We start from the raw sequence: 72,089 nt of genomic DNA, 5'->3' as shown, positions 1-72,089 counted from the left end.
TCGTGAACTTCCAGGAATCTCCAGCATTCTGGGATGGGTAGGAATGGCTGAATCCCCAGGCTGATGTTTTTTATCCTCCTTTCTTTGAAAGACTAGCAAGGAAAGGACCCCCAGACTCCTCTCCCAACACCAATGTCTGCGTTCGGAGGGCTTAAGAATTCTCAGTTCACACTGAGTACCCTAACCGAGAGCTCCTGGGGACTGAACTGGACTTGGTCACTTGCTCCTGGGAGACCTCCTGAATTTAACCCTAGATGAGATTGAGTCTCATATTTTTATCCTCGCAACCATAAGTTTAATGGATTACTAAGAGAGGTCTGTGCTCTGTCTTCCTGTTCTATCTTCTCCTTGCCTCTGAACTAAAATAAAGGGGGCCATGGATAAGGTAGTTGGGAGTATGCAAGATTCTTTGAGCAAGGCAAGCCTTCAGTGATAATGATGGAAGTCAAAACCCTTACCAAAGACTTGGCGCTGTGGTGCAATCTCACACTGGTCACGGGAAATCTGACCCGGGTGCTGGAAAGAGGAAAGCCCTGCAGACCGGGCACTAAAGGTGGAAGGGCTGGGAAGATACCCTACACTGTGGAGGGTCTCAATCCGCAAGAAACGGGTCAGAAAAAAACCTCTTAGAAAATGAGTAGAACATGGTGCCTAGAACGATACTGGGCTTCTTTAGGGACATATGAGAGAGTCAGACTTGAGTAATCTTTGGTCCTTTAAGCTGCCTAATACTTATACTTTCATCTATGATGCTGAAAGGGAGTGGCAGGACATCAGGAGGACCCTCATGCAGAGGCACACTTTCTTATCAGCTGGTCACTAATTCAGGCTACTCTTTGAGGTGTGCTGGGGTCCCTCTCCCCCCTGCACAAGACAGGGGGGCGGGTTTACTTCATTCCAAATAATAGGGCTCAACCAACATGAAAACACAACTCTCACTTCAAAGGGGATAAGAAATCGTTTGTTCTGGAGCCAAATGTGAGTGATCATGGTCTGAGAACACAGTTCGGTTACCCCAAATTAGAAGCAGTTTCAAGATGGTTTTTTTTTATAGCACAAGACAAATAAAGTCATAAATCAAGGTACTTTTCAGAAACACTGGTGGAAACATTAAGCATGTGATTCCAGTAAGGCTGCCAAGCCTCAGCTACAGGCTTCTGTAGTGGTGACAGCTGGCCCTCTGGTCAGTGATTTTTATCTGTTAGTCAGGGAATATGAGGTCCAACACAGAAGTGAGGGTCTTAGCCAGGGTCTCTATTGCTGTGAAGAGACACCATGACCATGGCAACTCTTATAAAGGAAAACATTTAACTGGGGCTGGCTTATAGTTTCTAAGGTTTAGTCCATTATCATCGTGGGGGAACATGGCGGCATGCAGGCAGACATGGTGCTGGAGAAGGAGCTGAGAGTTCTACATCTTGATCTGTAGGTAACAGGAAGTGAATTCTGTGCCACACTGGGTGTAGCTTGAGCATGGGAGACCTTAAGGCCTTCCCCCAGTGACACACTTCCTTCAACAAGGCCACACCTCCTAATAGTGCCACTGCTTATGGGGGCCGTTTCCTTTCAAACCACCACAGTGGACAGAGAATGGCTATTTAGGAGGTGAAGATAGCTTAGGATAAATTTAGACTCTGGATCTGCAGCATTCCAAACTCCCTACAGTCATGAGCGTTTTAATCACTCAGTATTTGTGGACACAAATTTCTTTGCAGAAATTCTGTATCAGAGCCTTAAGTCACTGTGCATTCTTAGAGAAAAGAGAAAAATACCTATTTCTCAAGCATCAAGCTCCCCTTATGCTGGTCCGTCCTTTCATGGAAAGGAGTTAACATACATTCAGAAACAGAGAGGCATCAGAGTTCACAAGCAAAAACATCAGGGACTGGGTCTGGGTGGGCCTGAGGAAGTGTGTGACTGATTCCCCGGACATTCAGTCTGGTTGCGCCAATCAACCCCTTGGTGAGTCAGAGTCACAACTCTGGACAGAGACTGAGAGCTCACAGCAGGGATAGATGCCCTCCCCCCCATCAATCTCTCCCATTTTTGTTTGTTTTACAGGTGGGATTAGAGATATGTGGGGGTATAAGCAGAACTATCAGAGACCAGAGCTACAGGCCGTGGATGAGCATAGATCACTCCCTCCTCCTAAGCCTAAGTTCCAGAGGGTAAGATCACATCAGGCCACACTGAGGTCTCCTTTCTAACAGGCCTCAAATCCCCTTTCAGATAATAGGCTAAGAATGAGGGGGGCAAAGGGGGACTCTCAGTTGACTCTTCCTGCTTGCTTTCACAGACAGAAAGCAACATTTCAAGACATCCCTGATTCCCTGCTAGCCTTCCTCTTGTAAAACAGGAAAAGTTTGTATCTTCAGGGCCTTGTAGTCGGATATTTCTCAGTCCCACCTGGTCCCACCTGGGCAGCAGCCATTTTTATAATAATCACACAGAGGCTTAATATTAATTACAAACTGTTTGGTCTATGGCTCAGGCTTATTGCTAGCTAGCTATTACTTTTTTTTTTTTTTTGGTTTTTCGAGACAAGGTTTCTCTGTGAATCTCTCTCTGTAGACCAGGCTGGCCTCGAACTCACAGAGATCCGCCTGCCTCTGCCTCCCGAGTGCTGGGATTAAAGGTGTGCGCCACCACCGCCCAGTTTAGCTATTACATTTTAAATTAACCCATTTCTATTAATCTGTGTATCGCCACGTATCCGTGGCTTTACCTGTGTTCTATTACATCTTGCTCCTCCAGGTGGGTCACAGTGTCTCCCCTGACTCTGCTTTCCTTCTGCCTATATCTCTCTTGGATTTTTTGCCTGGCTACAGCCTGTCTTGCCATAGACCAGAGCAGCTTCTTTATTAACCAGTGGTAGCAACACACATTCACAGCCTACAGAAAGACCGTCCCACAGTAGGGCCTCAAGTGAAGGGCTCTGTTTTGTTTTTTTTTATAGGAGGGAAGGTGAGTAAGTTTTTCAAAAAGCTTCTGTCCCCATTTGAAAGACCCATAAACTGACTGTGGGTACACCACAAGTCTAGTCACCCCAAGTCTAGCCCAGGAGGATCTCAGGTTAGACACTGATAAAGACATATACTTCCATTGGCTTGATCTTAGGGGCTAGCCACTCACTCATGACCTTATAATGTCTAGAGATATAAGAGGGTGGCCCTTCAAAGTCAAATGTTGTATCTCAGATAACATTCCTTTAAAAAAAATGTGTGCACTGGGTGGCGGCGGCGGCGTTGGCGGCGCACGCCTTTAATCCCAGCACTCAAGAGGCAGAGACAGGTGGATCTCTGTGAGTTTGAGGCCAGCCTGGTCTACAGAGTGAGATCCAGGACAGGCACCAAAACTACACAGTGAAACCCTGTCTCAAAAAAAAAAAAAAAAATGATGCCGGGCGTGGTGGCGCACGCCTTTAATCCCAGCACTTGGGAGGCAGAGCCAGGCGGATCTCTGTGAGTTCGAGGCCAGCCTGGGCTACCAAGTGAGCTCCAGGAAAGGCGCAAAGCCACACAGAGAAACCCTGTCTCGAAAAAACCAAAAAAAAAAAAATGTTTTCTGCCTTTTGTCAACCCCAGTTCCCAGTGTGTGCCCCAGCAGGTGATAAGACTCATTTGGACAAATCAATATAGATTATTAGGAGGCCAGTTGGGTCTAGCCTGTCACCACTGAACTCTACCACAATTCTACACCAAGTACCTGGAATACACTAGAGGGAGAAAATTGCCTTTTGTGTATACATTCTATGGGTAAACTTTCCTACACTGTTTAAGCTCACTGACTAAAAGTCTCTCAACCAGTAACTTTATATAGTAGTTTTCTCAAGGATTCCTTAGCTGATTTGAGGGTATGTTGTGAACACAGACTTGAGCAAAGTTTTGCTATGTATGTCTGATTACATCTGCTACTTGCTCTTCAAAATCACAGTTGTGGTAGATCACTCTCTAGACGGTATAAAGCAAAAAAAAAAATTTTTTTTCCACTGATTTGTATTTTCTAGAAGGCTTATCAGAGACTTTACAAAACACCATAGTTTTACAGTATGCGCACAGAAAACATTAATTGACTACAGTGTGTTATGTATGTAGTTTGGATTTAACTTTCTTTTAATAAAATTTTAAGCCAGATGTGGATCTCAGCACTTCAGAGGCAGAGGCTGGTGGATATCTGTAAGTCTGAGGCCAGCCTGATCTGCATGCTGTCTACCAACAGAATATCCAAGAATCCAGTAGTTGTTCAGTTTATAAGCTGGATGTTTCAGCTGGTCTTCTGCATATATCAGAATCCCAAAGAAATAGGCTGTAATGCCGGTGAAGGGATGAACATCTCAGAGAGAATGAGAATAAGCAGGCAAAGAACAAAAGCTTCCTTTGTCCATGTCCTTTTTACAGGCTGCCTGCAGAAGGTGTGGTCCAGACTAGAGGTAGATCTTCCCATCTCCAAAGATCCAGATTAAAAGTGGGTCTTCCTACTTCAAATGATTCAGTTAAGAAAATAATCCCTCACAGGTGTACCCAGCTGCTTGGGTTATAGTTAATTCCAGATGTAGTCAACATGACATCACAACCAAGAATAGCTAGCCATCACACCATCCAAGGTCAACTAGGGCCCAGTGAACAGTGAGACATCTTTTAAAATAGCCTGGAGCTCTGGTGAGTCATCTTTCCTCTTGTTCAAGGAGGCCTTGGAGACCCCACCAGGTACATTCTAACAGTTAGAGTCTAACCAGGGTCTATTCTATGAATGGGAGGGTCGTCGACACAGAGGAACTTTCCTCCATATTTCCAAGTATAGCCACAGTCAAGCAAGGCCTTTGACTTATCCTCCCAAAGTTGGAACAACTGGTAAAAAGAAGGCCAGAGGAACCTCTGGGTCCTCTCAACACCTGAAGACCAGATCGTCTAGTGGTCTTAACAATAAAAAGAAAATCATCAGTTTTGGCCACTTCATGTTCTTAAACACCCAACAGAAAAGTATAACCCAAAATTTAAATGATTGGCATGTTTAATGGTTTTGTTTTTGATTTTGTTTTTATGTTTAACAGTTTAAGGGATCACACTCCGAAGGCATTACACTTAAATCCATATGAGATGTTATTTAGACAGCTACTTCTCACTAATAATTGTCTTCGTGGTAAGGAAATGATGCTCATATATAGGATTTTATGACGTTGGCTCAGTTCAACACTGGAGCACCTACCTGCAGCTGAGTAAAACAGGTGCACCCACTTAAATGCTGAGGCCAAATCTAAATGCATCTGTCAACTGTGGAACACCCTCTCTCTGAAAGATTGTTTCTCACAGCTGTATGGCATCCTCCTGCAGTCCGTGGTCCCCATGTTACCATATTCCACGGTAAATGAGGCTACCAAATGCCCCGTCGTCAAACTCACAGGGCTGGGAGAAATTATCCAAGATACCCAGGTGGTGCACCCCTGGCACATCTTACAAAATAAGACCCATGGGATTCTATTTCTCTCCCAGATGCTGATGTCTGGCTGTGGTCTCCACAAGCCTGAAATCTAGATTTCACTCGAGTTCGGCCCGGAGTGTCAACATGCACCAGGCCTTAAGTCTGGTACATTGGCGGGGCACCTATGGAGGGGGGGGTACTGCCAATGAAATTTGTTTTATTTTACTTGTCTTGTAGTTTGCAGGCATTTGCTCTCACAGGTAGGAGTCTGAGGTCATGATTAAGCAGTGATTGCACAGTTACACTTTGACCTGTCAGACAAAACTCATGCCAGTCTGGATGTAGAAGAGACCTCTTCTCTGACCTCAGTGTTCCACATGAGGTTAAGATTATTGAGACCCAATGGTCAGTCTCTTAAATCAAACTAAGAGATTTAAAAAAAAAAAAAAAAAGCTCTGCAAACTGCTGGAGCAGACATTACCTTAAAAATACACGTTCCTGTGTATAAGGGCGGCAAGAACATATTCACCTTTGTCTATATATGCCAATGCATGTCAAGGATTTTTTTCTTTTTTTGGATGGTTCTCCTCATATTTCCTTCCTCTGGTGTGGGCTTCTTCAAGACAGGACAGACAATTCTTTTGATGACTTTTGACAGGTGCTATTTTTATTGCATGTGATTTGCAGATGCTCTCTCTGGTATAGAAAACACCCCAAGGAATCACGCCGCCGTCATCAGAGGGCTGCCCCTCCTCCCAACCCCAGGTCCTGAGCACTAAGTTCTACTGCAGTCTCTTTTATTGACCATCCCCAAGGACATTCTGCCGGCTGTTGCCTTCCATAGCAACAAGTAGCCAAAAGACATATTTCCCCCAAAGCTTAAAAGCAGTTAGGGTGTCCTCTGAGAGGAAGGGATGAGGGATAGGACTCAGAAGACTCCCAGGTAGGAGACAGATGAGGAAAAGAGGTTTGGGTAGATGAATGTCCTTTTTTATTTTGTTTTTGAGATTACGATTTAGTTGCACCGTTCTTCCCTCCAAACCCTTCCATATGCCCTCCCTGCTCACCTTCAAATTCACCGCCATTTTTGTTATTGTTATTATATGTGCATTTAGGTATACATATATATTCCTAAACTATAACCCGTTCAATCCATATAATGCTGAACATTTGGCACTGGACAACAACTGATGTGCTTTTTCCTGCGGGAGGCCATTTTCCTGTCCCCATCCTTCCTCTGTTGCCTATGGTGATATTTTATTTGTACTGAAATGTGATTTTAATTTTATGTTAATAAATAAAGTTGCCCTGGGGTCAGAGCTATTAGAGCCATAGCAAGAGTGTGGTGGTTAGAAGAGCTAGGTAGATTTCTGTGTGTTCAGGGATACAGCCAGTATTGGAGACATTCGCCTTTAAGACCTGGAGGGCGGTACTTACAGGCAGTGATGAGGCAGTCATGTGTTTGGGTTTACAACCAATGAGAAGGCAGAACAGAAAGACTATTTAAACACAGACAAACAGGAAGTAGCTCTCTCGGGGAAGCTAGGAGCACTGCAGGAGGTAAGATTTTATCTCTGAGCTCTGACCTCTCGGCTTTCTCTTTTACATTGGCTCTGTGTTTCTTATTTTAATAAGACGATTGGTTACATCTACAGTTGCCTCTAGTTCTTCGTGTAGAATTGGGGCCTCCTAGACGTTCCTCTGTCCAGCTCGGTATGTTCCTGTACTTTTCACTTAAACATTAAAATGCCCAACTTCCTGATTTGATTCTTTCCTCTCTCCATGCTAAACACTTGGTGGGTTTTTCCCTGCTGGAGGGAACTATTTAGTATGACTGTCAAATCTCCCATAGCGGGGTGGGGGTGAGCAGGCTGGCTCCTATGGTGGAAACCAATCAGCTTCTCTTTCTTTGTCTGGATTATCCAATCCCTGACCATAACCCAAACCGGCCAGTTCTGAGGGAGAGAGAAAATGTATAACATCCCCCAAATTTATAAAACTTGGGGCTCGGCCAGAAAAACTTGGATTCCAAGTCTGGATCCCCTTCCCCACTGGGGAAGTCTGTCTCTTTGTGTGCTTTGTCTGTCTGTTTGTGTGAGTCCTAAAGAGCATCTCCCATCTATGCCAGGATTGTGACTGGTTTGGTCATATTTGGGTCACATGCAGGTAGTCCCAGCTCCTGTGAGATCATGAACACATTAGCCATGCCATGTCTAGAAGATAGAGGGATAAACATAACTATTTAGAAGGCAATCTGACAACCTGACTACTTAGTAAATGACAATAACAGGTTCTACCTGGGGGCCTATGACCTCACCAGCCATAGGAATTTAGCCAGGATCATAGTGGCAGGCATGGCATTTCCTCCCGTGGAGCAGGACTCAAATCCAATCAGAAAGCAGTGGTTGCTCTATGACAGTTGGACCACTATTTACCAGTGGGTGGACCTTACCTATCATATCAACAATGTAGCATGCAGGGTCCAGGACTGAATAACAATATCTTTTTTCCTCAGCAGCCCGCATAGCATCTTCAGACACAATGAGAGCTAGCCAGAAGAGAGGAAGCTTCCCAGCCTGCCTGAGATGGACTTCTATGCATTCTGCATTCAACATGTGTAGGACTTTAAGCAACAGGGTCTTACCATGTAGTTATAGTGTGTATCTGGTTGCTGGACCCATGACAATGAAGGGTGAATTCCCCCAGGCAAGGGCAAAGGCACCATTACTACTTGGGGCAAGGGTAGGGTTCATCCTCTGTAACAATAGGATGGCCTCTTCCTCAGGCAAAATAAACCTGTAATCAGAATCTGGGAGTTCAGTGGCCTCAGCCTCATCAGGATCCTCCAACACATCTCCATCCCAAGTTACAGGATTGCGTGCTTTTCCAGACAAGGTCCTCACTTTAAGTGTGGACATCCTTTCAAGGCTGAGACTTAAAAGTTTCACTATAATTCAGCCAATCATATGGAGGTAGAAACTGGCTAGGTGGTTTAGAGTAAAACAACCCAAAGAAAAGTGACCAGTTTCTTTGTTGCCTAAAAGCCAGAAATATCCATGGATTTGTCCACAGCCTTGTCCTTGCCAGAGGCCAGAGATGCCAGAAGTATCTACAGTGCCAAAAGTGCCTCTGGTTCTGCCATAGCCAGAGGCTAGCAAGGCTTGCAAGGGGGTCTTGTTTCCTCTTCTCTCTAAAGGAGCGGTTTGGGTTCTCTGTCCTCAGGACTTTGAGCCCTGGAATGAAAGCTGGACTGATCAGCTCATCCACACTCTTCCTCCATTAACTAACAGTTTGTTAACTCCAAGGCAGTGGAGCTCAATGGTATCTCACTCCCAGCAATGCTTCCTGCTATACACAAGCTCAGTCTTCTCTCTAAAACCCCCTGGAATGAATACTTCTTTCTGGAATTCACTCTTTATGGTCTTAAGTTTCATTCTTCTAATTCATAAGAACCTAAAAGCCTCTGCTTTGGGGAGGCTTTGATGGCTGTTTGGCCACTGAATTTCCAGAACCCTCGTCTCTCAAGCTAAATACAATAGAGCCAAGAAAGGCTCTGTCACATCCAAACACCCCTAGTAGTCCCCTATCAGTATGGTGAAGAACTGGGTTTAGTTTTGGTTACTTGAGCGGTATGGCTTCAGGAAAGAAGACTCTCTTCTAAGCTATTTTATTCTTTAGCTGTTTTACACACATCTGAAGCTGAGGAATTTCATCCGAGTTTATTCTTTTCTTTGTTATTTTTCCCTCCAGAGATGCTAGAAGCAATTGATCACCATCATTTTATCCCTTACTTTTCTAGAAATGTTCAGAAGTTTTACATGGTCATAAATTCCTTTACCAGTCATATCAGATATATTTATCTTGCACGGTTCATTAAATTGACTGTCCCACAGATTATCAGTGCTTTCCACGCTAACTCGAGAGCCTCTCGTAGCCTTGGGTGTAATAAAATTGGAGAATCAGCTCTAGATGCCACTTAATTCCACTAGAGAAAGGCATCCTTAAAGTTCTGTTTCTCCAGAGCCCCTCCATAGTATGACCACGACTGTTCATCGGGGTTGTCTAGAAGAACAGAACTAATAGAACGGATATACATTATAAATGGGGGATTCATTATATTGGCTTACATGCAAGGGGCTGGGTAGTCCAGTCATGGACACCACATCCTAGAGAAGCTGAGAACCTGGCACCTGCTTGGTCCACAAAGCTGGATATAAAATATCCTAATCTGGAGCTGAAGGCCCAGAGGATGCCTGGAGAGCCACTGGCCTTCAGTCCACACAGAAAAGCTATGGTCTGTCAGCCAAGCATGGCTGAGGCAGCGAGACAGATGCCACCACCCAGGAAGAGAAGGCAGGCAAGCCGCTCTGCTTCTTCTTCTGTCTCTCCCATCTGGGCTGCCCCTGGAATGTGTCGCCCTCTGTGGAAAGGCTTTCTCCCTCATTAACTCTTCCTGGACACACAGTCACAGACCCACAGAGGCATGCCTCTTAGTTGATCCTAGTCATCCACAGTTGGAAATCAAGATTAAGCATCAAACGTGTCTTTTTATTGTTGTTGACTAAAAGAGCATGTGGCAAAACTCAAGTTGCCCCTAGAATTTCTAAGAATAACTAACAAGTAACAAAACACATGGCCACTTCTTTTTTATACTTTAACCTGCTGTCTGACAATATTACTTTTTTGGCATATTTAATTTAAAATGTGTTAGTGAATATAAACATATTTAAGATAAATTTTGTATTTGTAATTATGTTGTCAACATTATAGGAAATACTGGCCTATCTGCCTGTGTTCTCTCTCCATGTTATTACTGCTATTGCCTCTATTGGAAAATGGGTTTTTCAGGGTCCTTATATAGTCCAAATCTAAAAAGATACAGATATTTAAGACTTAATTCTTAAAAAAAGGGGGGGGGAACGGACGTAGGGGGAGTCATCTTAAAACCAGGCAATTATTGTATGCTTGGTATAAGAAGGAAGACCCTCACTCAGTAATAATGCCTTCAAGAGACTTCAGGAATCTGTGAACATGGATTCCTGGAAAGAAGTTGTGTCTACAAACCTGATAGATTACATGTTCAGTGATGTGGAGGGTGGGGTTGCTGTAGGTCCAGAGCCTTTACTATTGATCTGGCCATAGGGGACTCTTTGATGCCTCCACCAATTAATATTAAAATACCTTGATTTATGACTTTGCTCTGTCACCATAAACTGCTTCTATGTTAGACTATAAAATTTGGGATAACCTCAAGCTGTGTTCCCAGGCCACGGTCACACATACGTGGCCCCAGAATAAATTATCTCTTAGGACTTTTGAGGCAAGAGTTATGTTTCCTGTGTAAACAGAGCAAAAGTAAGGCTATTTTACTATCATTTCTGCAGAGCTGGGTGTCAGCCCAAACAAAGGCAGAAATGGCTGACCCACCAGCTTGGCACAAAAGTGAATGTTACTGTCCTGCTCGGAGTTCCCTGCCAGTCTCTTTCCTTTTGGCTGGGTACTTCGGGGAGGTGGACGCTTCCTGGAGGCTAGCATACCACCCACCCCAGATCACACAGCTTACTTGTTGATTTTATGCTTAGTTTCAGTTCGCCTTCTCTAATGTAAATCCTGGGCCTTGACATGCCTTCCACTTCCCTGATAACATGGGCACGGTCACTAACAAACCGTTAGCTACTTTTCAACCCTAAAATAAACTAAAAACACCTAGGCAGGCAGGCACCAACCAGCAGCTAGGGAAGACAAGAGCCCGGTGCCTCCTGCTTATTTGTGATCTGGTAGATTCAAATCTACATAAAGACACCTCTAGTGTTGGAAATAGACTAATTACACTATGTCTTACACTTGGGAGCATACAGGAGGAACCCTAAAGTCATAGAGATATGAGAAGACGACTCTCACTTATTTCTAACATAAATACAACACGAATTCAAACCTTTTTATGGTGTACTTAGGGCAAACTTACCTCTGTGCGTTCAGCTTTGAAGAAGAATAAAATAACGTGAGCAAATATGTACAATAAGAAAAATGAGGCAGAGAAGCAAACTCAGTCTCAACAGGTTGAGACCACTTTATTGGAACACTGAGGCACCCCGAATTTTCTCAGGGTGAAGGCTGAGCACATCTCGAGAGGCTGGGGGCATGTATATTCACAAACACACATATGCAGGCAGCTACCAGGAAGTTACAGCTATTTTTTGTAGTTTGACTGAAAGCAGGCTGGGTTGCTTTCCAGACCTGGGCATATTGTTTCTGTAGGTGAATGGTCGGGTGGCCTAAGCCATTCTTTACAGCTAGGGGCTATTGCCATAAAGACATTCTCATGACCTGAGGCCATCGATTATCCATGACTTACTGAAATGACTACCATGTCCACTGCAAAAGTGAACAGGTAACACACAGGAGAGAGACAGCTCAGCAGTTAAGAGCACTAACTTACGTTCCAGAGGATCTGGGTTAGAACAGGTAACACAAAAGTAAAGGGTGGAAACAGAAATGTCAGACCTTCACCCTGCTCTCAGTTGCAGGCCCAAATGAGATCCTATGCTGCCTACGATCCATATACAGCTTCCTGGGTTCTCATTGGCATATAAAGTTATGTTGTTAAGAAAGGCATGTTTCTGAGTGTGGCAGTACATACAGTTCATGCCAGCACTTTGGAGGCAGAGCCGGGCAGATCTCTGTGAGTTTGAGACCAGCCTGGTCTACAGAGTGAGTTCCAGGACAGTCAAGGTTACATGGAGAGACTATGTTTAAAAAGAAAGAAAGAAAAAGAAAAGGAAGGGAGGGAGGGAAAGAAAAAAGAAGAGAGAGAAAGGAATGTTTTCTAAATTTTGTAAGGAAAAATACAATAGAAACTATCAAGAAAGAAACTGATAGAAAACTTATAAAATATTTTTGCTAAGGATTGTTTTTAAATGTGAAGAAAAAAAAAGAGACCACCATTCCAACGGAAGTGTCTGAACAAGGCAAACTACTCTTGATCAAGAGGGTGTACTCGGGAAGAGCAAACATCCCAACACATACAGCTGGTTCCAGGGTCTTTCCCCACTGGCTGGGTCCAACCTCACAATCGTATGCAGTTGGCTGGTCTGCAAACAGCTGGTGCATAGGAAACAAGGAAGGGAGGGGAGAGGGGTCAACACACACGCACGCACGCACGCACGCACGCACGCACACACACACACACACACACACACCGTCAAATTCCTGGACAGTAGGCCTCTGAGTAAACAAAGGTTTTCCTGGGTGGGGAGGATTAAAACTGTTCAAGTATTACATGGTGGAGGAGACAAAATGATCTTAATTCCTGTCCTAAACACAAGTTTTATAGTCTGTGAAACTGGACAGAGGACTACATAGGCCATTGCTATTAAAGGGGAACATTTTCTAATTTTAATTTTAAACACTTCAACATCTTTAAAGGGACTTTTAAAAATGGAGAACTGGTTACAGAATCTGCTCCATGAGCTGTGGCACTAGAGCAATGGTTCTCAACCTGGGGGTTGTGACCCCTTTGGGTCAAACAACTCTTTTCCAGGGGTTGCCTATCAGATATTCACGTTGTGAATCCTAACAGCGTCCTAATTACACTTATGAAGTAGCAACAAAAACAATTTTACATTTGGGGTCACCACAACATGAGGAACTGTATTAAAGGGCTACAGCGTTAGGAAGGTTGAGAACCACTGTACTAGAGGAATGAAAGCTAAAATTGAGTGGTTTTGCCAACTAAAATGTCCACCACATCAAAAAGTCCCTTTATCCTGGGGGGAACGGACCTATCAGGTACTTCTAGCCAACCCTGTACTGCAAAACTTCAGGAGATGGACTCTTCGATTTATATTTCTTACTTCAGACTTGAACCAACTCCTTCTGAGAACACACCTGTGAGAATGTAACGTAGGAATCCTCTCACAGGCACCCTACTGGGCACTGTCACTGCGTCCCTCCCTGAAACGTGAGATTTCTCGCACACCAAACACATCTGCTCCTGTCTCCTTCCTGGGCATGAGACCCAGCTGCAGGCTCTTGCTGTGAGACTCCTCCATCTTTAGAGGGCTAAGAAGAGACTTTCACTTCTGCCCAGTGCCCTCTGATTCCCAGCTGTTTGTGGCTGGGGCCCAGGCCTGAACTCTCCCCTGACCCTCCCCACTTCTGCCAAGCTATTGCCCCCCTGTCTGTCTGTCTGTCCATGGCATCAACAACTCTTACAATAAAACCCTCATTCCCTAGTGATTGATCTCAGTGTCTCCTTACCCTCCCCACTCCATCTGAAACCCCATACTCTGATGGACGTCAGAAAAGCTGAATGACGCTCAGCTTTAACTGCATCAACCACGGAGCACCCCGAGCAAGTAAACCCAAAGCCCTTTAGCATTTCCTAGGGAGGATTATATTATGTCCTCTCAGCAGTCATGTTTTGTCAAAACAGTTTACTTACCCAGGGCCCTGCCTTATTTGAATGGAGTGTTCTCATTTTTAAAAGATTCAAAGTTTTTACTAGTTTCATAAAAAAAATTCTTTGACTATTCAGTATCATTTGGACTGTTTTCAATTCCAGTTTTTAAACTGGCAAAGACTTACTTTAACTCTTCCAAAAAAAGAATTGATTTTGTGCTACATCCATTCTAGATACAAACTCTAAGAACCAAACTTCTTACATGTAAGAAAGAGGGGGACCATTCACTGAGTCCAACCAATTGGGTTACTGTGCCATTGTTGATATTAAAAATGCCAAGCTGTCGATGCTGGAGAAATGGCTCAATGATTAAGGGAACTTGCTGCTTTGCCAGGGGACCTGGGTTCTGTTCTCAGCACCTACACGGAGGCTCACAACCCTATGTAACCCCCATTCTAGAACATAGAATGCCATCCTCTAGCCTATTCACTGTTAAGGAGCTCCCATATCACAGGCTGTTCCAAAACAGCCCACACTGCACTAGCCCCAGGTGGTCCCACAGAACCTGGGCAGCAAGCCAAACAGACGTGCCCCAGCCTACACTCCTCTCCCCCTCCCTGAATTTGATGGACATCCCAGCATTCCTGGAGCCCGAAAACAACACCCCAATTTCAACAGGATGTAGTTATGGAAGAGATTACATTGCCCTTTATCATCAACAAAAAGAGAGGGAATGTCAGGTCTCCAAAGAAATCTTGGGCAAATGGCCAACTGAGGTGCCCATTAACATATCAAAGTGAATGCTGATTCCCAGGTTCTCCCAGTATCCCTCAGCATGGCAAGTACCTGTCACAGAGTCATCCTGGCTGGCATACCCCACACCCTACCCTAAAGTCTCCAGCCCCTGAGCTTCATTTCCCTTCCCTAGAAAACCTAGCCCTTCTGGCTACGTGTCCTTTTGGTATCTTGGTTTCTTGGCTCCTGGCTGGCTCCACTCCTGGATCTCTCTTGGTCCACTTGCCCCTCCTTCCTCTCTCTCTCCCTCTCTCTCCTTCCAGTCACTGGCTCTGGCTGTCCTCTCTCCCATATCTACAATAAACCTCCTCAACCGTATCTTAGAGCTGTCATGTCTAATTTTGCATTCACACATACATGCTGGCAAACACCCATACACATAAAATAAATAAAAACATTTTATTCTTTTAACTTTTATTGATTCTTTGTGGATTTCACATCATGCATACCAGTCCCACTTATCTCCCCATTTGCCCTCTGCCTTTGCAACCTCTCTCCCAAAACAAAACACAATTTAAATGAAAAATCAAAGATCAAATATAACAAACAAAGCAAAACAAACAAAAAACAAAAAAAAAGAGAGAAGACTCTCGTCCTGGAAGCTGTAGTGTGGCCCGTTGAATCACACAGTTTACACTGTAGTCCATTCATCTTTACTTGCAAGTGTTCATTGCCACAAGATATTGGAGTCATTTAAAAACATTTTTAATGTCAAGAAACAATAAATCCAAGGCCTACTTGACTACCTTCAGGTAACTTTAACATTATTGATTCTGTCAGAGACACCAAAAGAATTGTTCTTAACTCTTTTTTATCTAAATTATTCAAAAGACAGCAATCTCTAATGACAATATTCATGGTATTTTGTACCTTAAGAGCCCATATTTTAGCCAGGCTTGGCGGCACATGCCTTTAATCCCAGCATTTGGGAGGTAGAGGCAGGCAGATCTCTGTGAGTTCAAGGCCAGCCTGGTCTACAAAGTGAGTTCCAGGACAGCCAAGGCTACACACAGAGAAACTCTGTCTCAAAAAACCAAAGGGAAAAGAAAGAAAGAAAAGAAGGAAGGAAGGAAGGAAGGAAGGAAGGAAGGAAGGAAGGAAGGAAGGAAGGAAGGAAGGAAGGAAGGGAAAGAAAGAAAGAAAGAAAGAAAGAAAGAAAGAAAGAAAGAAAGAAAGAAAGAAAGAAAGAAAGAAAGAAAAGAGCAAGCCTATATTTCATGATTAACTAATTAAGGTTTCTAATAGTATAGTTAGCTGGGATTTTAAAAACTGAAAGTTCATATTTTGTCAATGAAAAGTGGCTGTACAATATTGGACTCTCATTCCCCTTTCTGATTATAAAATAAGAGATGATACTTGGCTATGCCTATCCCATCTACAAACCCTTATATCTCACGACTCTGACTGACTGTGACTGAACTTGGGGGTTACAGCCAGTGCCTCAAGCCAGGTTGGCAATCTCATTCTCAATAAACCACTTAAAAGAATCAAATTAATAGTGGAAGCAAAAAAGGGAGATTTATCCAATGTGGCCCCACTGGGAAGAGGGACAAAGAGATCCAGTGACCTCCCCACTTGTCTCTGAAGACACTGCTGATTAACCATCTGCGTCGTGTTCTCCATTGTTCCAGGATTCCAGGGAAAGATTCATCCTGGTTGGTCTGATTGGATCCCACACTTGGGAACAAGTGACAGATGTCAAGGAGTTAGTGTCAGTTAAACCCTTTAGGTCCAATTTAAGCAACTGAGATAAAGAAATGGCTTTTAAGCCACATTCTGCTTATCCTATGGGTAGGGTTCTACATCTCAGAAACGTTGCTCAGATTCCTTTGTCAGAAGCTGCACGTATGCAGAATGTTAACCCCTTAGTTTCTGTAAACAAAAGCACAACTATCAAGTAATAGACAAGCATCAACTATAATGCTTTACAAAACACAACCAACATAAATAAAGCTATTTTGAAAATTAAGAAATTGTGGACAGATTTACAAATATCTAGTAGCTACCAAATCTTTAGAATAGCTTAAGAGGCATCTATGCATATAAGCTGTAATAATTAGCACCATGACACAGAAATAAACAGAAACTACTTATAAAGCAAAATCTAGAATCTTTGCAAAGCAACATGGAGATACAATCTTTGCTTTTTAAAAGCAATTCTAATTTAAGCCTGTTGCCACAACAATCAACATTTTAACTCACAAATTTAAAGAACAGTTCTTGCTATTACAAACAGATTGTGTACAAGAATTTCTCGTATATACAAGAGCTAAAATGTTTATTTTGTCAAAGAGAGCAGATTTATTTTCAGGTTTTAATTAGCAAGATTATCAGATGCGGGAATTTTTATGCCTTTTAAAGTCCGTAAGACGCTAAGAGATCAGCATTATAACATAGACGTAATGAAACCTTTTCACAGAGGGTCAGAGGGTCTCGGAAGACATGTTACCATTCATTTTAGCAGGTGCCACTTGGTTCCAGGAGTCAGTAGCTAAGTAAGCACAAAGAAAATAGCAAGTTCAGTACAACATGAAAAGATGCCAACATTTGTTTAAGCTGTTCCTTAAAGCAGTAGAATTAGACACATCTGTGTGGGTGAGAATTTCCTTGTTAGTCCCCCACAACCCGCAATCTCGAGGAGTTGTCTCTCTCTCTTATCCAGGGTGCTGCTACAGGGTTTGTTGTCACAAAAACAGAATTCTCACCTCAAAGGAGATAAGAGTTTATTCTGGAGCCAAAACTATCGGAGAAGCAAAGACCACGGGACGTCTGCCAATAATGGCGGCGCGTGGAGCGGCAGCAACCTAAAACTGTGAGACGTGCTGTGTGTGCTACAGACGGCAAGGCCGGAGAGGTGGGACTGTCCAAGCCTTTCGGGTCCCAGAAATCACGAGGGAGTCTCGGCTACTGGACACTGAGGTTTCTGTTTTCTTTTTTATTGAAAATTAATTTTTTTCATACAACATACACTGGCTACAGTTTCCCCTCCCCCAACTCCTCCCAGACATACCCCAATTCCTCGCCCACCCAAATCCACACCTTTTCTTTCCCTCTCTCACCAAAATACAAATAGGCATCTAAAAAAATAATAAAATAAAAACAAACCAAGATGGGATGAAGCAAACAAACCAAAAGAAGAAAAGGAGCCAAAGGAAAAGCACAGGAAACACATATAAACACAGAGACACGCACATTCACACACAGAGAAATCCTACTAGAAAACATAACACTGGGCACCATGATATGTAACTCTGCCCTTGTACTTCCCTCCTTGTGGTGGTTTGAATAGGAACGCCCCCCATAGGCTCACATATTTGAATGCTTGATATTTAGGGAGTGGTAGCACTTGACAGGAATTAGAAGGTGTGGCCTTGTTGGAGGAAGTGTGTCATGGGAGCTGGGCACTGGGGTTTCAAATGCTCCAGCCAGGTGTCGTGTCTCTCTCTCTTTCTGCTTGCTGCTGATCCAGATGTGGAACTCTCAGCTACCTTTCCAGCACCACATCTGCCTGCATGTTGCCATGCTTCTCGCCATGATGACAATGGACTAAACCTCTGAACCTGTGAGCAAGACCCAATTAAACGTTTTTGCTTTATAAGAGTTGCTGTGGTCATGGTGTCTCTCCACATTGACTAAGAAAGAAGTTGGTACCAGGAGTGGGGTATTGCTGCCATAGTCCTGACCATGTTTCTTCGTGGAATATGGACTTTGGGACTTGGGATTAGGAAAGTGGTTAAATTGCTTAAAAGAGGCTTAATGGGCCATACTAGTAGGAACAAGGAAAACAGTGGTGCTGAGAGCAATGTAGATGATGATGGCCCAGCTCAAGAGGTTTCAGAGGAGAAGAATAGTAAAATGGCACAGAGATCATTCTGATATTTTGGTGAAGAATGTGGTTGTTTGTTGCCCATGTCCAAAAAAATCTGCCTGAGGCTAAATTAAAGAGTTTTGGATTAATGCCATTGGCAGAGATTTCAAGACAGCCTAGTATTGACTCCGTTGTGTGGTTGTTAGTGGTCACTCTCATGCAGGTCTATAATGAAAGGGAGCAAGCTGAACAAGGAAAAATACAAAATGTACAGTTTGAGAAAAACAAGCACAAGGAAGTATAGTAGAGCTAAGTCTAAGTACTCAAGAAGACAATGTTTCAAGAAAAGCCTGATGCTCAATGGAATAAAGGAGAGGTGACCTCAGGGCAAGAACCAATCCAGCTAAGCTTCCAACATGTGAAAATGAATTAAAGAAGAGTTTAGAACTGGGCATGGTGGTGCAAACCTTTAATCCCAGCACTTGGAAGACAGGCAGGCAGATCTCTGAGTTCAAGGCCAGCCTGGTCTATACAGCAAGTTCCAGGATTGCAAAGCTTCGACAGTGAAGGGAACCATTGAAAACAGAAAGCTGATGAAAATGTATTTGAATGATGTATGTTCCAGCCCCAGTAAGCAGATGAACTTGTCAACTTTGGCCATGTGGTTCTGGCTTTAGAGTCAAGGATAGAAGAAATGGGTTATGGAATCTTCCTCCATAGCTAAGGAAAACTGCTGAAGTCTAGGTGGGTGTTTGAGATGTCCCTGCATGGAGGTCTAGAGAGGTTTTGCATGAAGCTATGAAGGCGAATCCTGGATTGCCTTGGAGACCCCAAGATGTTGGAGATGCCAGAGCCAAGGGATACCTGCTGAGGAGAGCTGCTAACAGGGGGTGGAACCAGCCTGAGAGAGAGAGAGAGAGAGAGAGAGAGAGAGAGAGGCAATCAACAAAGCTAAAGGAGTTGGAGATCTGAAGAGTGTTCTGACATCAGACGTGGAGATGCAGAGTTTGGAGTTTACCCTGCTGGTTTGGGGTCTTGGTTTGGGGTCAGTCCAGTATCTCCTCAGTATCCTCCCTTTCCTCTCTTTTGGAATGGTAATGTATATCCTGTGTCATTGTATGTTGCAAGCATGTGATCTGATTTTTTTTCTTTTGATTCTACAAGGGGTTACAGTTAAGAGACTGCCATGTGTCTCAGAAGAGACTTTGAACTTTTAAACACTGTTGAGACGGTTATAGACGATGGAAACATTTGAAGTTGGACTGAAGACATTTTTGCATTATGATATGGATACAGGCCTATGGGGGCCAGGGAGTGGATTGTGTTGTGTGAATAGGAATGGCCCCCATAGGCTCATATATCTGAGTGCTTGGACATTGGGGAGTGGTGCCATTTGACAGGGATTAGAGGTTGAGGCCTTGTTGGAGTGGGTGTGGCCTTGTTGGAGGAAGTGTGTCACTGGGGATGGGCTTTGGGGTTTCAAACGTTCAAGCCAGGCCCAGTGTCTTTCTCTCTCCTGCTTCCTGCTGATCTGGATATAGAACTCTCGTGTACCTCTGAAACACCGTATCTGCCTGCGTGCCACCATGCCTCCTGCCATAATGACAATGGACTAAATCTCTGAACCTGAAAGCAAGCCCCAATTAAATGCTTTTCTTTTTATGGGTATCCACAGTTAAGAGACTTTGTAGTTTTAAAGAGATCTTGGACCTTTAAGTGTTGAAATGTTTGAAGACTGGAACTTTTAAAGGTTGAGTGTGTTTTATATTGTAATATTAATATTAATGTGAGATCTTGGGGACAAACAAGAAAGGAAACGTTATGGTTCAATTGTGATGTGTGTATAATGTCAAGTTGACAAATTGTGCTGGTTAGGTTTTTGTCAAGTTGATACTAGCTAGAGTCATCTGGGAAGAAGGAATGTCAGTTGAAGAATTGCCTCCATCAGACTGACCTGTAGGCATGTCTGTGGGGCATTTTCTTGATTAATGATTGACAGGGGTGCAGATCACTGTGCACAGTGCTACCACTGGGCAGGTGGTCCTAGACTGTACTACAAAAGCAAACTGAGCAATCCATGGAGGGCAAGTCAGTAGGCAGCATTCCTCCATGCTCTCTGCTTCAGGAAAATGCAACTTCTTCTTTATTTTTTCTATCTCTTTTCCCTAACACTTTGGGTTTTCCCAACATGTTGGGCTTCCTTACTCTTCCTCCAGCGTCTCCTCCCTGACTTGTGGCTGTTGGGTGCCATGTATCTGATCTGCGTGACAGTTTAAGCAGCATGGCTTTTTCCTTCTTCCCTCCATCCTCCTCCTCCAGGCACTGGCTGAGATTTACAGCTTGCCTGCCCTGGAGTGTTGGCTTTTGAACTCTAATAAAAGTGTCTTTGAGCTTCCATTTGAGGCCATTCTTAAATTCCTTCATTAATGAGACCAAGAACCCCATGAAGGGACCCTCATTTCCTCTGCTCCTCTTTCTAGAGGAGACCTGATCATGTCTCTCTGGAACCTCTGGCTACAAGAATGGCAGAACAGTGTCTTCACACCACCTCAGCCTGACTTTGAATTGTGTGGCCCCCAGTGCCTTCAAGAACTTTCTCTCTCCACCCCGCAATGGTTACCATGTTTCTCTATTTAACAGTAAAAGCTATTTTTCAAGAGAACCCCAGAAGACAAAGGCAGTCATAAAACAGCCGTCATCTCAAATGGTTCAAAAGAGTCCAACAACAAACAGAAAGGTAAAGCCTGAGGTGTACCGATCAAAGAGAAACGTCCCAGGGGCAGGTGTGCTGGAGAATCCAAAGTCCAAATTCGGCTTTCTGCTTCACCTCACAGAGGTAAAAGGCAGCAGAGGCTGAAGTGGAAAGGTAGGAAAACGCCCCCGAAGCGAATGACTGCAGCAGCTGCTGGAAATGTCCATCTTTCCTTTTCGTCCAGGGTCAGCTCACTGAGACCGGCAGCTACCCCACTAATGTGTCTTTGTCCCTTCCTGGTTGCCATTTTGTTACTAAACTTTATAATATCTTCATTTCTGCCATGTCTGTTACATGTGTCTGTCTCTCTCCTTAACAAGATGTGTTACATGCACAACTATTTTGTTTGAAAGGAATTCAAAATAATACTATATTGTTATCTCATTTATTCTGTACCATGACTTTCCAACTGGAATCTAGAATAATACCATAAAAAGAATAATACAAATGAAATTGTTAGTCATTGTGATTGCTAATCTAGGTTATCATCAACTTGACTACATCTGGAATTCATAAAACCCAAACATCTGGGTATATACCTGTGAGGGATTTTTATTGATTGAATAATTTGAAGCAGGAAGACCCACCCTAAATCCAAATCTTTTGAGGAGGGAAGATCCACCTTGAGTCTAAGCCACACCTCCTGGTATCAGCCTACATAAAGGACTTGCTTGACAAGTTAACTCACTGACAAGTTAACTCCTGGGCTAACTCCTAGGCTCACTGAACCTACTTCTTCTGGATTCCAGAATATACTGAAGACCATCCAGCCTCATGGACCAAACAACTATTGGATTCTTGTACTTTCTCTAGGGAGATGGCCATTGTTTAAATAGTTGAACCATAATCTATAAGCCACTCTAATAAATCCCATTTACACACACACACACACACACACACACACATACACATATACACATGTGTATATGTGTGTGTATTCATTCTATCAGTTCTATTTCTCTAGAGAACCCAAACTAATACAGTAACAAATAAGATTAGATATTAGAGATCAGCATTTCCTAAAATTAGAAGTAACTACTCCCTATGAAGTTATAATTACAGAATTGAACTGACTAGAGGATAATTTAAATGAGAATATAATAAATGCTTTCAAATATTCCAAATACCAAATAAAATATTTCATAAGATACAAATAACTGTATGCACAGGGAAAGCATATAGTCAGTCTAGCCAAACAATATGATTTGTGGTTGCTTTAAATGCTAGTTTCCCTTATCTACTGCCTTGACTTCTTTACTCATACTGTGCTCTTGGTTGTTGTAAGTTCAGATGTAACACTCCCATCACCTGTCAATGTGATGTCAGATATTGAAGATACAAAAAAAGTTAAAACTCATGCTCAGATCATAATGGTTCATAAGTTTAATATCATCAAAAAGTTATTCCTTAATGGCTCCCTCTCTGAAGACTGCTCTCCTGCACACTCAGCCTCAACCCTACAGATCCTAGCAACCTAATCCTTTCTGAAACCTTGGAACATAAAACAGAGCTTGACCTCTATATGTACAAAATGTGAAGCTGGGAAAACAAGGGAATCTGTAAACTGAGTTTCCCTCCTCCAAAGTCCATACCTGTTAAAGATTCTACAGTCTAATTAAGCGATTAGAACTACCAAAATGAGTCTTTAATCCCAGCACTCAGGAGGCAGAGGCAGGCAGATCTCTGGAGGTTTGAGTGAGGCCAGCCTGGTCTACAGAGTGAGTCCCAGGATAGCCAGAATGGCATAATAGAGAGATCTTGTCTCAAAAGGACTAAGGATGAAGAGGAGGAGGAGGAGGAGAAAGAGGAAGAGGAGGAGGGGGAAGAAAAGGAGGAGGAGGAGGAGAAGGAAGCAGCAGCACCACCACCACCACAATGGTGGAGAGTGGGATGTTGTATATCTGGACCCAAGTTATCTTTTTCAAAAAAGACTTAGTTTCATTTTATGCACATGAGTGTTTTGCTGGCATGTATGTATGTATGTGCACCACATAAGTCCAGCAGAGACCAGAGAGAACACTGGATCCCCTGGAACTGGAGATACACATGACTGTGAACCACCATGTACGTTCCGGGAACCAAACCCAGGTCCTCTGCACTCTTAACCTCTAGGCCAATTCTCCAGCTCCTGAACCCCAATTGTCTTAAGCTCTCATTAATCCCTTTACCTGCCATTCATTGCTGACCTCTGTAGAGGGCATGAAGTCCTTGCTCACAGATAAGCACTAGGTAAACGAGTAGTGTTGATCACACAGGGTGGCCGCTTCAAAAGAAGAGTTGTATAACCTGTTTTCCACCCAGAAGGCTAGGAAGGGATGTGGTTGATAATCTGGTGATCTCTGTGCTATCTGTATGGCCAGGACACTCCCAGCTCCCCAGACCCTTAGGTTTATCTCAGTCGTTGTCTTAGGCAGGCTTTCTATTGCTGTGAAAAGACACTATGACCATGGCAACTCTTATAAAGGAAAACACTTAATTGGGGAGCTGGATTACAGTTCAGGGGTTTAGTCCACTGTCATCATGGCAGGAAGCATGGCGGCATGCAGGCAGACATGGTGCTGGAGAAGGAGCTGAGAGTTCTACATCCAATCTGAAGGCAGCAGGAAGAAAGTGTTCTGGCTCGAGCCTGGGCCTGGCTTGAGCATCTGAAACCTCAAAGTCCACCCCCCATGACACACCCTCTCTAACAAGGCCACACCTCCTAATAGTACCACTCCCTGTGAGCCTATGGGGGCCATTTTCATTCAAACCACCTGTCATCCTCCCTAGACCCTTCTCTTGAGCATTGTTTCTCAGTCAGTCTACAGAACAGAACCCAGCTTTATGAGGAGGTCACATGTACTTTACAAAGAGTTTCGATGTAATCATGTCTTAAGCTTTGTTATGCACACAGGATTTGAGTTCATTATCACCAGGGAAGTTTTTTACAAATTGCGTTGTGCTTAATTTTGCCTAAAATAAACTGCTCAGTGTCAGACTCTTGAAGTTTGAACCAACACCAGCTATTGAGTCGTGTTTAACCGGATTCCCTTCTTGCTTACATGGGTCAACACTCTACTGGCCATGGTGTTCACTGAGATCTCTACAGACCTCTGTGTCTCATCTACTCTCCTTATCACAATCACTATTTAACAATATTAGGACAACCAAAATACTTTGGGCCATATTAGCTTAACAGAGACCACTATCTTCTATCAGTCCCCAATTTAAAATATCATCGGATAACAGATTCACCCACTATGCTGGTACCCACTATATTACTCAGTGTTCTATTGCTTGAAGAGACACCATGGCCCAGGCAACTCTAATGAAAGATAGCATTTAATTGGGGAGCCCACTTACAGTTTCAGAGTGTTAGTCCATTATCCTCATGGTGGGAAGCAGATAGGCTCGGCCCTGGTGCAGGGGCTGAGAGCTTTACATTTTGATCCACAGGCAGCAAGAGAGAGTGCATGGGCTTTTGAAACCTCAAAGCTCACCCCCAATGACACACTTCCTCCAACAAGGCCACACTTACTCCAAAAAGGCCATACCTCCGACTCCTTCCAACCCTTCTCAAGCAGTTCATCAACTGAGGACCAAGCATTCAAGTACAGGAGTCAATGGAAGCCATTCTCATCCAGACCACCACACCCACTCACACACCTGGTGCTCCCACATACATATTTGAAAAGTGCCTTGATTTATGACTTTCTTTTCTGCTGTACTTATAAACACTTCATGAACCAGTTACCATGTTGGAACATGGTGTTTGAAGTAACCTAATCCATGTCCCAGACCAGCTCCAGAATAAACTCTTTCTCACTCCTTTGAGGTGAGAGCTCTGTTTTTGTACATGTGGCATGTGTTCCTAATTCCCTTAATTTTATAGTTGAGATGCTGGTAGGAAAAATTACTGCTGGATATGTGCTTGTGTCTATGTGCACAAATGAAATGCCGAGTCATTCTGCCTCTGGATTTGTACCCAAAATTGAGCCAACTGCTGCTTTGGTAGACACCCAGGACAAGGCACAGCCTGAAAGCCACTGTAGCTTAGACTAGGGCACAGCCTCATCCCCAAACTACCCAGGAACCCACTCCAAAATTAACAGGTTGTCCTCCAAGTTGCGTCTATATCTACTCCCACTTCACCCAGAGCTCCATGCTGGCTGAAACTCAGGAAGTTTGCTGTTACTTAACCCTCCTTCAGCATTCGACCCCACAATTAATTGAGTCACAATTGCACTCACAAAACAGCCACGCTCAAGGAGAGAAGCCTGGCCCCAGAGCCATGGTCCTCTCACTTTCTCAGTCACCTAAAGTCATGTGCAAACTCACTCAAACTGCAGGATCTTTCCACTCTGGGGCAGAAATATTGGTCCTCACTTGGACTCGAGCTGTATCAGACATGATTGGGTGGTCCAGATAACTAAATGGGGGTCCAAAGGGCATTGCCCTAAAGCATAAAGAGTTTGTATTGTAAAAAATAATAATGCAAATGACCGAGTTGAGAACAATGTTGATTTGCCTTTCTATCGTGGCCTGCACATTGTAATCATCTCTTCCGAATTTTACTTCCCCATTCATTTACGGGTAACACAAGAATACATTTAACTAAAATGTTGACCAGCCTTGCCAGACAGTATAATCATCTACAGCCACATACAAACACCTGGTAAAAGCCAGACTACCAAGTTTCATTTCCTTGTGAAATTTCAACAACTCATTAATCAAAACGTTACACGGCCCAAAGCATCCTCAGCGCTCTAAAGCAGCTCCCTCTAGATTCAATTCAAACTGCTGTACTACTTTTTACCTTACAACATTTTCTTACTAACATAGATTTGGCTGGAATGGAGACCACAATAGTAAAGAAACAAACCAGACTGTCACTTTTTAAAAATGGATAAGAAGCCTGGTGTGATGGCGCACGCCTTTAATCCTAGCGCTCGGGACACAGAGGCAGAAGGCTCTTTGAGTTCCAGGCCAGCCAAGGCTACATAAGTGAGGCCCTGTCTCAAAAAAAAAAAATTCCATATTTGGCACTATAGAATCTTGTTCAGTGCTACAGAAAATGAAATCAGAATTGGACATTTTTATCCTGAGAGTGGCAGCCCAGGCCCAGAAAGACAAACACTGTGTTCTTTGGTTTGTGCATCTCAGCTTCCAGTCTCTCTGTGTTTAAATGAGAACACTTGTGAAAACCAGGAAATGAGGGAGTCAGATGCCCTAAGGGAGAAGGGACAGTTGAACGTGGTGATATGGGAAGGGACATAGCATGAGGAGGTTTAACAGGGAGGGGTGTGTGAGGTAAGGAGAGGAGGCAAACTAACCCAAACAAAGAGTGTGTGAAAAAGCACCATAGGAACCTACTACTCGGTAAGCCAAGCCCTTCCAGAGGACCTGAGTTCTATTCCCCACATGCATGTCAGGTAACTCCAGCTCCAAGGGATCCAACAACCTCTTCTGGCTTCTGTGGGTCCAAGCACATATGTGACACACATTCACACAAACAAGCACACATATACGTAAGTCTAAAAGAATGTAATATGTCTAACTGTTTAGGGTGGCAGAGAGACAGCCTTCGTGGCTTAGAAAACATGGAATAACGAACAAAAAATCCATATCAGGTGTGAAACACCTTCTTATGAGTTGTTGGCCATGGAAGCCCCAGAAGCTACCAAGCAATATAGGCACTTGCCATTTCTCTTGGTTACCCACCAGAATTTGATGTTAAGATGCTATTGTTGAAGACACCTCGAAGCTTGGGTGTAAGATAGAGAGGAATCAAGAGGGAGGTGAGCTAGAGGTTTCCTCCCTGCTGGAATGTGCTGTACAAACAGCTGGAGAAATGACAGTACTCTACCTGCTGGGAACCCATGGCCTACAGTACCAACCCACGTGGCAAGATATGCCCAGCAGTGTGAGGTAGCAAGACTATTATAACCAACCATTCTCTGATTGCATCTGAGGCCTGCTCCACAGAAGGAAACACATGACTGGCACTGTAAACCCACTCAGAAACTCAATGCTGGGAACGTCATAACAGGGGGAACTTACTACCTGTTGTTTAGCTAATCTCACGTGGCACCAAACAGTTTTCTAAAATGGTGATGTCTGTAGACAAATGCCACTCGGAGCCTTACAGAAACCTCTCTGCAGTGAACACCGCGTTTAGTGAATGCAGACTCACTGCTGCTCAAGGCGCTGAGATTAATCGATGGTTGGCATTTAGGCTACCCCGTGTAAGGCTGAGGCAGCATCACGGAAGAATGTGAGAGCCAGAAGATGGGGAAGGGCCGTGAAATGCTGTCATCTAGGAATGACATAAACACCGCAATCATGATCTCACTGCAGTTGTGGTGGCCTGCATCAGGCTTCCACCAGAGGGTGTGCCAGCAGTCGACCATGAATTGGGAAACAGCACATCAGGCCTTGCCCCTCCCTGATGAATTACTAAGTAGTAATACGTTACAGGGAATGTGGGAGGGGGTCATTGCATTCAGTTATGCAACCACTGGTGAGCCTACCAGGCTCCCGTGGATCGTTAGAAACCCAGGGTCATACAGCTGACTATAGCTAGAGTTTTCCTGCCTTGCCCACAGTCAGGACAAATCTTTGTCACCTGCCAGTCCCACGGCCGCTCAGACCCAACCAAGTAAACACAGAGAATTATATTGGTTACAAACTGTATGGCCATGGCAGGCTTCTTGCTAACTGTCCTTATAGCTTAAATTAACCCATTTCCATACATCTATACCTTGCCACGTGGCTCATGGCTTACTGGCCTCTTCACATGCTGCTTGTCATGGTGGCGGCTGGCAGTGTCTCCCTTCACCTTCCTGTTCCCTCAATTCTCCTCTCTGTTAGTCCTGCCTATACTTCTGCCTGGCCACTGGCCAATCAGTGTTTTATTTATTGACCAATCAGAGCAATTTGACATACAGACCATCCCACAGCAGCTGACCCTGGTTAAATGCAGTGGGTCACAAAACAAAAATAAAGAGGAAGAGGAGCTGCCAGGACTGGGAAGGAGGCAGGAAAGGGTGAGTGGTGACAAGAACCAGATGGATTATATACGTGGATGAAATGGTTGAAGAACAAATTTAATTAACAATGAAAGAATTGGGAAGGAGATTGGGACATGTGGCTGAGTTCCTGCAGTGTAGGAACGTCTGAGGGTGACACTGGCACCAATGTGACCCTCCCCATATTGACTGCAAGTGAACAGCCATTGCCAGGTGCCTCAGTAGGTTCCATGTGTGCCCCCATCCTTCGTACCAGATTCCTGTGGGTTTGCAGGGCACAGAGGGGCCCAAACAGCTGGGACCCTTTTAGGGCACCGGATATGGGACACCATAAGCTGAGGAAAGGGAAATAGATATTGAATATTGTTTTCCCAGACCTAGGATCAAACATCTCATGGAAATTTGACCAATCATTTCCAACTGTTCCGGAAAAGAAGACTATGTGAGTGCTGGCAAGGGGCAAGACAGTCTAAGAGTGTAGCCTGGCATCTGGCAGCCAATATGCACACTGTATTCTGTCTAAGAGGATAGCCTGGCAGCTGGCAGCCAATATGCACACTGTATTCTGTCTAAGAGTGTAGCCTGGCAGCTGGCAGCCAACATGCACACTGTATTCTGCACCTAAGCTCAACTAACTGTCCATGAAAGAAGAGAAAAAGTTCAGGCATACTGTGGGTCCCCACTTTGGGACACCATAAGCCACAACTGTAAGGAAATATGAAAGGGAAAGAAAGGGGGAAGTGTTCCCCCCACTAATATAAAGTTCCTAAGGGCTCTAGAAAAAGGAAAAAAAACACAAATTAGGAGAGAGAGATAATAGACCACCTCCCATTGGATTGTCCAGATGTTGTGGTGGGAATCTGAACTGGGAGAGAGCCTGCAGGAGTATACGAGGGACATCTGCTGAGATATCCTGGTCCTTACATCTGGGTGCGATGTAAGGACCAGGGACTCATGGCTAGGAGATGGCTGCAGAGATGGCTCAGTGGTTATAGAAAGTGCTGCTCTTTGAAAGCACCCACATCAGGTAGCCCACAACCACCTGGAACTCCAGTCCCAGATGATCCAACACCCTCTTCTGGCCTCTGTGGGCACATGCACTCACATGCACATACCCACAAAAATCCACGGACACATATCTAATTAATTAAAAACTAAAACAGATCTTAAAAAGAAAATGAAAACAGAAGGAATAGTAGGGATGGAAAGATTTAAGTAGAATTAGGGGATGGGAGAGGGTAGAGGTGTGAAGGAGAACCAACCAAAACAAGAATGTATAGGGGCAAGCCATATGGAAGCCTACTACTTTATAAACTAACTAAAATACGCAATTTTCTTTAAAGAGTTTGAATAAGGGGCTGGGAAGATGACTCAGCAGTTAAAAGCACTTGCTGCTCTTTCAGAGGACTCCAGGTCAGTTCCCAGCACCCACATGGTAGTTTACAACCATCTATAACTATATTTCCAAGGGATCCAGTGCTATCTTTTGGCCTCTTCTGGAGTACTGTATGCATGTGGTGTACAGACATCCATGCAGGCAAAACATGCATACACATAAAAGGGGGAGTGTAGAGCACAGTGGCACCCACCTTTAATCCCCCGACTCTGGAGGCAGAGGCAGCAAATCTCTGTGAGTTTGAGACCAGCCTGGTCTGCATAGAGAGTTCTAGAACAGCCAGCCTACTTAGAGATCCTGTCTCAAAAAGACACACACACACACACACACACACACACACACACACACGAGAGAGAGAGAGAGAGAGAGAGAGAGAGAGAGAGAGAGAGAGAGAGAGAGAGAGAGAGAGAGAGTGTTTGAACAAAGAGAGTTTGAGCAGAGGTCCCCTGTATGGGCAGATAATTCTGCTCTCAGAAGCCACAGGGTCACATTCTAAAACAAAGGCTGACCTTGAACTTGAGATCATCCTGCCTCTGTTTCCCAAACACTAGGATTACAGGTGTTGGCCACTTTTAGTTGTAAAGTTGTCTTTTCTCCAGTTAAAATGGGGGAAAAACATAAGTTCTGAGACATTATATTAGAACTAAATTATGTTAATTTCAAATAGCTCCATAAGGTTACTGGAAAAAAAGAAAAGTTTACCCTGGAGTTTTATTTTATAAGTTACATCCAGGGGCTGGAGAGCCTGCTCCACAGGTAAAGTCTTATGAGCACAAACGTAGGCAAACTCTTCTGTCGCACCACTCAGTTCCCAAATAACCACACAGAGACTTAATATTAATTATAAATGCTCGACCATCAGCTCTGTCTTGTCTTTAGCTAGCTCTTATAGCTTAAACTAACGCATTTTTATTAATCTATGTGCTGCCCCGAGGCTCATTTACCTCATGTATGTACTTCCTATCCTGATCACTCTGCATCTCATGGCATCTCCTTGAGACTCCTCAGACTCCACCCTTCTTCTCCATAGCATTCTCTCTGTCCCGAAAATTCTGCCTAGCCATGAGCCAATCAGCTTTTTATTAACAATGAGAGTAACACATCTTCACAGTGTACAGAAGGATTATTCCACAGCACACAAGCCTTATGGCCCATGCTTAGACTCCAAAGGTATGTCAGAAGGCAGATACAGAAGCAAGCATGCATAATCCCAGTCCTTCCACAGCAAGATGGGAGGCAGAGCTAGAGCCATCTAGAATCTCACGGGCCAGCTGGCAGAGCAGCAGGAAAAGAGGCCCTTCCTGACCAAGTGGAAGGTGAGAACTATCTCCACAGATAAATAAGTGCAAGGTAAACTTCCACTGAGAAACAGGAAGCAGAAATCTTAGATATTCGTTATTTCATTCTCCATTAATATAGTAATCTTCAAGTCTTGCTTTATAAGTTCCAAAGTTTCCATCCAAATTCGTGAGTAAAAAGCAAGGTGCCTTCGGAGGCAAACTGATCTTTGTGACAAAGGTCACAGACAGGTCACCCTAAAAAGCATCTAAATTTAGAGATTTGCCACGGGAGCAAAACTTCCATGCTCTAGCAATAGAACAAGACAGGCTTTCCAAACTATGCCAGGCATGTGTCTGCAATGCTATGGCAGCAGGGCCAGGCTCTGTGCCTGTGCTGGTGACCTGGGACAGCTCAGCCTTTTCCAGGCCAGTCACAGAGCGCTCTAGAACTGGAAGCAAATAGACACGGCTTTGAAAATGCTTTTAAAAGAAACATTCAGGGGCTTGAGGTGTAAGCTCAGGGACAGAAGACCCACCTAGATTCCATCATCCAGCACTCAGCACTACCAATGGCTAAATAAAACTATTATTTTAGTACTTCGTACATGCACATAATAGGTTTTTTTATTTTTTATTTTTTTAATTAATTAATTAATTTATTTATTTATTGGTTTTTTTTGAGACAGGGTTTCTCTGTGTATCTTTGGAGCCTGTCCTAGAACTCACTCTGCAGCCCAGGCTGGTCTCAAACTCACAGAGATCCTCCTGCCTCTGCCTCCCAAGTGCTGGGATTAAAGGTGTGCACCACCACCACCACCACCACCACCTGGCTATAATGGTTTTTTTATGTCAAATGATTACTAGAAGAAACCTCTGACTCTTGGACCTGTGTACAGCTCAGAGTCAACCATGGTTAAAGCTGTCATATCACCTTTGTGTGAAGATATCCTAGGGGCAGAGACACACTTTCATATACCTTTGGAGGACAGGACTTGGGGTGGGTGTTCAGGAGGCTAGTTGTTCTTTGTTTTTTAAATTAAAGTGGCTTTAATATATCAATATTTATAGATCAGCCATTTGTTGTTTTATTGTAGTTTCCCAAAGCATTTTAAACTGTAGTTGTCAGAAGGGATATTAAGATCTATAAAGCCTATTTCCATGAGACCATTATATCAAATTACCTTTCCTCTAGCTATTTATGGTCTTTCTCAATATTTTTAAATGCAGTATAGTTTTATAACAAATTATATTCCCCCATCACAAAAAGTAACCCCTCTTCCCTGGTAATGTTCTTTGTGCAAAAATGAGTATAGAATTAGAAGTCTAAGGAGGATCTGCAGAAGCCTAGTAGGGTGGTTCATGTCTACAACCCAGCACTTGGGAGACTGAGGCAGGAGGATTGCTGCTACGAGTTTTAAGGTCAGCTTGGGCTATATAACAAGAAGCAATAAAATAAATGAAGAATATTTAAAAAGCCAGGCAAGGTGGCTCATATCTGTAACCCAACACTTGAGAAGCTGCCACAAGTTTAGTGCCAGCCTGGGCTTCATAGTGAGTTCAAGGTCAGCCTGAGCTACAGAGAAAGACCCTGCATCAAAGCCACAAACAAACAAAATAGGATCCAGAGAGGCAAGCTGCATAAAAATCTCTTTCTCTAGCCATGTGATGCTTACATTTACCTTGAGTTATGCCTGTAGTTAACATATGCTTATTCTGTGACTTCTTTTAGCTTTAATTTCTAAGTTTCTTTGCTAAAACTTGTTTTTTTCCAAGTCAATATAAGGGATAGTACATATCTTTCTATTCTCCATTTCTTTCCTCTTAAGGACAAAGCATGAAAGGAAGGAACGGCACAGGAGGGCTGGAAAGATGGATTAGCGCTTAAGATCGTGCAGAGGACCAGCGTCTGCTCTAGCGCTTGCTCTGGAACCACCTGTATTCCCAGCTCCAGAGCATCCAACACCTTCTTCCTGGCCTCTGTGGACACCTGCACTCATGTGGTACGCATGCATACACTCAGGCACACATACATATACACAGAAAACAACAAATCTGTAAAACTGGTGAGACAGGGTCTTGCCATGAAATGTAGGCTGGCCTCAAAGTCCTTATCTTCTGTCTAAACCTCCTGAGAACCGAGATTACAAATGTGTACCACCACTCCCAGCCTTACCCTCATTTTGAAGATGAGAAAACTGGCTGAGAAAGATTAGCGCACTCAAGCATGTGGATACTAGGAACCACGCCTCCAACGATAAAGCATTACTTCAAACAACAAGATAGAAGGTACAGTGGCCAAAGTGCCGAGCTTATGTCATGGAGTGAAAAGGCAGCACAGCCCAGGGTGACCCCTGGCTGGCTATCCAGGGGTGGAGATGCTCTGAGATCTCAGTCAGAGCTTCTGAGGGGTGCTGGTGCTTGAGGCGGATGCCTAGACAGCGCCTCTGATGAGCACAGCATCAGATGAGACGCCAAAGGAGAATTCTTTGGTTGAGACTGTTGTTTCAGCTTTGATGAACACAATTTCTTGAGAAAGCTGACGAGAGTTCTCAAGGACAGAAAGGGAGGTCATTCTTGGCCAGGTTCAGTCCCTTCCCTTCATGAGCACCACAGGGTTTGTGGGATGACTGTCCAGAAAGCAATCGAAGGATCAAAAGCAGACAAGAGAAATTCTTAGAACCTGTGGGCATCTTCAAGGAGAACAGTGCCAGGCGTGGTAGATCAAGCTGAGGTCGATAATGCCTTTACATGCCACTGGAGCAAGAAACTGGGGCTATATACCGACTCTGTGGTGGTTTGAATGGCCCCCACACACTCATGTTTGAATGCTTGGTCCCCAGTTAGTGGAAGTGTTTGGAAAGGATTAGGCGGTGTGGCCTTGTTGGAGGAGGTAAGTGAGCTTTAAGGTTTCAAAAGCCAGTGTCATGGCCATTCAGTCCCCACCCCTCCGCAGACCTCTCCTCCTTGTCTCTCTCTCACTGCAGATCAGGTGTGAGCTCTCAGCTACTTCTCCAGCACCATGCCATGCTTGCCTGCCAGCATGCTCCCTGCCTCGATGATCATGAAACAACCCTCTGAAACTGTAAGCAAGTCCTCAATTAAATGGCAGCTCACAACTGTCTATCACTGTAGTCTCGTGGGATTTGATGTGAGACTCTTCTCCTGTGCACACATGTAGGCAGACAAAACACCCATATACATAAAAACATAAATAAATACTTTGCAAAATAAGAACAAAGAGCAGCAGATAGAGATAACATCATCAAAGTGGGCACTCACAACATCTGGAAGACACTAACTAGGGAGTCAGCTGGAGTTCCTGCTTGAGTTTTCTCTCCATGAATGAGCTTCCTATGGCTGAACTTCCAACTGCTTTTTGCTGTGGGATGTTCTGTATGTCAAATGTGTTGCTCTGATTGGTTATTAATAAAACACTGATTGGCCAGTAGCCAGGCAGGAAGTATAGGCAGGACAAGCAGAGAAGAGAATTTTGGGAAGTGGAAGGCTGAGGCAGAGGGACGCTGCCAGCCGCCGCCATGACAAGCAAGATGTAAGGTACCAGAAGGCCACGAGCCATGTGGCAACTTATAGACTAATAGACATGGGTTAATTTAAGATAGAAGAATTAGAGAGCAAGAAGCCTGACACAGCCATTCAGTTTGTAAGCAATATAAGTCTCTGTGTGTTTACTCCGTTGGGTCTGAGCGGCTGTGGAACTGGAAGGTGAGGGACATTTGTCCTGACCACGGGCCAGGCAGGTCTGGAGAAAACTCCAGCTACAGCTTTTCCCCATGTATCCTCTCTTAGAGATGATTCTACCTGTTTTCAAGGGCCTGGTTTTTTAAATTTTACTCATGGGCTGTTTTACTGTCCTCTTCCCTCCCTCATCCCCAGGCAAGTGGCCTTGGAGGACTCTTTGAGATGAACATGACCGGGTCTGAGTTGGGAGGAATGGAACATCACTTCCAAGCCAGCTTCTTAGTGAGCTCAAACAGCACACAATGACTTACCAACGCAATGTACATCACACTAACATGCAGGGCCCTGGTTCCCTCTGCAGCACCACATAAGCTGGATGTGGTGTCATATCCCCACAATCCTGGTACAGGGGAGGTGGAGGTGGAAAGGTCAGAAGTTCCATGCTGTCCTCAGCTCCACGGCTGTTAGAGAACCCATGCCTTCTAAGCTGCAATAAAGGCAGAACACATCCAGCCCACCCCCATCTTCTGTCTGAGTACTGGCTCATTTCATGGGTCACATACTAACCAAGCTCTACCTGCTACCCAGAGAAAGAGTAACCTCAAGACCTTATGTAGTCTAAGTCGCATAAGCCCTATTCTTCTGCCTTGTTTACACAGCACAGGTCACATATTAACTAACCCTGCTTCCTCACAACATAAGATCTCCCTTCCCTGAGAAACCTTTAAGAGTAGACACCTTGCGTCTTACTTGGAGTGGAACCAACGCTTCTTACTCTGGTTCCTGCAGCATTAGTAAACTGGTTGCCTGAAAAACGACTGGTCTCAGCATCTCCCTCTCTCAAATCCCCCTCTCTAAAAAAATCCAGCAATAGTGGAAGTCATCCTGAGAAGCATTAAGACCCTGTTTTGAAAACTAAATAAAGGAGCTGGAGAGATGGCTCCATTGTTAAGAACACTGACTTTTCCAGAGGAAGAAGGTTAGGGTCCCAGCACCCACCCGTGGTGGTTCACAACCCTCTGTAACTCCAGTTCTGGATAATCTGATGCCCTCTTCTGGCCTGCATGGGCAATGCATGCATGCACAAATGCAGGCAAAACTCTAAAACACAGAAAAGAAAACCTTTAAAAGCCAGTGGTGGCGTACACCATCGGCCCCAGCACTTGGGAGGCAGAAACAAATGGATCTCTGTGAGTTCTCGGCCAGCCTGGTCTACAGAGTGAGTTCCAGGACAGTTAGAGCTGTTACACAGAGAAACCTTGTCTTGAAAAAGCCAAAAATAAATAAATACAACCCTTAAAAAGCAAACTTAAATAAATAGAGCTAGAGATATGACTTAGTGGCTAAGCGTGCTTGCTGCTCCCAGCACCCACGTCAGGCAGCTAGCTCAGACTGGAGCTCCAGGGGGACCCACCAGCCCTGCATCAGATGCATAGACCCAATACAGACACGCACATACAAAGAACAAAAAGTGATAAAAAAAATAATAATAATTTAAAAAAATGAATCCTAGATAGTTTTCCTTCAACTTAAGTGTCTTCTTTAAGTGAACTTGGAGGGGCGGGGGGGGGGGGGGGGGAAGGGGGCAGGACAGGAGAGGAGGAGAGGGGAAGAATATGAAAATGAATATCCTTGTCCTGACAAACGCAACCAAAGGTAAGGACTCTCAAAGCTGATAGCGACAACTGGTCAAGCCAGAGTGGCAAGCAGTTTTATCGCAGGCCTGCCTGTCAGCCACAGAGGAGTCAAAGAGATGTTTCCCTCCCACAGGAAGTGCTCAATGAATAGGCTTTTCTTTTCTTTCTTTCTTTTTCTTTCTTTCTTTCTTTCTTTCTTTCTTTCTTTCTTTCTTTCTTTCTTTCTTTCTTTTCCTTTCTCTTTCTTTCTTTCTTTTCTTTCTTTCTTTTTTTTTTTTTTTTTTTTTTTTAAGGTTAATGGGAGATGAAAAAGAGACCTCAAAGCCTATTAGATGCCCCTGGATGTCAACCCTCCTCATGATCTCCACCTTGTGGAGGCAACACATTTCCTTCCTTTTAACAGAGGCATGGCTGTATTAGCGAAGCGCAGAAGAGAGAAGTACATGACAACTTTGATCATCAGAAACCAGAACCAACCAAACGGTTTCAAGATAGAAACAAAACAAGGTCATGAAAGGAGTTCTTCGTGCCTTGGAAAATTACAACTTTTGTTCGACTCGTGCGTCTTATTAAAACAAAAAGGCAGCGAAGGGACTGATACAGGCGACCTTAACGGATTTACAAGGGAAAGACATCATCCTCTTCGCTGATGGTAGTACACTCCAACTCTCTGGCCCTCAGATATCCCAAGTGTGTTAGAAAGTGTTAATTAAACAAGCCTTAGTCCAAGCACTAAGGTCGGCTAAGTCCTGCTCTTGTGCTTTGGCTTTGGGAGGTAGAGGGCTCTTTGAAGACAATTAACATACCACTCGGGCCTCGCTCAAGACGAATTCCTTTAACCTGATTCTACCTTAAATAAATATTAGCAGCCAGGGAATGGGTTTCGCCCTCTAGCGGAACCCAGGTGGCCCGGGAGCCCACCGGGAGTAAGAACTACATTTCCCAGGGTGCTCCGGGAAAGGGGCTGCCTCTCCCCCCATTGGCCGAGGATGGGTGACGCCGAGTGTTTTGGCCCAACGGTCACATGTTTTCTTTGTTGTGAGCGGTGGCAGAGGCTGGTGGCTCCAGGAGACGCCGGCGCAGCCGAGACCGTGGGTCGCCTCTTCCAGCCTGCGCCGAGAGGTACCGGGGTGGCCGCTCCAGGCAGCCCGCGGCCGCGGCGCTGACCACCGGCACCTACGGGGCGGGGGAGACGAGGGCCCCGGCAGCCCGAAGCCCGGCGCGGCCTCGGGCGTGGGGACCGGGCGGGGACGAGCCCTGCGGCGGCGATGCGCTTCGGGCGGAAGCGCCCGGAGTGCTACGGCCTCGGACCTGGCGTTTCCGTGGGGGTGAGGGCGACCGTGGGTGCTGTCGCCGAGCGCGGACGCGATCGGGGTGCCGGGGCCACAGCCGCCCGGCCGCGGGGTTGCGAAACCGGCTAGGCGTGGTCACCTGACCGTTACCCGCCCCCGCTGAGCCTTTGTTTACCGGGAGCGCGGCCGCGGGACGTCCCGGGGGAGCCCCCGCCCCACCGCCGGCTTCCTTCTTAATTTAGTTCCCCATGTCCCCGCCCCCCCCGCTTCCCCCCCAAGTCCCGGACACCGGAGGCGAAGACCGTTCCGGCGGCTCCGATTGGGCGCCGCAGGCGGGACCCGGCCGCCGAGTTCCGAGTTTTTATTGGCGGGGGCTGGTGTCTGGGTGGCCCGCGCCGCGCAGTCCCGCCCTCGCTTGAAGGTGACCTGGAGGACGCGGGCGCCGCGGGAGGGGGGACCACGGTGGGGGGCGTGCCCCGCGGAGGCCCGGGCGAACCCCGAGCCGACGGGCTGCGGGCACAGAGTGACAGGACAGCGCGGAGAAGTGCGCTGCTGCCAACCTGCCCTGGCCGGCTCTGCGCAGCCTGTGATAGCAGAGGGTGAACCACAAGGTCCCTTTTGGGGAAGCCTGAGCGTGTGTGTCCGCGCTAGCGGATTTTAATGCTGCGTTTTGTTCTGAACGGCGTGCTAGCTGTTTGCAGCTGGCACCCGGCAAGTCCACCAGGTGGTTGGTTGACAAGGTTTTGGTCTTTCGTTTTGTTTTTCTTTTATTGGGATTTAAAATCTACCCTTTGCCACTTAAGGTTTAAAAGGTTACCTTAAAAAAAAAAAAAGATTATGTGAAGTTATTTGCCTAAAAATTAGTTTTGTTTGTTTTTTTTTAGTGCACTTTCTTAGTTTTTCCTGTTGGGGATTTTTCAGCACACACACTTTGGTGTATTAATCTTCCAGGTAACTCAGAAGTTTCTGAGAAGGGAGTTGAAAGCGTATCTTGGAAAACTAAATTAATATCACTGAAAGACCAGTCATTTTTAGCCAGAGGATATTAAAGATTGTCTTCCCAAGCCCTTAAGCTTATGGGGGTCTCAGGTTTTGTCATTTTTATAGCAGAAAAAAAGTGAAGTTCTCCAGTGAAGCAGGTCTTACTGGCTATACATTCTTAACAGATTTTTTTTTAAAGATGTTGTTATTCCGTGTATGGGTATTTTGCCTTCTTGTATCCACCACTTGGGTTCAATGCCAAAGAAGGCCGGATGAGGGCGTCAGATCTCCTGGAAGTGGAGTTGCAGGTGGCTCAGGTTGTCATCTGCCTTGTGGTTGCACAGAACCAAACCTGCTGAACCTGCTCCAGCTCCGCTTAATATTAAAAATTCAAGTAGTGATGACTATCAGAATAAGCAGCTGTCTGATCAGAACACATAATCACTAGTGTACTAAGGCTATTTATTTAATAGACCTTAATATATGCAAATGCTATCCACTATACTTCAATAAAAACTACCGTCTGGTAAGTCGTTTTTCTTCAAAGCCTGTGATTTAGTCTCTAAACAGGAAGAAGAAAATAATATTCAAAGAGTTATCAGTTCAATCTTAAACTTCACTGGCCTTTGTTCAAGTTGCTAAAACCTTAAATGGATTTTCAGTGTGCTTTTTAACTTCCTTGTTTTCCTGCCATTTCGTTAAGATTCAAAGGTCAAACCTTTCAAAAATAAATACTTAGTAAATACATTGCAGCATTTATTCTTGTATGAACTTTACTCTTACCTTGAAAATTATAGACAACTCTTTCATCAGATACATAGGTATGGACTCTGTAATGAAAAATGTCAATCAGATGTCCTCACAAGCCTTCATACAGAAAACATGCTTTATTTCTGTTGTGGCTGCAACAGAGACAGTTGGATGTTGTAACATCTCTGTTCTTTATGCTATAAAACCCTGGAAGCGCAACCAACTGAGTCCCCTGTGGGTAGTCCAGTTATTTGAGATGCTGGGATTGCTCATAGACCCAGGAGTTCAAGACCAGCCTGGACAACATAGACCTTGGGGATGGGGGCAACAACAGAATAGCTAATTAACTTCAAGAGTTGTGACTCCTCCAACTTAAATTCAGGCCCTCTAAAATGTAGCCACTGAGTTCTCTCTAGTTGCCTGATCATCTTAGATGACCTGAAACATTGAAACTAAATAAAATGAGAGAACTCAAGCATTACAGAGTGGAGGTCATGCCTGGAACCCCAGCAGGGGATCTAGAATCGGTGCCAAACCTGCAATACACAAAGAGACCCGGCTCAAAGCAAAAGTGATTAGATTAGAAAGATTAGATTAGATTAGATTTGATCTCTATAATTTGTGCGGTACTAAGTTAAATAAAAATGATTGGCTTCCAAGTGTACTTGATATTAAAAGGTGATTTAGGATCTAAGGTAACACCACAGTTGGTATAGCTGTAATAAGCCAAAACTGATCTTGGTAGCAAGAAAGGTAACTATCAAAATTCTGTTTCTCCCCGCCTCCCCTGCAGCAGGATCTTGTTTTGTAGCCTTTCCTGGCTTGGTACCTGCTATGTAATTCATAATAGCCTCTAACTCACAGTGATCCTCCTGCCTCAGCTTCTGGAGTGCTGGGATTACAAGTGTTAACTCTCTTGCTTTGCTAGGCCTTTCACTTTTAAATCAAAATGCAGTAAGTATTGGAGGGGTGACTGACAAAATGGCATTGTTTCCATGTCAGGTCTAGTAACGGGCCTAAGTTAGGGAAAGCTTTTTAGACAGTGGGAACACCTGAAATGTATATGTATTTGTAAAATTTATAGTTTTACGTAAGTTTTATATAAGCTTGTGAAATTGATATAAATATGTAAAAGTCTGCTTGGTTTAGCGTAGTACTTTGTAAAGGATTTAGTCTTCTGGAAGCATTTGCTAGCATCCTTTTACATTACCATTAGATCTTTAAAGATAACTCTCTTTCAGTTACCCTTTCTTGTTTCTGCTTCAGCCGTGGTTCAGTTTGAGGAAATGTGATGTGGAACATGGATGGCAGGGATGGCTGGCAAGTCGTAGGGACTATACTAATAGAAGGCCACAGGTTTCTTGTTTTCTGGTCTTTGGAAGGCCTTAGTTGGTCCATACTGTCTGCCTGTAATGTCTTTGTAGAGGATTCTTTTAAAGGAAAACAAAGCTTGTTATGTTGCCACACTGTAAGTCACACCTTATACACCCTGTCCCTTGTCCTTGACGTATTCGGATCTTCAGCATTACCTAGTTGGGCATTGTGGCACCTTTAATCCCTGAGGCAGGCAGATCTCAGTAAGTTTTAGGCCAGCCTGGTCTACATAGTGAGTTCCAAGCCAGCCAGGGCTACATGGAGAAAGAAACCCTTTCTCAAAGAACAACAAAATACCAATTTAAAAGAAGAAAAAAGTAGGGTTGGGCATTTAGCTCAGTGGTAGAGTGCTTGCTAGGCCCTGGGTTCGGTCCTCAGCTCCAGAAAAAAAAAAAAAAGCCAAAGTATTACCTACAGAAGTAAAGTCCTACAGAAAATGCTGGATGGGCTATTTTCTACTCAGATGGTATAATCCTGCATCAAACGAATCATTCCAATTTGTGCTTGAGTTCTGCTGGAGAAATGCTGAGAATGTGGATCCATATTAGTGTTGGAGTCTTGTTTGATCCTAGTGCTGGCCAACCTTACAGTATCTAAAGTTGAATTTGAGTCTAGAATTTGCTGCCCCCGTGTCAGACACAGTGGGCACTCTTTCATTGGCCTTGGGCCTTACTCGATACTGGTGAAGAATACTCACTAATCCTAATTAGGTAGGACTGACAAGCCCCTAACTTGACCAAGATGCAGTGTTCTTTATTAAATGTACACCCGAATTAGACTGCCTAATGAAAATAAGGAAATACACAAGATAGTGTTCATGTCCTAATCACAGAGTAGTCTGAATATAAAGATGTGATTTTGTATTTTTTTAAGTTGGTTATTGGTTTTGATATCAAATCTGCCCAAACTTAAGAATTTACAAGTTCTTGTTATGGATGACTGGATCAGAAACCAGAAGCAACCACTAATATTTAAATACGGTTGCTGTTCTGTGCACAGCTCTAAATCCTGGTCGTTTCTCTTAAGCATTCTTCTCCATCTCCTACACACACACACACACACACACACACACACACACACACACACACACACACACACTGGGGCATTAGTGCTTATGTAGACATTAACTCTATAAGATTCAATAAAGCAGGGGGCTGGAGAGATGGCTCAGAGGTTAAAAGCACTGACTGCTCTTCCAGAGGTCCTGAGTTCAATTCCCAGCAACCACATGGTGGCTCACAACCATCTGTAATGAGATCTCTGTAATGAGATCTGGTGCCCTCTCTGGTGTGCAGACATACATACAAACAGAACACTGTATACATAATAAATAAATAAATCTTAAAAAAAAAGATTCAATAAGGCAGAAGAAATAAAAATATGTATTAAATTATTTTATAGATTTATATGAAGATTCTATATAAATATACATTACAAAAGCTTACAAGTGAGTGGGTTTTCTTTATTAACTTGGGGTTTTTCTTAGGTTGATTACATAGTTATGTGGTACATAATGCATACACTGATTACTTTGGGCATGTTGATAGCACAGCTCTTAAAGTACTCAAATTCCATCATATTTGAGTGAAATGTAAGGTTTTTGGCATTCTCCAAATATTCAAAGTGGAATTATCACAGGGTAAACATTTCTTCATCTCACTGTCAAATTTAGCTTACTATTGCAACGAATAGTAAAAGAAATTTGAATCTAATTGAACATAAAATTATTAATTTTCTTTGAGTTACTATTAATGATCTATATGAAAACGAACTTCCAGTTAGGAACTGCAATTTACTAAGAACTGTTTTCACCGTATCACTGATGCACTTGACTGATAGTGTCTGATTTGTATGTCGCTGTTCTCTATTTTAGGTGTGGAAATATAAACAACACAAGTGTTTGCCTGGGGCTTTGTGAAACAAATGCTAAGAAGGTATATTTATGTTTATTAGCTATTTACGATGCATTGTTCTTAGAGAGTTTAAACCATTTCATTCTTTTTTTTCTTTTTTGGTTTTTCGAGACAGGTAGCTTTACTCACTTGGTAGCCCAGGCTGGCCTTCGAACTCCCGAGTGCTGGGATTAAAGGCGTGCACCACCACCGCCCGGCTCCATTTCATTCTTTAACCTGGGATCATTTAATGCCAGTCAGAATAATAGTGAATAGCAATGGCCAGTAGCTTTCTCTATGTAACCCTAGCTGTCCTGGAATTCACTCTGTAGACCAGGCTGGCCTCGAACTCACAGAGATCTCACAACAATACGCCTGCCTCTGCCACTCCCTCCACCCCCCACCCTCAGTACTGGGATTAAAGGCCTGCGCCAGCACCAGACCAGACAAGTTCTATCTTAAGACAGAATTGAGTTGAGTGTGATGAGGTGCACTTGTAATCGCAACATTCGGGAACTGTGGTTACATTAACTATGGCTAGTTTGTATGTAAAAAGTAAGTAAGGCAGTGGTGGTGGCACAGTTCTTTAATCCCAGCAGAGGCAGGTGGATCTCTGTGAGTTCGAGACCAGCCTGGTCTACAGAGTGACCAGGACATTCAGGACAGCCAGGACTGTTGCACAGAAAAACCCTGTCTTGAAAAACAAGCAAACAAATAAGTAAGTGAATACTTTATTTCTAATAAATGAGAAAGCAAAGGCTGAGTAATTATATATGGAAGGCCAAAAGTTTAACTTTGAAAGCATATCATATTTTAAGATGACCCTGTGCAAACCATTTACCCTGTGATAAATAGTAAGAGTTTGTATTTGGTTCTCTTGTGGAAGGCTGGTTAATAGAGTTTTCTTAGAAAGTCCAGAGATAGCAAGTCTTAGTCAACCTCCATGTCCCCAGTTTGACCTAGTACTGATACATTCATTGCACTAGCTACAGAAAGCTGTTCCGTGTTTTCCTGTAGGCGTCAAGGAAATGAAAATGTGCGTGGAGCCAGTGGGCTCAGGTAGATGAGGGGTTGTTTTACTTAGAGCAGTGGTTCTCAACCTTCCCAGGGCTGTGACCCTTTAGTACAGCTCCTCATGTTGTGACTCCAACCATGAGATTATTTCGTTGCTACTTCATAACTGTACCTTTACTACTGTTACTAATCGTAATGTGAATACCTGATACGTGACCCCACAGGTTGAGAACTGATGGCTTAGAGAGAGGGAGGTTTTGTCCTTGTTAGGTGGCTGGTTGTTTGATTGATTCATTTTGAGTTTTTAGACAGGATATCTCGGTGTAAGTCAGGCTGGCCCCAGACCTGCAGCCATCTTCCTGCCTCTCCCTCTGAGTGCTGAGATTGCAGGCATGCATTGCCATGCCCAGCTTAAGGAGGTTTTTATTGGCAGCACCAGTAGTGATATCTCTCATCAAAGTACCAGTGGTTCATGTGAATTTGTTTCAGCCTAAAATACAGTAGTGATGCTGATGATGATGATGAACTAGGTAAGCTGTTACAAAGAATAAATTCTTGATTTGGGAAACTGGCTTTTAGCTAATTCAATCATAATTTGAATCTGGAATAGTAAAGATTCAAATATGAATTTCTTTCCGTGTCATAACCATTTCTGTCTGTTTCTGTGTTTGTTTTGAGACAGGGTCTCATGTTTCCTGGACTGGCCTAGAACACACTCACTCTCTCACTCTCTCTCTCTCCACCCCACCCCCACCCCACCCCCCACCCCCGAGGATGACTCTGAACTATCCTCCTGCCTCTACCACGGACGTGCTGTTTACAAGCACACACCACCACCACGCTGGTTAGAGAAAAGGAGGTGTTACTGCTTCTCTTTTTGTACTGGTTAGGGTTTGTTTGTTTGTTTGTTTTTTGTCAACTTGACTCAGGCAAGAGTTATTTGGGAAGAGGAACCTCAACTGAAAAATGCCTCCATTGGATTACTTGTAGACAAGTCTGTAGGACAATTTTTGATGGTTGATATGGGTGGGCCCAGGCCCCATGGAGGCATACCACCCCTGGACAGGTGGTCCTGGGTGGTATAAGAAAGCAGGCTGAGCAAGACATAGGATACAATCCAGTATCCATTCCACATCCTCTGCTTCAGTTCCTGCTTCGAGTTCCTGCCCTGACTTCCCTAGTGATGGAGTGTGACTTGAGCGTTCCAAGCTGAAATGAACCTTTTCTCCTTAATTAGCTTCTGGCCGTGGTGTTTATCAGAGCAATAGTAAACCTAACTAACACTTTTCTCCAGATTTCCACTATAAATAGGTAGTGCTGTTTGAAAATGTTAAATGTGCTTGTTAGTTAGGCACTGCTCTTTATTTTCTCATTCATTCATTCATTATGCTAGAGGGCACAAGTGTGCTACAGAATGTATATGGATGTCAGAAAATGACTTGTGCCAGGCGATGGTGGTGCACACTTTTGATCCCAGCACTTGGGAGGCAGAGACAGGCAGATCTCTTGAGTTCAAGGCCAGCCTGGTCTACAGAGTGAGTTCCAGGACAGCCAGGGCTGTTATACAGAGAAACTGTCTCAAAACAAACAAACAAACAAACAAACAAATGACTTGCAGGAGTCAGTTCTCTCCTTCCACTACCTGGGTTCTGGGGATCCAGCTCAGGTTGTCAGGCATGTGGGCAAGGGCCCTCACCCACTAAGCCTTAGTAACAGCTCCCATCTGCGACTGAGAAATATGTCCCAGTTCCTCAAAGATGACTGTGAGTAACCAAAGGACTTAGTCACTCGACTAAGACAGTTCATTTTTGTTTTCTTGAGACAGCATCTCACTTATGTAGCCTTGGCTGGCCTGCTGGAGCTCTCTGTATAGACCAGGCTAGCCTAGAACTCACTACATAGCCAAGCATAACCTCAGACTCTTGAGTTCCCAAGTGGTGAGATTACAGATATGTACTTGATCCTAGTTTGTGTGATACTAGATCAAACCCAAGGCTTCATGCATGCTTGGCAAACACCTTACCAGCTGAGCTCTGCCCCCACCCAAGTCCATCGACTTTTTAATAGCTGTAAATAAACTGCTCTGTCTTGAAGACATCCTGGGGTTTAGTTAATAGGGTCTTTAGCTTGTTTTAACTATTTGCTGTTAATACAGCACTGAACATCTATGTATATAAATTATTCCACAAATTCCTGATTATTTCTTTAAGAAAGTGGTGGAAAATGAAGCTGGCTAGACAATTTATGTATTTTTAAAGTATAGTGATAGGTAAATACTTAAATATTTAGATAATAATTGTTCAAACAAAAAAGATAAAAGCTGTTTATGTTAATGTTCTGGCTGTAAGCCATGCCTGGTGGTGTCTGCCTATAATCACAGCTTCCAGGAGGCTGAGGCAGGAGGAGTTCAGACTATCCTGGACTATATAGGGGAGACTTTGTCTCAAATAAACAAAAATAACATCTAGAAGACTGTTAGTCCAGCTCTGCATGCTTTCTTACTTCTACCATGCAGGAGACGGGGACACTGCTGGCCTAAAAGAGTATATATAACCCTTTGAACTGAGGACTGCCAGGATATCACAAAGTAACTCTCATGTTCTAATCCTACATTGCAAATTTTTTTATCAGTTTTTATTAAAATAAGCTAGTATATGTTGTAGAATATATTAATCATGTGACTTTGTTATGTTTACATAAAAAATAAAATTGTATAATTATTTTTATTTTTCTTTAGACACATAAAGAAGATCCCTAGCAGCCATTTCTCAACAATTATATAGTCAACTGATGTAACAATGGTACTAATATTGGGACGCAGACTAAACAGAGAGGATCTTGGGGTGCGTGATTCCCCAGCAACTAAGCGCAAAGTTTTTGAAATGGACCCCAAATCTCTGACAGGTCATGAGTATTTTGACTTCTCTTCAGGATCATCCCATGCTGAAAACATACTCCAGATATTTAATGAGTTCCGAGACAGCCGCTTATTCACAGATGTCATCATCTGTGTGGAAGGGAAGGAGTTTCCTTGTCATCGAGCTGTCCTCTCAGCCTGTAGCAGCTACTTCAGAGCCATGTTCTGTAATGACCACAGGGAGAGCCGAGAAATGCTGGTTGAGATCAACGGCATTTTAGCTGAAGCTATGGAATGTTTCTTGCAGTATGTGTATACGGGGAAGGTGAAGATCACAACCGAGAACGTCCAGTACCTCTTTGAAACCTCCAGCCTCTTTCAGATTAGTGTGCTCCGGGATGCGTGTGCCAAGTTCTTAGAGGAGCAGCTTGATCCTTGCAATTGCCTAGGAATCCAGCGCTTCGCTGACACTCACTCACTCAAAACACTCTTCACAAAATGCAAGACCTTTGCATTACAGACTTTTGAGGATGTGTCCCAGCATGAAGAGTTTCTTGAGCTTGACAAAGATGAACTTATTGATTATATCTGTAGCGATGAACTTGTTATCGGTAAAGAGGAGATGGTTTTTGAGGCAGTCATGCGCTGGGTCTACCGAGCTGTTGATCTTCGAAGGCCGCTGTTGCATGAGCTCCTGACACACGTCAGGCTCCCGCTCTTGCATCCCAACTACTTTGTTCAGACAGTTGAGGTGGACCAGTTGATCCAGAACTCCCCTGAGTGTTACCAGTTGCTGCACGAAGCAAGACGGTACCACATCCTTGGCAATGAAATGATGTCCCCGAGGACTAGGCCACGCAGGTGAGAAGACACTTTACGGATACAGCTAACAGAAGTTTGGGTTTTAAACATATATTTTAAACTGCTGAACTCAATCTCAGCGTACTCATTTAGGTGTATAGTTTATATGAGTCTTAGGCAGTTGAAGGTCTCTTTGGAGACTTGGAGATGTAGCTTCGATTTTACGGTTCTTGCCTACATAAACTGGGTGTGGTAGCACATACCTGTAATCTTAGCACACAGAGACAGGTGGATCAAGAGTATCTTCAGGTATATACATAAACCCTACATTTCAGATCTCTATTTAATGTCAGTCTCAACTTTCAATGATTTTTTTTTTTTTTTGGTGTTTCTGTTTTTGGGAGCACACATTATATAGCCCCAGGCCGGACTTAAACTCTCTATGTAAGCTGACATTGAACTCCTGATCCTCTTGTCTGCCTCCAAGTGATAGAATTACTGATATATGCCCCATGCCCAACTCAAGTGCTTTGTCTGAATTTGAAACTTATATCCACATTAAAGAATATTCAGTAAGCATATGTTTGGAGTGAAATGTGACTATTAGTGTTATAGATGTAATTTTATCGATGCCTATGGAAAGTCCTCCTGCCCACAGAGGAAGTGCTCTTGCCCACTGGGCCATCACCCTGGCCCTGTTTTCCAGCCAACTTGTAAGGGAACCGACCCTTTTTTCACTGTTTCTCAACAGTGAAAAGTGTGTGTCAGGTTGCAGCATCAACCCATTTGGAAAGCAGCAGGAAGAACTAAAGTAGAATTCTAAATTGGAGGCTGTTGGTGATGCACTAGCAGGTGCTTCTCCTGCATAAGCATTCCCTGAAATTCCAGAGATGATCCTTTGTTTACAAGTCTGCTACCGACCCCTGGTGCTTCCATCCTGTTTTGCCTGTTACTGTATTGTTTAGTTACTGGAAGCTGTCTTGTTTTGTATAGATTTGTGTCGGGGAAACTCCTGGGTTCTCCACTCTCCACTCCCTAACTCCAGTACCTCCTCTGACTTCAGCTGCTGTCTTCAGTCAGGACTGAACGCTCTAATCAAGTCGTCAGAGACCTTGTTTGGTTTGCTAGTCTCCTTTCAGTCTGGAGCTAGCTTCATGGCTCTTGAGGTGTTGGGTCGATTCTGGTGCTAGGGACAGAGTTGATGGCCTTGTAGTACGTGTTGGGGAGTTCTCTACCGCCAAGCCACACCCTCATACCTGGGATCTAACCTTAACTGCCATATCTACCTGGAAACTCCGCTGGCTTCGGGAATACCATTGACCTGACTTGCTGTTGGCCAGTGTTCTTTTCCAGGGTTCACGTCCTGATTCTGGTGTCAGGCCATAGTGTTACTTGTTCAGGCTGCATCTTTTTGTCGGCCTTATATACTTTCCTGGGTGACTTTATCTCATCCAGACCATGATTTTCATTACCCTGAACACTGCATACTATCAGCTCTAACCCTGACTCTTTAACACATATTTTCTCACTTCCTCATTCGTATTTCTTTTAAATTTTTGAATAATTTTTACCTAATGCCTTTTTGTTTTGCATGATTTATATTATTAATTTATAGACATATTTGTTACTTGATTGTGTGTATCTTTTAGAATAGCATAAACAAAATAACTTTTACAATTAAAGGTTCATATTAGCTACAACCCAATCCATATTTAAATTGTCTTTTGATATATCTGGATCTAGAATCTCCCATTATATCTGGTTATTTCTAAGAAGTCTCTTTTAATCCAAAACTGCTTTTTCATGTTTCTGACTTGATAGAACAATTTCTATAGCCCACCTTCTAGATTCTTGTATGGCCTCCTTTGGACGTATTTAGCTACGGATATTTCCTAGAAAGTGCTCGCTGGCTTTATGTAGGTTTCAGAATAGACATGAGTTAGTACTATAGACACATTTTACAGAACCCCAAACTTGGGTTTAGAGAAGTGACTTACTCAAGGTCACAGTTCAGTCGGGGACTTCACACTAGTCCACATACTGCCTCCTAGTGACTTTTGAGTTTGACTGTTTTGAAGACATTTCATAAAAATGATACTGTACTTTATAGGACTTTATTGATTACTCTTGTTTGCTTTTGAGACAAGGTCTCATATATCCCAGGCTGGCCTCCAGGCCTCCAGCCCTCTAACGTGGCCGAGGATGCCCTTGAACTTCTGACCCTGCTTTCACTTCCTCAGTTACTCAGTACTGGGACTTAGACCTGGGCCACCACACCAGCTGTTTCTGTTGCTTTCATTCAGTGCCCGTAGCATCCCTAGATTCCTTTCTTCCCTAAGCACTCAGCGAAGATGGGACTTGTTTCCAAGGTGAAAGGTTTGTTTATTTTTCACATTGCTGCACTATGGGGGTTGAACCCAGGGCCTGTGAATGCTAGGCAAGTACTCTGCCTCTGAGCCATTCTCCAACCCCTCTAGGAGGAAAGTTTAGTATTAGTGTGGAAAACATATTAACACCTGCATATGTGTAACCCTGTTCTCAGGTGTCTGAGGCAGGAGAATTGCTATGAGTGTGAGACCAGACTGAGCTATATAAATGAGTACCAGGCCAGCTAGGGGTACATAGCCAGACCTGTGTGAGACACAGGGAAAGGGGGAGATTGTACAAGTTTGGGGTTGAAATACTTGGGGTTTTTGTTGCTGCATTTTTTTTTTCTTTTGTGTGCATATGCCCTACAAGGCATGCTGTGTGTGGAGGACAGAGAATAACCTGTGGTGTAACTTCTCTCCTTCTGCTGTGCAGGTCCCAGGGTCAAACTCAGGTCATCAAGCTTTGTGGCAGGACTTTTACCCTCTGAGCCTTGTTGACAGCCTTGAAATACTTTTTTTCTAGCTGTTTCTGTTTTCGTTTTTTGAGATGTAATCTCATGTAGCCTCTGTGGTTTTGAACTTGCTATAAAACCAGAGCTGGCCTTGAACTCCTGGTCCTCCCATGTCTGCTGTCCTGTACCAGGATTGTAGCATGCACCACTGTACCCTGCATGAGGATACCTTTGGAACTCTGGAGAGTCATCTGGTCATCAGCTTGAACAATTCAGACTTCGTCTAGTAAGCATGTGCCGTCCTTGTATGCCAAGTGCTGCTTCAAAGCCTTTCTTTCACCTGGAGAAAAGTGACTTCCCCCTGGCAGGCCTCTGCCACCCCTTTGTCTCAGTCCTTGAATCTGGTGGTCCTGGTGTATCATATCCCTGACCTTTTGTTGCAGTCTAATTGAGACCGCCATTGCACTTCATTTGGATTTCTTTTTAAAGCTTGTGTGTGGACGTGGGTGGGTGGGTGGGTATTATGTCGGGGAACACTGGCACACAACAATTGGGTGAGTTAATTCTCTCCTTCCACTTTCCACAACTCAGGTTGTCAGGCTGCATATGGCAAGGGCCTCTTCACCCCCTGAGCCATCTCACCAGCCCCCATTTCAATTCCTTACCCCAGCCCAGTTCCTGGTTTCTGTATTTTTTTTTTTTCTCCGTTTTTTGAGATTGTTTCTCTCTGTGACCTTGGTTGTCCTGGAACTCACTCGTAGACCAGACTGGCCTCAAACTCCTAGAGCTCTACCTTTCTCCGTCTCCTGAGTGCTGGGACTCAGTTTAAAAGTCTGGTATTCCCAGCCCTAGGAATACCAGACTTTTAAACTACTGACTGGGAGTTTGGGTCTGAGGTTTGCATGGAGCTCCAGTTCAGATTGTCCCTGCCATAATGATTACCTGGAATTTCCCCTGGTGGATGCTGATTCTTTGTTTTGGTAGCACTAGGCTGCTACAAAATGAGGTTCCCAAGTAGGAGCATGGATAACATTGACCTGGACAAGTGTTTGCTGATGTGATGACCCTATTTGGCAAACTGCTCATATTGAGGGGCAAAGGTGCGCAAATACATCATTTTAAGGTTACAGTCAGCAGTTGGTTATATACTTGGGTCCTGACCTTTAATATTTATGCATGTTCATTTTTGTGGAAGTAAGTGCAGGTATGGGTCATGAGACTGAAAAGGGAACTGTGGGAGGGGAACAGGAAGTTTTAAGCAAGGGGGCTGGGAGGAGTAGAGGACATGAAGGAGGAAGGGGACTGCTGGGGAGGAAGAAGGGGTGGGAAGAGCAGACAAAACCAACTGGCTGCCTTGTATGCTGTTTTATTTTTTGTTGTGGTGTGTGGGGTGATCTGCCTGCGTGTATGTCTGTGCATCATAGGGATGCAGTTCCCTCAGAGGACACATGAGGGCATCAGATCCCCTGGAACTGCAATTACAGACCCATATGAGCCGCCATGTAAGTGCTGGGAATCGAACCCAGGTCTTCTGGACAAGCAGCAGGTGCTCTTAGCTGCTGAGCCATTTCTCTAGCCCCTGATTTTGAATTATTTTTCTTTTATGTTTATGAGTATTTTGCCTGCGTATGTAAGTGCACATGTGTATGCCTGGTACCTGCAGAGGTCAGGAGAGCACACTGGATCCCCTAGAACTGGACTCACAGATAGATGGTTGTGAGCCAACATATGGGTGCTGGAACCAAACTCAGGTCCCCTGGAAGAACAGCCAGTGCTCTTAACCACTGGGTCCTCTCTCCAGCCCCTGTATTTTTTATAAAGAAAATACTGATTTTTTTTTTTTTTAAAGAAAATTACATAGGTATTTCTCCGAATATTCCCTAACACCACCCCCTTTTTGTTAATGAGACAGGGTCTCCTTGCATAGCACAGGCTGTCCTTGAACTCAAAAGTGCCTCCACCTCACTTCCCAATTATTGGAATTAAAGGTGTATGCCACTATACCTAGCCTCTGTCTGTCCCCTTTTACCTGATGATGCAGTTACTTCATGATGAATATGGGAACATAATTATTATAATGAGGACAAAGCTTAAGTTCTCAGGAATAAGGAAGTTGCGAATATATTATTTCCTTAAGAAATAAGATTTTTGCTGGGCATTTTATGGTTTCCTCTACATGTACTTGCTGGAGCTTGGGCAACCTAACAATGCACACCTATTTTCCTAGTACTTGAGAGGTAGAGGCAAGAAGATGAAGAATTCAAGGTCTTCTTCAGCTACATAGCAAGTTCAAAGCTATACTGGGCTATATGAGACCCTCCAAAAAGTGTGTGTGTGTGTGTGTGTGTGTGTGTGTGTGTGTGTGTGTGTGTGTGAGAGAGAGAGAGAGAGAGAGAGAGAGAGAGAGAGAGAGAGAGAGAGAGACTGAGATTTAATGATGATTTAATAAGTCCATTCATTTTACAGGCAGTACAGCTGTGGCCCTGACTTGCTGTGACCACAGAAGTAGGCAGCAGAACCAGCTCTGACCTTGGTACTCTGAGTAACTTATTCTCCTACGTGGCTGGACACATGGGTCACCATTATGACATGTTTAGCTGCTTTGAAGTCAGGCACTTTACATAAAATATTCATTGTGTGTTTCCCTCACACCTGACCCTTAGGCAATTTTTTTGGTTTTTCAAGACAGGGCTTTTCTGTGTTGTTTTGGTGTCTGTTCTGGAACTCGATCTGTAGACCAGGCCTCAAAAAAAGGCATGCGCCACTGCCGCCCGGCGGCAATTCTTGAGGTACCTCTTCAAAGGATGTCTGTTATCAGTTTTAACTTCTTTTAGAAATATTCTCCCAGGCTTTCTGTACAGACGATACACTACTGCACTTACAGTTTCTTACCTTAAGACTTGCTTGGTTTCCTGTTTTTTTAATTGGCAATCCTGGAGGTTTAACCTAGGGCCTCACTCATGCCAGGCAAATGCTCTACACTGAGCTGTAAAACTTTGAAATTATTATATATGACCACATACAGATCTTTCCCCTTTGTGTTATTAGAGAAGCTTCCTAAGTCGTTCTCAAAGATTTTACTTTTAATTCTTTAAAATGGAGTGTGTGTGTGTCTGTCTGTCTGTCTGTGCATGCACACATATGAGTATAGTGCCCACAGAGGCTAGAGAGAATGTTGTATTCCTAGAGCTGGAGTTACAGGCACTTGGGTAGCCTGACAGAAGTACTGGACACTGAACCACTGTCCTCTACAAAACCAGTATGTGCTCTGAAGCCCTGAACCGTCTCTCCAGCCACCTCCATTCTCTGTTCTTCTAAGCGGCAGTTGAGTAGTTTTCTACTTATGGATCGGCCATAATTTTGGCTTTGCTGTTGTTCTGTTTTATTTTATTGAGAAAGGATCTCATTGTGTAGCCCTGGCTGTCCTGGAATTTGCTATGTAAACCAGGCTGGCCTCCAGAGATCTGCCTACCTAGTGCTGAAGGTAAGCGCCGGACTCTTGGCTCATAGTTTTTTCCTGTTGTATTTACCATTGGTCTGTTAATGGGCATTTGATTGTTTCTACCTCTTGACTAGTATGAGTAGGCGTCTGTAAATGTTTATTTAATAGAGTTTTTTTTTTTTTAAGCTTCATGTATTTGTGTGTTTTCATGCGCCATGGGTGCACTGTGGAAGTCAGTTCTAGGGAATCAGAGTCTGTCTGGCACTTGGCAGCAAGCACCTGTACCCACTGAGCCCTCATACTCATCCTCGCCTACCTTTTCATGATGGATATTTAGACTAGACTGCCGGGTTCTTATAGGGGGGTTTGGTTTGGTTTTGCTATTGTAAATAATGGTCAGTAGCTGCTGTGACCACATGTGCTTTTGCCTACATAAGATTAATTGAAGGGGGTCTTGAACTTCTGATCCTGCCTTTGACCTCCCAACTGCTAGGATTGCAGGTGTCTGTCACCATGCCTAGTTCATTGCCAGCATCTTTGCTACTCTGGAAAGGGAAAGTTACATTTCACAGCTCTGATTTTCATTTCAAGTGTAAGGTTAAGAATCTTTCCCTAGCCAGGCATTGTGATGCATGCCTCTAAACCCAGCAATTGGGAGGCAGAGGGAGGTGGATCTCTGAGTTCTAGGACAACCTGGTCTATATAGCAAGTTCCAAGTTAGTCAGAGCTACACAGTGAGACCCTTTCTCAAATAAATAAATAAATAAATAAATAAATAAATAAATAAATAAATAAGCAAGCAATAATCTTTTCCTGCGGGGATAGAGAGATGCTCAGCAGTGAAGAGCACTTGTTGCTCTTGTGCTCTTAACAGGGATCCCCAGGTTCGGGTCCCAGCACCCACATGGTGACTCATAACCATCTGTAACACCAGTTTCAGGGGACCCAGCACCTTCTGGCCTCCATGGCACCAGGCATGCACATGATGTACATAAATATATGCAGACAAAACACTCATACCCATAAAATAAAAATAAACCTTTTTTTCCCCTTAAGAATCTTTTCCTGAATCGAAAGCCATTTTTACTCTTTTCCTGAAATCCATTGAACCTCTAATGTATCAGAATTCTGGTTGCAAGTTATAGAAACCAGCTCATCAACTTAAGTACAAAAGAGAAATGTGTTAACATGATACAGGAATCTACATCCTGTAGAGCCTAAAGGGAAAACTTGAACAGTTCATTAAAACAAAACAAAACAAAAAACAACTCTGAAAGGCCTCAGAAACCACTAAATGCCATCTCCCCGCCTCCTGCTTCTGCTCCTCTGCATGGCTGCCTTGTTTGCTGTCATTTCAGTGACCATGGCCACTCACTGTTGCAGGACATTGATCACACTGTGAACTCTGAGATTCCATTGTTTACTGGAGGAACCTGCTGCTAGCTGTGGTGTGGCTCAACCCTAGCACATGCCTTTAATCTAAGAGCTTTCTGCTTGAATAGTGTAAACAGGATTAAGTAAAGTCTTCCATAGGTCAAGAGGTGGAGCAAGCAACTAGTTGACAGGAAAAAGCCATAGAGAATGGGAGGAAGTCAAGAGGTTGGGTGATGGGGACACACAAACACACACATACACACACAAAATGGACACGCAGGAAGTAGAAGGGAGGGACATCCACTTGGGAGAGTTTTTGTTAAAGATGTCCTAGGAGAAAACTCTCTTTCTGAGACGGTGGAGGAGGAAGCAGCTGGGTGCTCTCTGCCTCTCTGAGCTAGCAGGTTTTCACCCCAGCATCTTTATTGATACATGTTGATAACATAGAATGATAGAGACAGATAAAACAACAACTCACAGGTTGGCATTGGTGTATTACTGGTTCAGTCACTCAGAATGAACTTTAAGACATGGAACAACATTGTGGCCACATCGGAGTAGACTCGCCAAGCAGAAAGGTGTTGACTGAAAGCCTCACCCATGTGAGGAGACAACCAGTGGTGGCCATTGATAGCCAGGCGATGTGGGGGTGGGTCTCTTCGAGCTCTACTGCCAGGAGAGAAACAAGCCCAAGAGGCAAGAAGGGTGTGGTTAGCTGGGCAGGTGCAAGGAGTCTGACCCCAAGCAGTTTATTTTTGACATATTTAAGCACAGTACAACGTTGGAAGGAAGTTGCCGTGTGACAGTTATCACAACAAAACTTAAGGCATGACCATATCAGTCCTTGGCAAAGTACATGTGAACTCTTGCACAAGAATGGGTTCTGTTGACTGACAGTGCTCAGGATTAGGGTCTAGGGAGGAAGGGTTTGTAATAACCATAATAGTAAACTCTCTTGCAAAGTAAATGGAACCTCTTTCATACGAATGGGTTCAGCCGGTGGTGGTGGCACTTGGGTGGCAGAGGCAGGCAGATCTGAGTTCAAGGCTAGCCTGGTCTGCAGAGTGAGTTCCAGGACAGCCAGGGCTACACAAAGAAACCTTGTCTTGGACCCCACCTCCTCAAAAAAAAAAAAAAAAAAAAAAAAAAAAAGAGAGAATGGGTTCTATTGACTGAGAAACCATGCTTGGGAGTCTGGAAGATTCTGGTGAAGCCTGGCTCTACATAATTGTAAAAGACACCAGGTTATAAACAACATCCACTCCAACCTTCTGGGTAGAAAACAGGTATGCACATTCATTGAAGAGAAAAGCCTGTGTGTATAACAGTCCTGGTTTCTCTAATGCTTATCTGTGAGTACATGTGCCACCTATAAGATGTGATATGATATTTTTCTTTTGTTTTTCTTAAACTGGGGTAGGGTAGAACGTGGATTTAGTACTTTATACCAGTTGGAGAAAACTTAGGAAAAGAAAAGGGAAAAAACAAAACAAAACAGCCTTATCCATATTCTTACCTCCCAGGGATTACACTCTTGAATAAAGCATTTTTTCTTCTATTTTTATTACTTTTTGGCGGGGGGTGGAGGAGACTAAAGAGAGACCCCAGGACTTCCCACATGCTAGCTATGTTCTCTGCCACTAAGTTATCTCCCTGGCCCTGTTGTCTCTGGGTTTTATTACATTTGGCAAGTTCACGTGTTTATAGTGTGTATTGTGATCCACTACCCCATCGCCTGCTCTTCCCCTCCCCCACTTCTGCTGACCCTCTTCCCAAGCAGCCCCTCCACTGCCATGTCCTGGGGTGGGGGGATCCACTGGCACTTGGGCAGCTTCAGCGACTATACTACTGAAGAAAATGACTTTCCCTCCTGTGACCACCATTAACTGCCAGTAGCCATTCAGGGAAGGAGGGAGCCCTATGAGCCCCTCCTCCATCCATGATGGAGTGTTGAAGGGTCCAATCTTGCCCAGGTAACCACAGCCGCTGTGTGTTCAGGATTGTTAGAGCGTGGCATATCCAGAAAATAATGCTACACAGCACTCTTCCCATCCTCCAACTCCTGATTCTTTCCTTCTGCGGTGTTCTCTGAGCCTTGGAAGGGGATGATGATGGCCTCATTCAGGAGACTGCACTTAGTAGTCACTTGTTCCCAGCATGTTAACCAGATACGAATCTCTATGTTAACCATCACCCACTGCAAGATGCTTCCTTGATCAAGGCCAAGAGCAGCTCTTCGTTACTAGGCCGTTTGACCTCGTGTCCATTTATATCTTGTGTTTGTTTGTTTGTTTGTGTTTTGAAACAGGGCCTCACTGTAGCCCTGGCTCCCTATGAGCCCTCTGGCACTGCCTCCAGAGTTCTGGGATTAGAAGCATGTGGTACCATGCCCAGACCCCATACACGTTTACATTATCTCTGAACAACAGCTTCTCCTCCTCCTCCCCCTCCCCCTTCTTCCGTTTTTTCGGAGACAGGGTTTCTCTGTGTATCCCTGGTTGTCCTGGAACTCGCTCTGTAGACCAGGATGGCCTTGAACTCATAAGTAGCTGCCTGCCTCTGCCTCCTGAACGCTGGGGCACCTCCACTGCCTGGCTGAACTTTTTAACTTTTAAGTAAATGAGCATCATGTAGCTTAGTATTTAAACTTATCTATTGTTAGTTCCCAATGATAAATTTTAAAATAATTGATGCTTTTAAAAAGTAAACATTTTGAGTCTTGGTCACTACATCTATTTCTTTATAAAAGCCGCCTGCCTGGTGCAGCCGCCCGCAGAAGGCCCCGGCACACAGACTCAATCCTGTGTCCTCGCAGGTTTAGAAAATAAGTAGATTAGATTGTCTGTAGGGTGGATCTAATGTTAACTACGAAAAACTGATTAACTCACTTATCTTCCAGTCTGGCTGAGACCAGAGGGTCACAGCCTCAAGGGCAGCCTGAGCAACAATAGTGAGACCCTGTCTCAAAAAAACTAATAAGGCTGAACATTTAGGTCAGTGGCCAAATGCTTGCCCAGCATGCACAGGGCCTGGGTTCCAAGCCAGTACCACACGAAGAGAAGAGAGGAGAGCCAGCAGGCAGGTTAGTATGTTAAGGCCGCCTGCTCAGCATTGTTATATCAGGTCACTACCGAAGTTGGTACAGCTGGTAGCTTGAGAAACTCTCACCCAACATAAAAATTTTCTTGCCAAAAACCAGCAGTGTTCAAGTCAATGTTGCTAAGACAGTAACTTGAAAGGGTGCAGCAAATACGTCTGTGATTATGATTTATTCTTTTACTTATTCTGGGGCTGGCCAATACTGTCTGTCTTTAGATAACACAGTGAATTGATGATGTCATATATATATTGGTTTTTTCGAGACAGGGTTTCTCCACGTAGTTTTGGTTGGTACCTGTCCTGGATCTTGCTCTGTAGACCAGGCTGCCTCTGCCTCCTGAGTGTGGGATCAAAGGCGAGTGCCACCGCCACCCGGCCGATGATATCATATCTTACAGACCCAAGAACTGTTCTGTCCCTGTAAGGTTTAAGTCCCATACCTCCATTTTAACCAGTGCATCATTCATGGGTGTTGCAGTGGTTTAACTTACAGATATTTTTAATTTTGTTTTACCTCATTATCCCTATCTGGACGACATGAGTACCTTGCACATAAAATAACTTATTTCTGAAGAAATACTCTAAAATACGTAAACTACGGGTTTACTTTAGAATCAGCAGCAATGAAGCATGGTAAAGTTCTCGCGTTGGAAGCCCAACGAGCTGGTTTCCGGCCCTAGTGCTGTGACAAAAGGCTTCAGAAGTCAAAACCGTAAAGTCAGTGTGGTGACCCTTGCCTTTAATATCGGCACCCCTGAGGCAGAGACTGGCAGCTCTGTTCAAGGCCAGCCTGGCCTACACAGTGAGACCCTGTCTCTAAATCAACAAACTAACCCAAATCCAGGTTTGGTGACTGTAATCACTTCCATCACTCGCTTATTCTCAGGAGAATCATGACCTTTAAGCCAGCCTGGGCTATAATCAAGACATCTTTAAGAAAAAAATTTTAAAAAGTAAGTTTGATGGCAGGGCCAGGCTGGAGAGATGGCTCATTAGTTAAGAGCGCTTGATGCTCTTGCCAAGGCCCCGGGTTTGGTCCCTGGCACCCACACTCTCAGCCATCCCTGCCTGCAGTTCAGGGGATCCAATACCAGCACTGTCCTCCGACCTCTGCAGGCACCAAGCACATACCTGGTACACACACACACACACACACACACACACACACACACACACACACACAGACACACACACACACACACACACACACAGACACACACACACACACACACACACACACACACACACACAGAGGAAAACATGCACATAAACCTGAAAAATCCTTATAGATATTGTCTGTGGGGTAATGATGTCACTAATAAATGTTGTCAAAATAAATAACTGGCAGCCTAAGCTGTTTGACACATCTGTAAGAATAAACTGCCTGTCATGGTATATTATTTGTTGTTAAGTCTTTGAACAATCTTGAATTTATTTTAATGTATTACAATTATCTCTGCATTCTTAACAATAATTATTTTAGGTCTACTGGCTATTCAGAGGTGATCGTTGTGGTTGGGGGCTGTGAACGAGTTGGAGGATTTAATCTTCCATACACTGAGTGCTATGATCCAGTAACAGGAGAATGGAAGTCCTTGGCCAAGCTTCCAGAATTTACCAAGTCAGAGTATGCTGTCTGTGCACTAAGGAATGATATTCTTGTTTCAGGTAAATAAAAAATTATTACAGTAGATACTATTTTTCATTTAGGTACAGATTGACTGCTTTAAAAATAATAATACCTTGTTGAGTGTGAAATGGATATTTCAGACCAACTAATTTATACAAAACTAAAAGACCTTTTGCCGTTGAAAACCAGAATGAATTACAAAAGATCTACCAGACAATGCTTTTGGTCATGGTATTTGAAATGCTTTTACAAATGCTTAGAGTATATGTGTTTTAACTGTGTGTGTGTGTCTGTGTGTATGTGTGTGTGTGTGTGTGTGTGTAACAGTACACACGAGTGCACGTGCGTGCAGAGGCCAGAAGAGATCATCCGCTCTGGAGCTGAAGTGACAGGCAGTTGTCAGCTCCATGGGGTGCTGGGAACGCTCAGGTCCTCTGGAGAGGGGCAGCTGTTCTGACTGTGGAGCCACCTCTCCAGCCTAATTATGGTTTAACTTGATCTCTTTGGGTTTTAAAGTATCACTGTAAACAATTGAGTCAGAAGTACATGTTTAATTTGCCTGTTTTCTGAAATTTTCTCCCAAAGTTAAATCAATTAAAATTTTTCTATAAAATCCTTGAGTTGAACGTATTTACTATGTGTGATGTCCTAAAATTCGGAAAAAAAATGACATATTTTCAGAAAGTATATCTGGGATCTGTGATTTGAAGCCTGCTGACTGACAAATAACTTAATTAGCCTTGCAGATTGTTTTACTGTCCAGTGAACGACACTACCACATACACCTGATTTTGTATGGTTTTTAAAACATCTTTAAAATATTTGTAGTTATCTGATGCATGGTTTGTAAAACTCACTGGCTGTATCTTATTCTTATGGAGCTTGTGGTCATTATTTCTCAAGATAATAGCTGACAGGATTTAAACCTGCTCTGTGTGACCATTTCCATGAAGCTGGAGGGTTCTCCTTGGTTGAGCTAGTTCTGAACTTCTCGGGTTGATGGGTCAATTCTGCTTTGTTTGCCTATGTGTTAGTGGCATAGATCTCTTGGTCATATTTAGTGACGTTGCCGAATGTGCACTGTTTTACATTTGAAGGTGGAAGAATCAACAGCCGCGATGTCTGGATTTATAACTCACAGCTAAATATCTGGATCAGAGTTGCTTCTCTAAATAAAGGCAGATGGCGCCACAAAATGGCTGTCCTCCTTGGTAAAGTAAGAGAAACGGCTTTATTACTACTGCTGGGGCATGTCCACAAGAAATGCCGCAGCTGCGGCTTGCATTTCCCTCGGGGTGTTTGGCTTCAAGTGGTATTTCCTTCCATTCCTAACCAAGATAAACTAAAGACATAAACAATATGACACTGTGCTTTTTGAATAGCTATTTTGTTCTCCCGATTTCAAATTTGTGGCAGTACAGCACATTTCTCACACACTGGAATCCAAATCTGAAGAAGAACTGGAAGGGTGTATCGATACAAAACCAGGCCAGTGTCTGTGCAGTCCACACAGCTTCTTCCCTTCTACTGACTTTGGCAATCAACAGAAAAATGTTTTATTTTAAGTAGTATTATTTAACCTTTTTTATTTGTGCAAGAGGGGATAAAACTCTCCAGCATGCTCTGCGTGCGTGCGTGCGTGCGTGCGTGCGATGCATGTTTGAATTTTCAGGTTCACACACGTGACACCTGGAGGCCAGGGGAGGTTGTCACATGTCCTGCTCTCTAGCTTCACATTACTCCCTTGAGGCAGGGTACCAGCCAGCAAGCCCCATCCCCTACAGCACTGCTGTTACAGGACATTGCCTTGTTTTTATGTGGGTGTTGGGGATTTGAACTCAGATCCTTATACTTACACAGCAAGCCCTCTTACTTGCTGAGCCATTTCCTCAGCCCCTTCACCAACATGTTTTCTAGGATATCTGTTATAGACTACAGCTAACAAATGTATTAAAATGATGCAACTGGATGCCAAACAGGATGCTCCACCTCTAACCCTGGCTCTTGTGGGGCCAAGTCAGGACTGTCACAAGTTCCAGGCCAGCCTCAGCTACACAGTAACATTGTCTCAAATTTTTTTTTTTTTTTTTTTTACAATTTGGGTTCTGAACCATTAACTACCATATTTAATCTGAAACTGGTCTGTGAGTTAGTGGTTTGGGCCTGGCAGGCCTGGAACTCAGAAATCCCCCTGAGTGCCCCCCTTGAAGCACTGCACTCACTTTTTAACATTAAACAGATAGAGAAGCTCCGCTTGTTCCTGAGGAACGTGGAACTGTTAGCCATTCCCCAATGCCGTCTTTATCACCTTGTCCAAAACACCTCAAATGAAGCGAAATGAGTCTCCCCTTGGCCTGTGGCACCCCTTTCTGAGAAGATGTGGTATCTTGGGCTCCACTAGGACACTTTTCAGAGCCACCAATGGAAAACCAGAACTTAGTCCAATCAGAATGGCTGCCCTGGTGGCCTCCCCTCAGCCTCTCCTTCGCCCTGTCCCCCACAGAGGCGTCCGGAAACCTTCACAGTATGGGACACTAGAGGCCCTTGAACAGTTCCAGAGCTGTAGCTTAGTTGGACACAGTGATACGCACCTGTAATCCTGGTACACAGTGATACACACCTGTAATCCTGGTGCTCGCAAGGCAGAGGCAGAGAGGTCAAAAGTTAAACCAGCCGACCTATATATAGCAAGTTTGGGGCAAGCTTGGACTATACCTCTCTCTCAAAAAAATAACAAAAATAACAGCAGAGTGGGGCATGGGAATCCTAAGCCCAATGTATATTATACACTTACATAAAAATATCCTTATATACAGTGAATATACGCAAGGAAAAAATGTTGAATCATTAGAGAAATTAAAAATATTTTTAAATGAAAGTCAACCTCTTGTTTGAGATGTGTGTATATGACTACCACATGTGTGTGGTGCCTGTGGAGGGCAGAAGATGGCATTGAAGCCCCTGGAACTGGAGTTCCTGGCAGTTGTGAGGCACCCAGTGTGAGGGCTGGGATTCAGACTCCAGGCTCCGCAGGAGTAGAAAGCGCTCATAACTGAGTAGCCGTCTACCCAGCCCTGGTTTTGGTGACGGACCTCTAGAAGCATGGGCTGACTTCCAGCTCCACGCCTGAGGATGACTTAGCTCCTGACTCTGCTTCCACCAGCTCTAAAGTACTGGAATTGCAGTCACGCACCCCACTCCAGTGTCTTAAAAGAAACAGTCACTTCAGCTCAGTGGCAGTAAAGCATTTGCCACACAAGTGTGAGGATCAGAGTTCAAATCCAAAGAAGCTACGTAAAACCAGGAGCAGCAGCAGCAGCAGCAGCGCACACATAATCTCAGTGCTCCTGTGGCAACCTGGGTGGTAAAGACCGGGGAACTCCTGGAAGCTGCTGGACAAGCAGTCTGGCATGCACAATGGGAGACAATGAGACCCTGTTTCTAAAAATGTAGACGGCTCCGACTGGCACTCAAAAGCTTGACCTTTGACCTGTGCAGACACACCAGCTACTTCAGTGGAAAGAGATCCACCTCAGAAAGTTGTCCTCTCACCTCCACACAAGCACCACACACAGGATAATAATTTTCTTTCTAAGGACAAAACAGGCCGGCAAGATGGCTCAGTGGGTAAGAGCGCTTGTGGCCAAGCCTGACAGCTGAGCTTTGTCTCGGAGATGTACACCATGGAAGGAGGACACTCAGAAGTTGTCCTCTGACTTCCACATATAACACAGTGGCGTGCGCGCACACGATAAATAAATTTTAAAAATACAAAGGATTACTGGAGAAGTCAGTGCTAAAATAAGATATTACAAATGAAGTATAACAAAAATAATTTCTAATTATTTAAGCTGTACATGAAAGGCAAGTAAAAAGGATCGCTGTCTCAAAATCCATATGTTAGTGAACTCTTAATTTACTTGACAAATGTTAGGTTGTTTGATGCAATGATAACCAAAGCAAGCTGGTCATGGTGGCCCATAGAATCCTAGCTCTCGGGAAGCTGAGGCAGGATGATGTCAAGTTCAAGGCCACTTTGGACTATGTAGCAGGACCATCTCGTTGAATAAATAAACAAACATGGTAGCACACTTCTGCTCTGCTGTCTCCACCTGAGGCAGGAGGATGAAGAGTGGAAGAGCAGCTAAGCTGTCTGAAATCCTGTCTCCAACAACAACAAAGACTAGTGGAAAGCTTAGAAAGACTGTATTTAAAAAAAGATTTCATCTCGTACAGCAAGTACACAGCTCACGGGAACAATTCTGAAAATTAGAATAAGGCTACAGTCAGACCTGTGAAATTATTTACATTTATAAGCACTGTTTATAGGGGCTGGAGAAATGGTTCAGCAGTCAGGATCACTGGCTGCTTTTACAGACTGAGTGGATTCAGTTCCCTGCACCCACGTGGCCGCTCACAACTATAACTCCAGTTCCAGGGGATCCAGTGCCCTCTCTCAGCCCCTGGGCAGCTGTGATGACAAGCATCCATACAAAACACATAAATCTTAAGAAAATCTGCAGAGAAACTTAGGATGGAGTAGAATGAAGCATCTTAGAAAAGGAAAGAATTACTAAGGAATATTTAATATGAGTCTGGCTTTGTGGCATATGCCTCTAATCCCAGATGCTGAGGCAGGAGAATAGCAAATTTAAGACCAGCTTGGGCTTCATAGTGGTGAAACCCTGCTTCCAGAAAAAAAATACCTCAGAAACCTTACACATTTAGAAAGAAGTAATGCAGCAGCAGAAACTCCAATTGTCTTAGTCCAGAAGCATCTTAACGTCAGTGTCCATGGTGTGCGTCTGTTGTTTACGTATGTGTGTAGAGTGGATCATATTTAATCTCCAAAGTTGAACTATGTGTCAGGCGTTGTTGGGTGTGACTCATGCTAGTAATCACAGACTTGGAAGGCTGAAGCAGGAGGATTGCCACAAGTTTAAGGCCAGCTTATGTTATGGAGTGAGGCCTTATCTCAGAAATCACAAAAAAGAGTATGTGAGGATGTTCTATGTTATTATTTACAGTTTTTAAATTAAAGAATTATTTGTGTGTGTTTGAGTGTTCTTTGTTGAATGTATATACATGTCTGTGCCCTTGAAGGCCGGAAAAAGGTGTCAGATCCCCTGAAGCTGAAATTACCCTGTGTGGGTGCTGGGAATAGAACCCGGATCCTCCACAGATGCTCCTGACTGCTGAGCCATCTCTCTAGCACCATGTTTATTTGTTTGCTTGGAACAAGATCACACTACACTTGAGAAATGGGCACTAGAAGTGGTGTTGCTACTGTGGATATACAGAAGCACACGGAAGGATAAATTGTGGATGATTTAAGTCACAAGGTGTGAAGTTTAGAACTCAACTACTGACCCTTACCTGGTGTTGTAGTTGCATAGCTTTATTACTTTATAACCAAATATCTCATTGCTGAGTGAATAAGAATTGAAAAACCTTATTCCCGTGGGTATGGTAAAAAACTTGTTCTTCAAAGGAGGTGACAAAGCCCAGGTATATACAGTAGGTAAACAAATACACAGTTTGCCTGTGTGATTAAAATGTCGCTGAAGGGAACGTACCAGAAAAGGCTCTGTAATGGCAGTAGTCAGAGGGTTGCTAAGAAATGAAAGTCTCAGAAAACTCGACTAAACAACATTGTAGTCATAGCTGTCAAGGCTTCAGATGAGAGGGACCCTCTAATTCTAAGTGAGCAGATAAGCATGTTGGACTTGCCGCGAAGATTCTTTTCCCTGCCCTTTACATACAGGTATACGTTGTCGGAGGCTATGACGGGCAAAACAGACTTAGCAGTGTCGAGTGTTACGATTCCTTTTCAAATCGCTGGACGGAAGTTGCGCCCCTGAAGGAAGCAGTGAGCTCCCCTGCAGTGACCAGCTGTGTGGGGAAGTTGTTTGTGATTGGCGGAGGACCTGATGACAATACCTGCTCCGATAAGGTAAGCTGTGTGCTCTTTACCAAGGGGAGACGGTGGCCTGTGAGGGGAGAGCTGGCTAGGTCACCAAGTGTGAGGGATCTTTTAAAAATGGTCTGCTGTCCTGTTCCGAGGGGAAAGCACTGGATTTCAAGTCGCCACAGTGACACCATTATACAGCCAGACCTTTACTGTCGTCTACAGGATTTAAATGCAACATAGAAAAGGAGTGAGCGGAGGTCAAGGCACTAACGATACTGCGTCTGCTCCCAGCTGGGTCATCCTTTAAACTTTTGAAGGGTGTTTTGGGGTTTTTTGTTTGTTTGGTTGGTTGGTTGTTTGGTTTGGTTTAGTTTGGTTTTTGTTTTTAGAACAAAAGAAGAGGAAAGATTTCCTTTATAGTATAAACAGAGGATGGCCCAAAGTAGCTGCAGCTCATTCAACTCAGGGACAGAAGAATGTGTGCTGTCCTGGCATTTCCGGAGACGCCATGGTGATTCTGAGGAAGGGTATCCAGTGGCTAATTGGTTTGGTGGTGATAGGGAATTTCATCAGTCAATTCATTTATTTTCTCACTTAAATGTTAATATATCATCCGATGGTCAAGGTGCTCACCACCAAACCTGCTGATCTGAGTTCAGTCCCCAGCTCGGGGGCTAGGCGAGCACCAGCTCTGCGGGTTGTCCTCTGACCCCCACATGGGGGCACGGTGGCAGTAAAGAGATAAAGCTACCCAAAAACACTAGATCAAGGTTGCCTCGTTCTTCTGAAATGAGAGATGGTTGTTATCGGCGTTCTTACCCTGTAAGGAAAAGTCACGTAGCACAACAGACTCCACAAACGAGTTTTATTAAGACAAGGAGAAAGGGATAGATGTGATCGCGCCTGCTGAAAGAACACGTGTGGGAGAAGGGGGGGGGGGGCATGGGGTCTGCCTTTTTAAGGGCCAGCCTGCACATGTGCACACAGGCCCAGGAGGCTACTCCACGCATGCGCATAGATCACATGGTCATGCCGCACACAATTTACGTGACCACATAGCACAGGACTGTGATCTGGAAATGACTGAGTGTCCCACCGGGGTATGCTAGACCATGGGGGCATAGCTGGAATTCCTATCAGTAAGGACTACCTAAACACACGAAAAATTATATTCAGATGGAGACATGATTAACTTACATAAAGCAATTTCAGAAAAACTTAAGACTTACTCTTGGTGTACGTTAGTAAACCTGGAGGCCATTCTTGGAAATAATCTGTGTCTATTTTGTTATTGTCTTCTGTTTGATGGTAATAAATTAGCCTTTCTTTGGTGATTTTTCTCTTTTTTCAATCAAAGGAGTTTTATCCTTCACCCAAAAAGTAAGAATTTTCTTAATTCATAAATTTTATTAATCAGACTAACCTCATTTAATTTTTTGAATTAATGGCATTTGATTTTTAACCACGATTCTATATATTGACAGATTTTTAAAGCAAATTTACATATTTCTTTAGACATCTTGCTCCCTATTTTTCTATATTATTAGGTCCAATCTTACGATCCAGAAACCAATTCTTGGCTACTTCGTGCAGCTATCCCAATTGCCAAGAGGTGCATAACAGCCGTGTCTCTGAACAACCTGATCTACGTGGCTGGGGGACTGACCAAGGCGGTGTATTGTTACGACCCCGTGGAAGACTACTGGATGCATGTACAAAACACATTCAGCCGACAGGTAACAGCACAGAGGCCAACCAGAAGCGAAGAGCAAATGAGTGACATGATTATTTACTAGAATTTCACTTTCCAAATATTTCATAATTTTTAAACTCCCTCCCAAGGAATTGTTTTTTATTCTTTTAAGTTCTTTTGTGGTGCTGGGGATTGGGTCCAGGACCTCCTGAACACTAAGTAAACACTCGACACTGAACTCCATTCTCTGCCCCAAAGGTTAGCTTCTTTTTAATCAACCCAACATGAAGCTTCCATTGTATTTAGGCTTTTGACTGAAAACACTCAGCCTTCACTTCATTTTTCAAAATCTTGTTCTGTTCTCCTGCCCTTTCTCTTCCCTGTTTCAGAAGAGGAGGTCAGACTGAGGGCCTCTGCTTAGAGGCCTGTTCGTTTTGTTGTAAAGGAAATGGTTGTGCTCAGGCCTCTCATCCACACACTCCGCCTGAAGCCGGAGCGGCCTTTTATCTCTGCTGTTCCAGAAAGGCTCCAGCCCTGGGTTCTTGGCTCTGCTCTCCTTCCTTTGACTACCAAAATGCTGCTTCTGACGCTGGGATTCTGTCTCTCCTCATATTAGTGTGTGCACGGGGATGTGGTGCCCTGAGACACCAGAGGAGGGGCCGCTCTCCCGGAGCCTCAGTTACAGGTGGTTGTGAGCCACCTGATGTGGGTGCTGGGAACCAAAACTGCAGCCCTCTGCAGATGGCAGAAGTGCTCTTCTTACCCCGAGCCAGCCTGCTCCCCGCAAAGGTATTCTTCCTTTCCTTCCCTCCGTCCGTCCGTTCTTCCTTTCTTTTTCTTTCTTTCTTTGATTGGCTGGCTGGATTTTGTCTTTCGGTCTCTTTCTTTTTTTAGACGAGGTCTCACTGTGTAGCCCTGACTGGCTTGGAACTACTTTCCTCTCCCTCCTGAATGCGGAGATTAAAGATGTGCCGCATACCCAGCCTCCACAGACACATTCTTAAAGGTCACCAGGAGGCATCTCTCCTGTTGTTTTCTTAGTCCTTGTTTTTTCCACTCCGTCTTCAGTGAGTGCTGCTTAGCCTCTTTCCCCTGCCTTAACTCGAGTTGGCTACTGAATTGCCTCATTTGCTGCTCAGGGCTCACCTTAGTCTAACCCTTGTTCCCTCCTGCTGTGAGACACCGGCCATGGTGCTCCAAGGTTGCAGGCTTAAGTAGTCTGCCTACTCTCCTGCTGTCTGTGTCCAGACATCCTAGGCACCTACTAGGTTTCTTCACGGTCTCTAAAAGAGGGATGCTCACACACTGGAGCTGTCCTCCGAGTCCGGTCCTCCAGTCTAGCTTCTCTAAGCCGGTTTGCTACAGTTGAATTCTCCAAACAAATCTCCTTATGTCCCCTTGACTGGAAACCTACTGAACGAACCCCAAACCTCCCCACTTTGTTCGAGACCTTCTCATGTCTCGTGTCTTTGTTTTCTTCCCACTTGCTCTTAGCCAAAGGCCGAGAAGCGGCTGAGAAGTGGTTGCTTTTTTGTTTTGTTTTGGTTTTTTTTTGGGGGGGGGGGGTTGTTTTGCTTTGTTTTGAGACAGGGTTTCCCTGTGTTGATCAGGTTGGCCTCCATACTCACAGAGATCCACCTGCCTCTGCCACCCAAGTGCTGGGACTAAAGGCGTGCGCCACCATGCTCAGCTGATTGTTTTTCCAATATCATTTCCTGTAACTTAATTCCAGTTATATTATTAAGTGTGTGTTTTTATTTTCAGTACGGATCACATGTTGTTTTGGATTGGTTTGTGTTGATCCCTCGGCCTATGATGCTTTTTACCTCTGTACTTGTAATTCCACTCATCTTCCAACAGCAAACGCAGGTTATCTCGGTTAGAACTGACCTTTTCCCCAGTGTATTTCCTCAGTATTCACACTGAGTATAGCAGTCGTGTACTCCTTAAAGTTTCTGCTTATTTGTGTTGATTGGTTGATTTTGGTTTTTTGACTGGTTCCCAGGTAGACCTAGCCTTGAACTCTTTTTGTTTTTTTTTTTTTGTTTGTTTGTTTGTTTGTTTGAGACAGGGTTTCTCTGTGTAGCTTTGCGCCTTTCCTGGAACTCGCTTTGGAGACCAGGCTGGCCTCGAACTCACAGAGATCTGCCTGGCTCTGCCTCCCAAGTGCTGGGATTAAAGGCGTGTGCCACCACCGCCCAGCTTAGCCTTGAACTCTTGATCCTCCTGCCCCCACAGCTGTCCACTACAGTGCCAGGATCCCTTAGGAGTTTTGGTTTGGTTTTAATGTTACTTGTTTGTGTGTACGTATGTTTGTTTGTGTATACGTATGTGTGCCACAGCACATGTGGAGGTCTGAGGACAACATCAGGACCCCCCTGTGTGGGCCCTGGAATGGAACACAAGTGGTTGGGATTGGCGGGAAACACCTTTTAACCACAAGCCCTCTACCAGGTCCCCTTATGGTTTGTTAGGGGTGTGAGTGTGAATTTGTGTGCATGCCACGTGTGTGAGTGTCCCCAGGTGTGAGAAAAGAACGTTGGGTCCCCTGGAATGACTGCTGGGAACTGAACTTGGGTCCTCTGGGATAGCAGCAAGCACTCTTAACCACTAAGCCATCTCTTTCCACTGCCCTGGACTGGTTTTCGTTTCTTTGCTGCTTTTTAGATTTTATTTTAGTTGTGGGTCTGTGTGAATGTGTGCCGCACATACGCAGGTGCCCTTGGAGACCAGAAGAGGGCATCACATCTCCTGGAGCTGGACTTAACAGGCAGTTGAACTGCCCGGTGCCGGTGCTGAGAACTGAACGTGGGTCCTCTGGAAGAACAGCCAGTGCTCTTAGGCACTGAGCCTCTCCAGCCCCCGCCCTGGATTTTGAAATGTTATTTCCTGTGCTGGAATTCAGCCTTCTTTAGGATACTGTTGAATTAGCAATTCGTTTCCCCTGTGTCTTGCATATGTTCGTGTTCAGAACGCAGTTTGCTGAATTAGTGAACAAACGAAGCAGTAGCTAGCCTGACCAGTGGCTCCCACGTGGTAGCAGAGAACAGCCCCTGACCTCAAACCCCACACGTGCTCCTGCTGGGGCGCACAGTCTCTCAGGAATTTTTTAAGTAAGCGGGGAGCATATTTGAGTCAGTAATGAATATTTCTTTTCCTTTCTCGGTACATCAAGCATTTAAACTGTTAAAGTTTAGAATAGTTATATGAGGAGAAATATGAAAGCAAGTTTGTTATCTCAGCACTTGTTGTGGGTACTGAGACAGGAGGATTGTTGTCGGTTCAAGGCCAGCCTGGGCTACAGACTAGTAAGATTCTGTATTTTGGGTTTTTTTTAACTATTTATTTTTATTTTATGTGCATTGGTGTTTTGCCTGCATGTATGTCTGTGTGAGGGTGTCAGATACCCTGGAACTGGAGTAGAGAGAGCTGTGTGTTGGGCGCCGGGAATCGAACCCAGGTCCTCTTGGAGAGCAGTCAGTGCTCCCAACCGCCGAGCCATCTCTCAAGCCCCAGTATTTTTGTTTTTAAAGACTCCTCTTTATAAGAATATTTCTTTTGCCTAATAATTATTGACACACAAATACAGTTTGGCTAAGGATCTCATTCTGTAGAAGTAACTAAAGTGTACTGGTTCCATTTCTGTGTCCCAGCCAAGACCTCTAGTAACAGAGGTTTTTTTACTCGGATTAAAACCTGTTTTTCTCTGGGCGGTGGTGGCACACGCCTTTAGTCCCAGCACTCGGGAGGCAGAGGCAGGCCAGCCTGGTCTATAGAGCAAGATCCAGGACAGCCAAGGTTACACAAAGAAACCCTTTCTTTAAAAACCAAACAAGCCTGGCGGTGGTGGCGCACGCCTTTAATCCCTGCACTCGGGAGGCAGAGCCAGGTGGATCTCTGTGAGTTCGAGGCCAGCCTGGACTACCAAGTGAGTCCCAGGAAAGGCGCAAAGCTACACAGAGAAACGCTGTCTCAAAAAAACAAAAATAAATAAATAAAATAAAAACCAAACAAACAGCTGTTTCTCATTCATTTTTTCTCCTTAAGGCTCTCTAAAGGGACTAGTGTCCCCATCCTTGGTCCTGTGATAATTATAATAGCGTCCCCTCACTGCAGTAAGCAATTTAAAGCCTTGTCTACCGTGCCCTTCACACCTCGGCCTCTGTTACGAACAAGGCCCTCACTCCATTCCTGTGAATGTCCAGCACTCACACGTGTAACAGGTGCTAGATAAAGGCAGATGAGCTGATATTAGATCTCCCCTTCTTGAACGGTGTTAAAGCATGTTGGTGTTTTTCAGTTTATTGTCAAGTCCTTTCTCTTCAGTAGTTAACTGTTTGTTTCTCTGTGTGTTTGGTTAAACAGGAGAACTGCGGCATGTCTGTGTGTAACGGTAAGATCTACATCCTGGGTGGAAGACGGGAAAATGGAGAAGCCACAGACACTATCCTCTGCTACGACCCTGCGACAAGTATCATCACAGGGGTCGCAGCGATGCCCAGACCAGTGTCATATCATGGCTGTGTGACCATCCACAGATACAACGAGAAATGCTTTAAGCTCTAAACCCAGGGTACCTCACATGAGAAGCCACACCAGTCCAAGAGGGAAGTTTTAAAAGCTACCAAGTGAGAATACTTCTTTGTGCTGTACACAGAAAGAAAAAAAGAAATAAACAAATAATCCTGATGCCTTTCTGCCCAAAATATCAATATTTCAAGCTGTAATCAATCCTTTCCTGTAACTGGGGTGAGGGGTGTTAAAATGAGGTGGGTAAAGCCTGGCATAGTAGTGCACACCTTTAATCCCAGCACCCAGAAGGCAAAGGCAGGAGGATTCCTCTGAGTTTGAACCCAGCCTGAGCTGCATAACAAGTTCTAGGTCATCAAGGGCTACAAAATAAGACCTTGTCTCCAAAAAAAATAATAAATTGGCCTACGAATATACTTTTTCATCTGTGAGAAA

The 72,089-nt window shown here is 44.2% G+C and overlaps 1 protein-coding gene across 4 annotated transcripts; it reads left to right on the top strand.

Moving 5' to 3' along the window:
- The first annotated feature begins 37,115 nt into the window (after positions 1-37,115).
- Klhl24 (kelch like family member 24) lies at positions 37,116-71,813 on the top strand. Of its 4 annotated transcripts, XM_076548586.1 has the most exons (9): positions 37,237-37,315; positions 38,370-38,436; positions 42,464-42,524; positions 46,234-47,214; positions 59,374-59,558; positions 60,618-60,736; positions 65,285-65,473; positions 66,979-67,167; positions 71,490-71,813. In XM_076548586.1, exons 4-9 carry the CDS (start codon positions 46,295-46,297, stop codon positions 71,688-71,690), a joined length of 1,803 nt encoding a protein of 600 aa, XP_076404701.1. In that variant the 5' UTR covers positions 37,237-37,315; positions 38,370-38,436; positions 42,464-42,524; positions 46,234-46,294; the 3' UTR covers positions 71,691-71,813. The 4 variants fall into 4 exon arrangements, with proteins under 4 accessions (XP_006987838.1, XP_076404702.1, XP_076404701.1 ...); XM_006987776.4 differs by lacking the exon at positions 38,370-38,436 and having other exon boundaries at positions 37,116-37,315; XM_006987777.4 differs by lacking the exons at positions 37,237-37,315; positions 38,370-38,436 and adding an exon at positions 37,434-37,521.
- The last annotated feature ends 276 nt before the right edge of the window (positions 71,814-72,089 follow it).

The sequence above is a fragment of the Peromyscus maniculatus genome, chromosome 12 (genome assembly GCF_049852395.1).
Source record: "Peromyscus maniculatus bairdii isolate BWxNUB_F1_BW_parent chromosome 12, HU_Pman_BW_mat_3.1, whole genome shotgun sequence".
Taxonomy (NCBI): domain Eukaryota; kingdom Metazoa; phylum Chordata; class Mammalia; order Rodentia; family Cricetidae; genus Peromyscus; species Peromyscus maniculatus.
Note: the sequence above shows the minus strand (reverse complement) of the source record. Positions and strands in the feature narration are given on the sequence as shown.

Excerpts from the sequence above, each read along its gene's own strand:
- Klhl24 (XM_006987776.4), top strand. The coding sequence starts at position 46,295 with ATGGTACTAATATTGGGACGCAGACTAAACAGAGAGGATCTTGGGGTG. Across the intron at positions 59,559-60,617 it reads GAATGATATTCTTGTTTCAG|GTGGAAGAATCAACAGCCGC; the intron begins GTAAATAAAAAA and ends TTACATTTGAAG. Across the intron at positions 60,737-65,284 it reads TGGCTGTCCTCCTTGGTAAA|GTATACGTTGTCGGAGGCTA; the intron begins GTAAGAGAAACG and ends CTTTACATACAG.